Source organism: Lacerta agilis, chromosome 7, assembly GCF_009819535.1.
Source record: "Lacerta agilis isolate rLacAgi1 chromosome 7, rLacAgi1.pri, whole genome shotgun sequence".
Taxonomy (NCBI): Eukaryota; Metazoa; Chordata; class Lepidosauria; order Squamata; family Lacertidae; genus Lacerta; species Lacerta agilis.
The window spans coordinates 49,538,450-49,605,899 of record NC_046318.1 but is presented as its reverse complement, the minus strand read 5'-3'; the positions used below and the strand labels follow the sequence as shown (position 1 = coordinate 49,605,899).

Below are 67,450 nucleotides of genomic sequence, written 5' to 3'. Positions count from 1 at the left end.
GAAGCAGAATGCCTAATCTGGGTAAGAGACTGGATTAAACTAAAAAAAAAAAAAAGCTCTAGATCTGGAAAGTGTCAATAATAGATATGGCTGGCATGCCTATTTGAATTATGAAAAAGATAAAGTAAATAAAGTGTTTAAAAATCATATATTAAGAGGGGCACTATATAAGGTGTGGAGTAAGTACAAAAGATTTGCAGAACCTAACACACCCTGGTGGGTCTCCCCGATAGAGGCCTTTAGTATGAAGAAAATAAATACAAGAGCAAATTGGCCAAGCTATAAACAGTTATTGGAAGAAACGCAAGGTAAATTTAAAGTAAAAACATATGAGGAGTTAAAAGAATTGGGTTTGGATAGATGGCACTACATCCAATTGAGAAGTGTGTTCAATGCGAACCATAAAAAGGGGTTTGTTAAGGAGGAGTCCAAATTTACGACTGAGGTCATACAAAATAATAGAAAATTACTATCAAAGACATATAAGTTATTATTAAATTGGGATCTGATGGATGAAGAAGTGAAGGAGACAATGTTAAAAAGGTCAAAGGATCTTGGGCAAATTATCAATTTAGAGCAGTGGAGAAAATTATGGAATTATAAAATTTACGGCCTCGGATACGATTAGAGAAAACTTCACAAAAATTTTTTACATGTGGCATTTAACACCGGTAAAGCTAGCAAAAATTTATAAGAGGAATACCAACATCTGTTGGAGGTGTGAGAAGGAGGTGGGGTCAGTAATGCATATGTGGTGGGGTCAGTAATGCATATGTGGTGGACGTGTGAAATAATTAGGCCTTTTTGGACAATGATTCATGAGGAAATTAAGAAGATGCTAAAATCACTTCTGGGTTTGGTCCTCGCCACTGTCGGACGCGCGTTTCAGCGGCTCCGTTTTTGGGGCGGCGGGCGCGGTGGCTGGCTGGAGAGTAAGGAGGGTTTGGGCTCCCTACCCCCTCCATACCCCCGTGAGGATGTTGCTGGAGTGAACAAGTAGCGTCAGCGTGGGAGAGCTCGGTGTGCTGCGCGAGACATGGAGGGCTTCAACAAAGAGCTGGAGCCTGGGTGCCGAGCAGCTAAGGTAGACCTCCCCAACGCAGCGCTCTCTCTCCACACCAGCGATGAGCCCAGTCTGATGTGATACTGGGACCAAGCTTCCCTTGAAACTAGCTCCAAAAAGACTATAATGGTAAATATTTGGATTAGATTGCCATCCGGGTTCCCCACCCCCCAAAAAAGGGAGAGACCAGGGTGAATTTGGAGCATGTGAAGGGCTCCCACTCCATAGAACTTTATAAAGACTAGAAGACACAACAAAGGCAAGAGTGAAAAAGACATTTATTGACAATACTAAAGGGAAGAGTGCTCCGTGTTGGTGTTAACATAAAAGTTTGAATTGGATATAAGATGGCGGAGGGATGTGTGGCTAAAGGTATATTGCAAGAACATCGTATAGAGAAGATCGGGACAATAATTCTTTAGTGAGAGTGTGATGTTAGTGAAGTCATCAACGGGTCAAGATAAGCATAAAAAAGTCTTTTAAGACCCCTCCTGCTCCTAGTTCTGAGAGAAATTGTAAAGAATTGTTAAAAATACAAGAGACATTGCACACACCTTTGTAAACCAAGAAAAAAAACCACATTGAAGTAAAAATGCCCAAACTGCTCTTTTCCTGCCTATGTTGTGCAACAGCGACATCTACCGGGGAAAATAAGAACTGCAATTAAATACTGACCCTTCCTATATTAGCTTGGAATTTTGTGATCTACTTACTTGGCTTCCATAGCTTCCAGAATAAACTCTATCCATGTTTGCATCTGACCTTCAAAAGTATGACTTATGAAAGCATGACACTCATCGGGAGAAGACATAATTATGCTTGAACTTTATTGAATGGAGAAATTGACGGTATTTTGACCATACAAGCTGACTGAGTTCCCTTTCTTTCTTTCTTTCTTTCTTCTTCTCCTTCTTCCTTCCCCCCTTTTTTTTCTTCCCCCACCTCCCCTTTTTATTTTTATCATTGTCACAATTTCATTCTTTTTTATTTTTATCTCTGCTTATTTTATTTTGATCTTTAAATCATTTAAATTGCAGACTGAAAGGCTTATCACAAGAATTAAGATCTTTAGTCAAAATTTGGTTGGCATTAGTAGACTTTAGCTGATCTTAGTGAAATTGACCATAATGTCACATAAAAAATGTACAGCTTCATCATCAAAAAATTGGAGAGGCTCTGTGGTAGATTTTGACTCTACAATGGATCTTAAAGAACTGATGTGGGGACTGAGAAAAGATATACAACAATTAAAAAATGATTTTAAAAAATAAATTAATGAGAATAACAAAAAGAATGAAGAACAATTAAAAAAAATAGAAAGAAAATTGGACCAGAATGTTAAGGTAACGGAGACTTTATCAGAACAGGTAAAGGATATGGTCCAAAAAAACTTAGAACTTACTACAATAGTTCAAGAATTAAAGGGAAAGACTCATAGTCTTGAAGGAGCTGATTAAAAAGGGGCTCGAGAAGGAAGGGAAAATAAGGGAGAGATAAATAAAATTGAAAAGGAGGTCAAAGATTTAAAATCTGAGCAGGAATCCATTTTGGATTCTATGGCTATTCTTCAAATACAGAAAAAAAGTTAAATGGATTCATCTGAGGTGAATTGTTGAGGAAGCTGATGAGAAACTTGGGGGGGAAATTATTCCAGAAATAGCAAAATGGATGGAAATGGAAAAAATAGAGTTAGCATCAAATATAGAAACAATATATAGAACAAACTCTAAAATAGCAAAAGAGAAGAAATGGCCAGCTGACTGTCTGGTTTCCATAAGATCAATGGCAATCAGGAACAAAATTCTGCAAATAAGTAATAGGGAAAAAATTGAAATTAACGGCAAAGAAATATTTATATATAAAATTATTCCATATCTATTACTTCAGAAACGAGAGGTCTTTAAACCGCTGGTAGATGACTTTAAAAAAGAGGTATAAAGTATAAATGGTAATATCCTGAAGGAATATCTTTCCACCACAAGGGCACGATGAAAAACTGCAAATCTGGTGCAGGTGTGGAAAAAATTCTGAAAATTTATCGGAATACGTTAGGACACAAAAAACACACTCGGACAGGTTCGGCTGAAGTAGTAGGGGAGGATAAATCTGATTTAAAAACTTGACCTGGAATTACCCATAAAGGATGAAAGATATTGTATTCTTTAGTTTAAGTAAAAGTATTTTAGTTTTATGCAATATTTTTATAAATATATTTGAATAAGTATAAGGATGTGAAATATGAAGAAAAAGGGAAACTGGAAAAACAAACAAAACAAAGTCACTAAAAAATAGATGGAAGTTATTTAAAACAAATGTTGCTAAAAATGAATGTGACACAAACATGTGGAGTATTTGTTGGATTAACTCTTGTAAAATGAATACATGTAAACCAGCTTAATAGAAGAAGTGTCAGTGTCTATACAGCTTTTTCTTTATAATGAAATATTGCTGGTGGAGAGTGCATTGGGAAGTCAGTTATATACATATAATGTTAGTAACCTGGTTCGTTCTTTGAAAGGGACGGTTAAAAGAAATTTGATAATATTAGAATATATAATATTATTACTTATCTTTATTTGTCTATGGAAACTTTGAGTTTATTTGTGAAGATCGTATTATGAAGACTACAAAAATTATGTATCTTATTATAAGTTTGTGTGTTTGTATGTCTGATCATTGGTGGGGTTTGATTGGGTATGCATGTTGTCAATGTCTTTATGAAAATCAATAAAAAAGGAGAGAAAAAAGAAGATGCTAAAATTATCCATAATTAAAAGGCCAGAAGCATACTTGTTGGGTCTATTAAATCAAGAAATACCACAGAGAAATAAAAAATTATTTCTATACACAAGTACAGCAGCAAGAATGATAATAGCTAAGAATTGGAAATCACAAAAGACCCCAAAAAAGGAAGACTGAATTAATAAATTGAATGAATATTTAACCTTGGCTAAAATAAATTAACAGCAGCAATACGTAATCAGTCCAACCAAAAGTTAAGAAATGAATGGAAATATTATGATGATTATTTGGCAAAATACTGCTCAAAAAATAATATGCTCATGTGCCTAGATTAAAATGTGAAGTATATAAGGTATAAAAAGTAGTGTTTAAAGGAACATAAATAGATATAGAAGGGAAGAAAAGGAGAAGAGGAAATAAGGAACGCAGGTTAGTAACAATACAAAGGTGAAAGGAAATTGAGATGGGGTGGAGGGAAGTGGGAAGGGTGATGGGATAAGGGTGGATGAAGATTTGTTTATGTATATTTTCTATTTCTTCTCAGATATGAGATATATGAATATGGATGTAAAGATGGATTGTAATGAATGAAGAATGGAAAAACAACAACAAAAGACAACAACAGTTAAGCCCTGCTGAACCTCCTCTTCAGTAGGTCCTGATATCATGATATCATCAATATAACGCGCCATAAACAAGGTAGAGTTCAGTATAACTTCCTTTAAGTCCCTAGCCCCATGGCACAGGGTGGGGCTGTGCACATACGCTTGTGGTAAAACCTGGAAGGTGTACTGCCTGCCTTCCCAGGTGAATGCAAATTGATCCTGGGATTCGGGGGCAATTGCCATTGAGAAGAATGCATTAGCCAGATCAATTACGGCATGCCATGTGCCGGCATTTTTCTCCATTTGTTCCAATAAAGTTACTTTGAAGTTGCAGGGGGTTCGCAGCAGAAAAACCCCCGCGTCCAGAAGCCATAAATCTCGAATCATATGGCGTCCAGCAGGCTTCTGTTGTGCAGTTTAAATTCCTTTTGATTTCAGCAGAGTTGAAAACGCAGCTCTTCTTTGGAAGCAAAAACCTGCTGCAAAGCGTCTAAAGAAAAACAGTCTGCCACAAAGTCAGAATGACTCTTGCTTCTTTCAGCAAAGCATTCTTTATTACAGCAGATCATAAATCACACATATACCGGGAGAGAGAGCAGACATTCTCTGAACGGCCATGAAACAGCAATGGATACAACGTCATTTCCCCTTGTGGGCTGGATGCAACTTGGAGCTGAGTGTAACCCTTTCAGCTCACTCCTCATAGTTACTACGTCTGGCACAGCTACAGCCAGTGGCGGGGCATACTTATTTAATTGCCGATAGTCAACTGTCATCCTCCATGTGCCATCCGGCTTTTTCAGTGGCCATACTGGAGAATTGAAAGGTGAGACCGCTGGTCTTAAAACTCCCACTTCCAGCAATCCCCAAATTGTTTGTGATATTTCTTTATGCCCCCCCCCCCAGCAGCCGGTATTACTTTACATATACCACATTGCAAGGTGGTGGTATTTTTAATGGGGTCCACTTTGCTCTCCCCACCATTATGGCTCGAACCCCAAAACAGAACCGGCCCCATGGGGTTTGAAATTCTCTCCCTCTCAATAAATCAATTCCAATGACATACTCAGGTACATGAGAGACTAGCACAGTTGCCCGAAAGGGTCTAGACTTTCCCAAAGCCAGGCATATGTTCACCTGAGTAGTACACTCTTCCCCATCTCCATAGGCACTGATATATACTGTGGCCCCCTTGTGTTTTTCAGGGTTGCAATGTATGAGGGTTACCTCTGCCCCAGTATCCATGAGGGCCATTACATGCTGCACATTTGTTCGAGACCAATATATGGTCAGGAGTATGTGAGGGCACTGATCTCTGGGGATGGCTGCCTTTATTTGCCTTACTTCTGGAGCCTTGCCACCCCCTTAATCCATGGGCTGAGGTATCTCCCACTCCTGGGCCCCCCTCCAAGGGGGATAGAATGCCTTCTCCGGTGGGGCGGTTGGGACTGCTCCCCTTACTTGAGGATTGATGTCGGTCTCCCTGCAACTATCAGCACACCTCTGCTTCCACATTTTATATATTTCAGCTGTTGCAATACGGTCAATGTCCACTTTGGGCACTCCTTCCTTGAGAAGCTCCATAAACATTTGCCTCCGTGTCACCTTATTAGCTGGCTTCTTGGCTTGCCTAGACTTGACTTGTTGAAATTTCCACCCCTCCCTTGCTGCATGTGCCCAGGGTTTGGTAACATTTTCTCTGTGGACCTCTCCTAGTTGACTTAACAACACAACCACCTCCCCCACTGCTATTCCCTGTGCAGGTCCAAGCAATGCTAACAGGGGACCTCGCATGTGGGGAGGGGCGCCATTCATTACATGTGCTCTCATTCCTGCAGTAAAACACTGAACATCAGGCCCTGCAAACCCTTGCAAGTAAAGTCGAGTCTGCATAGCCATCCCTCGCAAATGCTCTTCTGCTTCATCAACTGTATGCTGTAGGGGCATCTGTTCCTCTCAGTCCATTGTGGCAGGGTATCCAGTCCAGACTGCATGCACAACCCACTCAAACAGAGATGCAGCAGCACCAGGGTTAGGGGTACGTAGGTATTGGTTAATCATTGTATCCCTGGTCATTGTGCCCAATTTAATTAATTCACCTGCAGTGAAGTAAAGACAGCTAGCTCCTTGGTCCCACAGTCTCACCAACCATTGACTCAATCTTTCCCCTGGATTCTGCCTATTATTTCTTGCTACGTCAGCTAACTCCTGCTGCGTGTAGTCTCTAACAATCCTAGTCGTTTGAGTAACCTGTGGGTTACCAGGTGGTCCTTTGCTCTTATTAGTAATCAGTGGCCGTGTCACAGCCACCTATGTGCTTTCATCCCTTTCCACATCCTCAGTCCATTCACATTCGCAATCATCATCTGAATCCCAGATATTCCCATCCCAAGTCTCAGGGTTGCAATCCCTAGAGGCAACCAAAGCCTGTACTTTATGTTGGCTGGGGATAATCCCTTTTCTCGCCTGCTGGCGATGTTTTAATTTAGCAAACCAAATGGCCATAGTAGTGGCCCGTCCTTCTGCTACATCCCCTCTTCCTCTGGCACATTCCAGCACTTTCCTTAGAAGCCTGCTGATCCTTCAAAACAGCCATCTCCTCCATTTGCTGACACATCCTCCCTTGAGTGGCCTCCAACTGTTCCCAAACCTCACGGAGAGCAGTAAGCAGGACCCATCCAAACCCAGTCACTGCCCTCTGCCCCCATCTACTCCTGCCAGTTGCAAACACTTGTGGACAGCATCAGGAATAGGACCTCCAAATTCTTCCAGCTCAGAGTCCCAAGAAACCGGTGGCATCAGCCGGTTCAACATTCAAGCCACTGGCCCCCAGACACTAGTGCTGGGCCAGCCAGGAACATAGCTCTTGCCAGCACTTTGTTCAGTGGTTCCCCACTTCCACCAGAACATTGTCCTGATACCCTGCTCACAGCACCAGATTGTTCTGCCAAATGCAGTGCTTCTTTTCAAGGATATCAGGGCAAATAAACAAAGCAGGTGGAAGATGAACCAAAGTACCTTTATTGAAGAAAACAAAGCATACATACCCAAATCAACATGTCCCCAATCCGCTCCCAGGAGCCCCTCAAATGGGTAGCAAGGACCCACAAACAGACTCACAGTACCCTCACCCTGGGTCCATGACTAGGCGCCCTCTCCCATCCCAAATGCCTGCCGTTTCTAGAGAGCTTGATCTTAATTCGCATCATCTGTGGTGAAACATCCAAGCTCTCTTTCCTTAAAGAAACATCCACACAGAAGCTGAGTTTGAGGTGCAGCTCGCATATGGGTAGAACTCTAAGACATGCCACACTATCTCCTGGTGACAATATCTTCTGGATTGTTTCCCATAAATCTTATTACAAAGGAATTTCAGAAATAGACTGGAAAGGGAAATTGCTGAATTGCAACTAATTACCAAACTTAAAACCATGGAGAGACCTGGTCTGAACAAAGACATTGGATTCTTATCTCATTATACATGACAAAGCTATTTTTAGCCATCTCACCCTTTGCTTTTTCCTGTAAGATGAGATGGTTGGACAGTGCTCTCGAAGTTGCAGACGTTAACAGTCGTCAACAGGTTTTCCACACCTATCAGCCAATCACCCATTCCCACTACCCTTCTGAGTAATACCCCTCCCCACTCTCTCTCTCTCTCTATAAGGGTCTGGTGACATCTGTTCCAGTGTATCTGAAGAAGTGTGCATGCACACGAAAGCTCATACCAAGAGCAAACTTAGTTGGTCTCTAAGGTGCTACTGGAAGAATTTTTTTTATTTTTTATTTTTTTTAGAGTAGGATTGATTACTGAGGATGATTACTTGAGATTCAGTATTCAAACCTAGTAGGTGTTAAACCTAGTAGGTGTTAATGATCCTGAAGTTGAGGCTCCAGTACTTTGGCCACCTCATGAGAAGAGAAGACTCCCTAGAAAAGACCCTGATGTTGGGATAGATGGAGGGCACAAGGAGAAGGGGGTGACAGAGGATGAGATGGTTGGACAGTGTTCTCGAAGCTACTAACATGAGTTTGGCCAAACTGTGAGAGGCAGTGAAGGATAGGCGTGCCTGGCGTGCTCTGGTCCATGGGGTCACGAAGAGTCGGATACGACTGAACAACAACAACAGGTGTTAATGAAATCCACATATGCATGCTGCTGTAGAATTAAATGACAGGTCCAATGGAAGAGCTTTTACAGCGCTAGGATTCAAGATCGTAAGCGTAACATGTTATTATGGTTTACGTATTGCAGCATTATCTATTATATGCATATTTTTCAGAATTCCTACCTTTACTCCTTAGTCACTAATTTGTTTTCTGTGACCCAATATGTTATTGTGCAATATGACTTTTATTGTAGATGTGATCGCATAAGTTACCCTTAATTACAAATGGCCACAATTTCTAAGTAGCAGGCACTCTAAGCCTTCCCTCTTTTTCATAATGCTTCCTTTCTTCATACAGATGGCACGCCCATCACAGCCACTTTAAACTGCCACATAAAGGGGCATGTCTCCATAAGGATGGAGATTAGCCAATGAAAAAGTGCACCAGACAAGACTTCTGCTGCTCCCGGAGAGAGGTGACTGAATTAAAGGCAATTTAGACTTACCAGGAATGTAAGTAAAAGTTTTTGTTCATAGAATCATAAAGCGTAGGGTTGGAAGGTGCTCCAAGGGTCATCTAGTCCTTCAAGTTTACTTTGAGGCATCCTGCCTATGTTGGATAAAAAATTGGATTTTGTTGAAAAACAGAAAATTTTTAAACTTAGAAGGACATGATAAACAGTTTGGGTGACACACCTGCCTATGGTACAGAAAAGCAAAAATATATAAAACTTTTACAAATTACGTAATTAGAAAAAACCTATTTAGAGTATGGAAAAAGTATAAAAACTTACTGGAAAGAAAAACACCACTGTGGATATCTCCAGTAGAAACTAAGACCAGGAAAAGAACAAATATGGATAAGCATTGGTTAACTTACATTGAAATTTTAGAGTGACCTTACAGGACAGGAGCCAAAACTGAGAAATCTCTAGGAATTAAGAAATCTGGTTAGAGATTGGCTACAGGTACATCAGATTAATGAACTGTTTAAAATTGATAGGAAAAATGGCTATGCAGAACAAAAGTATCAGTTTATCAAAGACCTATTAGATGCAAATATAAAAGTGTTATAAAAAATATACAAACAGCTGTTGAAGTGGGAAACTAAAGATGAATTTGTGAAATCGAGCATGAATAAGTGGGCATAAAATGTGGGTCACAATATTGATTATAAATTATGGGAAAAGTTGTGGAAAATTAATATGATTTTTACAGCATGTTATGCAGTAAAAGAAAATAAGATGAAAATGGTCCAGAGATAATTTAATACCCACCAGATTGGCAAAAATGTCTGAAAAAAGAAAAAGGTATATGTTACAAGGGAACTTGGGGGATTTTTATTCACATGTGGTGGTCCTGTAAAATGATTAAGGAATATTAAGAAACTATATGTAATGAATTTTCAGAGATACTTAAAAAAAACTTTTCCCCAAACACTTGAGATTTTCCTCTTGGGGATGGTAATAACAGAGGTCCCAAAAAACTAAAGAGTTTACTACCTTATGCCACTACTACAGCTAGAACTTTATAGGCACAAAGGTGGAGAACAAGTATAGTACCCACTAAGGAAGAATGGTAGTGTAAATTGTTTGAATATTCTGAACTGGCTTGTCTGACGAACAGGAAAAGAGAAAATGGAGATAAGGAATATAAGGAGGAAGGGATGTTTATTGAGTATTTCAAGAACCAGTACAGACAAATACATAGCTTAGCAGGCTTCATGTAAATTCAGTAGAGTTGAAATAGATAAAGTACCAAACAGATAAGAAATAGAATGGTTAGAAACATGTGGATTATGCAGAGTAGTAGAAAAGCAAAAGGAACCAGGAAAAGTGTGAAAGGGAAGTCACATGGTATAAGTAGATATGCTGTATTTGGTATGGTTGTAAGTGGGACGGGGTGGGGGATAGGGTTAAAAATACTCCCTGTTCCCTTTTTTGAAAATGCAAAAACAAACAAGAAAACCCTTCAGCAGTGGAATGAAACCAGCTTGCTTTAAAGCGATAAATGATGGAGTCATATATTTGTAATTTTGTAAATATCCATGATGGACATTGGAAAAACAATACGGCAACTTGGCAAGTTACAGTGGGGAAAACCAGGAAAATATTAGATAGCATGCGATTTTCATGTAATCATGAATGCTTCTGGGATGGCAGATCAAACCAATGAACATACTGCATTTTCTATTTTCCAGGTAAACAGTGGAGGAAATAGCATCACAACTGAAGAAAATTTGACTTCATATATTTATTTCATTGGCGTACACTTGGTGCTTCAGATCAGGAAACAATGAGCTGGTTTACTCAAATGCTGCAGAACTTGATAAGTTTTCCTTATTTAGAAGAATACCTGAGCTCAGTGGTTCACCCTTGGTGGTTTCGAAAGCTTCTGGTTTTGCATTGTTCATTAATGATAGATATATATGTGGCTGGCTGTGCTTGCTCATTTTTGCTATATGTTTACATGAAGATGAATAAGCACCAAGAAACTGGCTATGAAAGCAAAATTTGGGAAAAGCCAAGGAGATTTTTTGCTCATATTGCAGATATATATGGAAAGATATGGCATGGTGAGTAAATGATTCTTTCATAGCAATAATTCTTTCTTATGAGTCAATATAATTTCATAGGACTGAGGATCAGAATTTCAGGCTTGAAGCACTGGAACAATAGTTGCCACAGTGAATGAGGACTGGACCTCTGAACCCACCCCAGAGTCACAACAGCTACAAGTTTGGATTGGCTATATAAGGATCACAGCAAAGGCATGGCCATTTATTTGCATGTCAATATCCCGACCCCTCCCGTGGTGAAATAAAGACACAGGACTCAACAAGTAAGGTTAATGGGCATGAAAAGGCCACAACTTTATTGGTTACGGATGTTGAGCGGTATTGGCTTAGGCATTGGAACTAACCGACTATATCTGAATCTTTTACCTGATCTTAAATTTCTATTTTTTTCCTGAACCACATTGTTTTCCTCCAATAATGGTTGTGATATTTCTTTGCTGCATTTTGTATTATTTTCAGGTTATGAACTTATTGGCATGGAACATATCCCTAAAGGACCAGGGATTATTATTTATCATCATGCAGTTGCTCCTCTTGGCTATACGTTACTTTTGGCTAGATATTTTTTAGAGACGGGGAGACTGGTACATTCAGTAATTCATCATGTTGGCTATTGGATACCAGGTAAATTATTTAAATTTAAATCATGCTTTTTGACATAAAACATGTAAAATATGACATAAAACAATGCTATACAATATAAAACTATATCAGGAAAGCAGTTAAAAGCAACTGATAAATAAAACAGCAGCAACAGGTGAAATAGTTTAGCTAGCGCAGATGTAGGTACTTTCTCACCAAGTCTTTGCTAGTAAAAGAGAGCAAATGCAGGATGAATAATTATTTCCAATTCACAACTGAGTCCGCAGAAATGGTCTCCATGAAGAAATGCTGTTTTTTTCTGTCTACATTCTTCCTCAGAGAGCTTAAAACTGAGGGAATCTGGATAGTGTGTCATCTAATTCCTATGCTATGACTGTAAGCTCTCATGTAATAATTGCTGCTCACGTCAATGCCAGAATAGGACAAGGCGTAGGATTTGGGGTCTCTAAATTGATGATTTCCTCAAGTACAAAGTGTTTTGCAAAGTTCAGTCATTAATAAAGATAGGATATTCCTTACTTGAAGGAACAACGCAAAGTATGGGATTCTGCTTGGGAGCACCTGTACTAGCAAACCACTTGTGCAAAATCCTCTGTATTCAAACACCACTGGGTGGCAGCTGGGATGGGGTGGGAGCTACGGCTAAGGAAAAGGGCAGAAGCCCAGGTGAAGCTCTATGGCTTTCATTGCAAGTCCAACCTATCACCAAATCTGCATACAGATCCAGAAAACATGGCCCCAGCCAAACACATGGTCAACCAAGCATTCCCACACACAGTTTTATGCCCCCATGTGACACTGCAAACAAACACATGTGGCACCCTTGCTGTAGTTTTCATGGTCCACCACTGCCACTCCCCCCACATCATCTTCCTCTGCATGCACAGAGCAGCCACACCAGGAAACTATGACATCACAGAAAGGTCATTTAAATAAGGAAGGAAGGACAGAGCCCAAAGAGGTCCAGTAGCACAGAGTGCTGTTTGCAGTTTTTCTACTAGGTTAATTAATGCAGCATACAATCTCCACCCTTGTATCTGTGGACCAATCTCTGCTGGTGGAGGCAGTTTTCCATCAGCATAGTCTCCTCTGTGCCATGTGTGTATCTCTCTCTCTCTCCCTCTCTCTCTGTGCGTGTGTCTACTGTGTTTTGTCATAATGCAAATTTGAAGGCCATTCTGTTGTACTACAGACTTCAATTGAGGAACACATGTCTAAAAAGGTGGCCAGCTCAGCACTCAACCCCACTCAATGTGCTTCCCCCCAAAAAATGCATTCTTCTATTTGGGGCTTATTTTTTCAGGGCTGCAGATGTTTTATTATGTGATCGGGTTGAAATCTTACAAGAAAGCTGAAATTGTGGAAATTCTGAAGAAAGGCCATTTAATGGGCATTTCACCTGGTGGAGCTAGAGAAGCAATGTATGGTCATGATTACTGCTTAATATGGGGTAAACGCACAGGATTTGCTCAGGCAGCTTTGGAGGCAAAAGTGGTGAGTGATTTTTGTGCACTTTGCATTGTCTTTGCAATTATCCTGGCTGAGGATGGCAAATATCCTGTTTGGGGGTCAAATGATATCTGGAGTGTCACAGCTTTCCCCACCCCTGCTTTACAACAAACCTACTGAAATTGGTGACATTTAAAGAAAACTTGCATTTCCCTTTTATATATATAAAATTATTATTAAAATACTCATTTTACAGCCTTAAGATATCAGTGAATTCCCTTCTCCTTCCATGGTTCATTTTACATATGATGAATCCTTGCATATTTTACAAAAACTATACCATTCAGTATTCCATTATTGCATCCATCAAAACTTATTTACACTGTTGAATTTACCTTAATGCGTTTACAGCTGTACACAATTATTTTTTTACATAAATTCAATAAGCATTTTCCAATCTTATAGGATTATAATCCTCTCATCATCTATTTCAAGACTTTTCTCATAATATGTCTGGAGCACTCAGTATTTGATATTTCTAGAATAAAAAAGAACCCAACAATCTCCTGGAAATGTATTCTTCTTAGCACATGGGGATTTAACCTTGAAAGCATGATCAATAGCTTGATGTTCCTCCTGCTTCTGAGTCTCAAGCAGATTTGCATGTGCCTCAGTTATTCTATCCCTTATTGCTTCATCAGATTGCCCCCAAACTCCAAAAAGCAGCGGCCGGTTTGCTGAACCTGTCTTCCTTTCCACCTCAGGCCAAACCAGGAAATCCTTTTTTCTTTCCTTTTTTTCTTCAATTCCTGAAAATCTGGAGGACAGCTTCTGAAGTTTCTTCTTCTGAGATATTTGAATAGATGTGTCAAGAATTTTAAAGCCAATTACATTATCATTTATGAGTTGCTTCTCATTATAATCCCAGATGTGAAGGATTCTTCATAGTCCATAACAAAAAAGGGCGGAATGGTTGGGACAAAATAATTATCCAGTCCTCACCTTTCTTTTCATTTCTGTTTCATCTTTTATTCTTTTAGCCCATCATCCCTATTTTTACACAAAACAGTTGTGAAGCATACAGGACCATTGGAAAGACAAGTAAGTTAAATACCTTGGTTGATCAAGCGATTTCAGTCAATATACATTTTAAAAATATAGAATGATATTTTTAAAAGAATATCTATTTACTACTCATTTATAGAGTTCACTCCATGTATACTTATCTGCAAAAGCCGTGCTGCCTGCCTCAGTACTGAATGAACATGCCCTTGCTTAGTTTTCTATTAGATTTAACAGAAAGCTATAATCAATAAGGGACACAGGTGGTGCTGTGGTCTAAACCACAGAGCCTAGGGCTTGCCGATCAGAAGGTCAGCAGTTCAGATCCCTGCGACCGGGTGAGCTCCCGTTGCTTGGTCCCAGCTCCTGCCAACCTAGCAGTTTGAAAGCACATCAAAATGCAAGTAGATAAATAGGTACCGCTCTGGCAGGAAGGTAAATGGCGTTTCCGTGCACTGCTCTGGTTTGCCAGAAGCAGCTTAGTCATGCTGGCCACATAACCTGGAAGCTGTCTGCGGACAAACGTTGGCTCCCTTGGCCAGTAAAGCGAAATGAGCGCCACAACCCCAGAGTCATTCGCGACTGGACTTAATGGCCAGGGGTCCCTTTACCTTTATAATCGATAAATGTGGGAGCCACCCTAACATGGAGGGGAACTGAACAGGAAACAAACCATATTCTGCAGTCTATCGTAGCTACAAAACTTACGAATCTGATTGCAAAGAGCTGAGAAAAGCTAACAATATGTTGTACAGTGGTACCTCCGGTTACATACCCGATCTGCTCCGGGTGCTGTTTGGACCCCGGAAAGTACATAACCCGAGCGTCCATTTTGCTCATGTGCAAAGCGCGACATCGCACTTCTGTGCATGTGCGAACCGCGCGGACATGTGCAGAAGCGTCCACATGGCAAAATTCACTTCGGGGTATGCAGGGTTCGTAACCCCAAAGAACGCAAACTGAAGCGGATGTAACCCGAGGTACCACTGTACAGTCATACCTCTAGATACGATCGCTGCAGGTTCCGAATGAGCCGAACCCGGAAGTACTGGAACGAGTTACTTCCGGGTTCGGCGGTTCGTGCATGCGCAGACGCGCCGAATCGCGACCCATGCATGCGCAGAAGCGGCACAGCGGGTTGCATTCTGCTCAGGATGTGAACGGGCCAACGGAACAGATCCTGTTTGCATCCAGAAGTATCACTGTATCTCTCTTCCCAAGCTCTCATATCATTTAACTCTTCCTCTCTGGGATGTATTTATTGCAATTGTCAAACACTGAGAATGTCAACCAATTTCAAATTTGATATGGTGTCTCTTTCCTTCAGAATCTTCTTCCATTTCATTCACAGGGTTGACACAATGGCTGTTCGATAAAACTCGATGTATGTACCTTCTCATTTATGGAGGGTTTCCAGTGAAATTGAGGACATTTATTGGAGAACCCATCCCATATGATCCAAATATAACAGCTGTAGAGCTGGCTGAAAAAGTAAGTTAACTCTAAACTTGGAAGTTTAAATGAGAATATTTCTTTTTCTCTTGGTTTTTCTTTCTTTCAGCTCTAAATAGTATTGTACATATTGATTTCCTCGTTCTATCTGACCAGATATAGGGTTCATTATATATATTTCTGTGCATTATGCCCACCACTCAATTTCCCCTCTCCTTAACTTGTTGAGACAAATTACCGTAAAGGGGAAAAATTATGCGGCACAAAGAGAGATCTGCTCATGTAATGGGAATTCTTCCCACTATGTTAGGGTTGATTATACAAAATACATTCTGGATGTTTATATCAATAATCAAATAATAGATCTTATTCTAATTGCTACTGATGAAAATTTTGGTCAATCACATAAAAAGTTGTTGAGCTGAGCTTCTTTGGGGCCATTGGTCAACAGCCATGTTGTGCCCTCCCCAAACTGTCCACATGTGCGAAACAGAGCCCACGCCACCCAAGACAGAGCCCGAGCTGCCCCTCACCCACACAAAGGAAGACTTGGGAAGCTGACTCCCAAAGGGAGGGAGCATGTAGGGTCCTGATGGCTATTAGTAAGGGGCTGGAACATGGTTTAGTATGCCTGGTCCTTCTCCAAGCACTTTCTGCTTGTTTTCTTGCTCCATCAAGTTTCAGCTTTTGATTGCCTGTTTAAAGAGGCAGATAAGTAATTTTTTCCCCCTGCAAGGGGTTATGGCTTGGTTGTTGTGAGGTTCCATCCTTTTATTTTACATTGTAACAACCATGCAAGGTAACTACTGTGTACAAATCAGCCCAAGGCACATATGTTCGTTTCTCCGCCATTCTCCTACAGTGATCTTGGTAAACATAAAGAGAGTGGGGTGGATTCACTGAGAGATGATCTGATTCCTAGTAGGGGTTCCTCACCCTGGCTCCTCGGGCCCAACCCTCCATGTTAAAGAAGCCACTTTTGAGGGTTGAGAGACAAGGACTATCGTGCAACACACCTCAGTACACAAAGTCTTTTGCATATCACAGAAAGAAGTTACATATTGTGCTTCTATAGCTGGTATAAATGGGTTGCCTCTGGTTCTGATCCCTTTAGCTTTTTCCTCACAGATATTAATAACTGTGAATACCTATTTTGCAATACATTCCTATAACACAATGTATTCCACTCGTTTTCTTTCAACAGGCAAAGATTGCACTTAATAATCTTCGGGATAAACACCAAAAAAGGCCAGGAAATATATTAAGAGCTCTTTCAGAACGATTTGATAAGCCTTACAAAGCTGACTAGTCCATATAAAACAGTTGCAGTGTTTCCGACCAGATGTCTGTAATAGGAAGCATTAATAATTATGTTATTGAAGCTAAATTGATATAAACAGAATTGTGCTGGATTGGATATGAATTATTTGGAAGGGTCCCTAGTTTAATAGCTCAGCACCTGCTGTGTGTGCAGAAGGTCCTAGGTTTTCAAAGACGTACAAGCGCTTTCCTGCCCTATCCTGCAATACACCCAGAATTCCCCTTTTGGGGGAACTTGCATTAGTAGAGGCAGAATCAAAGAGTATAACGGGAAGGCGAGTGTTTAACTGAAACATGAAATAATATTACAAGTGAAAGAGTAAGGTCTATAAATCACCTGTATTAAAACAGTGGGGCTTCTTTTATGTTTATAGAAGGGTGCTCAAAGATTTGAGCCCTATAATGCAAATCCTTTTAAACTTATGGCAAGAAATGTAGAGAAAACAAAAATACAGCCAGAATTGGTGAAAAAAGTGACTGATCTAATGAAAACAGCCAACTCAGCTATGAATCTGGGTCTGGTGCCCGCCCCGTGGTCGCATCGCCAACCGTGTTGAACACCCTCTTATCAGATGTCAAATGGATGAACAGCTACACAACTTTCTGAAGACAACCCTGTATCAGGAAGTTTTTAACTGATGATTTTTCTGTGTTTTTATTATGCTGTATAGGTGCCGCTTGAATCTGAGACCCCCATGGTCTGCCCCAGAATGTAGCAATACTGTACTTGAGGAACAAGCATTTCCTAATCCTTAATTCTCCTCCTACAGGAGATCGTGATTCAACATGGCCCCACTTGTTTGTTGTAATAACAATCCAGGATATTCATGATTGTCCCAATACACCCATGCAAAATAAACACACTGACTTCATACATTATACACAGTACTGGATTTACGTATAAACTAAACAAGCTATAGCTTAGGGCCCCACTCTCTTGGGGAGCCCCAAAAAATTTAAAGGGAAAAAACCTGGATGTACTTTTCCAAAATATAAGATAAAAAACAAATAAAATAAAACCTGCATACAGTTAGAGCTTAATAATTATTTCACTATTAATATACTTCTTCTTAATTGTATTTCACTTCAACAATTACTTTGATAAAATACCAATTTTATTATGTGCAAATGGCTTTAGATACTTATTAGGTCCATAAATTACCACATAGCATATATTCAACATAAAAAAATAGCAGCAATTTGTTGTTGACCAAGGATAGCTAGACATATAAAGGGTCCCATTACCTTCAGTAGCTTAGGGCCTCATCAAACCTAAATCTGGCCCTGGTCATACAAACTGACTCAAATTTACCTATTTTCCTAGGTTGCAGTTATCTCCATGTAGGCACAGAATCATCTAATAAGTGGCCCTAAATGGCCCCATCAGCAGATGTCCTGCAAAAAGCTGTACGTAGAACTCTGTTCATTTGCTTCATCTAATGTCCTGGGGGTATTCTTAACACCACCACCACTGCCTGTCTGTTAATTTCAGGGAGAGGAGAGGATGGATAATTCTATTGGGCATCATGAAATGCTTGCACAGGTAGAATGACTGAAAGAGCACAGTACTGTATTGAATTCCACCCTATATCTTTTCATTAAATGGAACAGATAAATCACCACAAGGTGGAGTTCTAAGTACAGCTTTGTTTCCAGAAGGCCAGTGAAGAAACAGAAGTGAGGACCGACCACTGTGTGGCAAACTTGATGCATAGAAAACAGTCTATATAAGAAGAATCTGAAGAAGTGTGCATGCACACAAAAGCTCACACCAAGAACAAACTTAGTTGGTCTCTAAGGTGCTACTGGAAGGATTTTTTTAAAAAAAATTATTTTGTTTTGACTATGACAGACCAACACGGCTACCTACCTGTAACTAGTCTATATAAGAAATAGTTTGCAAAATGTGTAATGCATACATGCCTTGCTGTGTGTACACAATGCCAAATGCATGCATGTATGATTGTTGCATCTAACAATGTACAAGGAATTTTAATGTAGTCACTCCTACACAAGTTTTTTATGAATACTTTTGCTTCATTTTGTACTGTAACCTAAAAAAACCTGTTGTGATGCTACCTATAAAACCCATAGCTCAAATCTTTCCTTTTGTGGAGCAACTGCTAGGTCATCTTAGGGCAACCAGTATCTCTCTGTCCCCGTGCTGCTTCTTTGCAATGTGAGGTCAGTATTGTTAACCCATTTTAGAATGTGGTATGGAATTCAGAGGGTTATGTCTGTAAAGTGATTCAAGCACTTGTAAATACTTATTGTTGTAAGTCATATCTCATGTTGCGAACACTGTGGGTTACGAGTTTTCAGGTTGTGCTCCGCACTGAACCCGGAAGTACCGGAACGAGTTATTTCCAGGTTTCGGCGCTCGTGATGCGCAGAAGTGACCTGCGCGTGCACAGATGCGGCTCTGTGGGTTGCAAACGCGCCTCCCGCATGGATCACGTTTGCAACCCAAGTGTCCACTGTATTTAGCCTTATCTGAATTCATGTATAAATATGTCTACAAACATGACATGAAGGCTGGCAACATTAATCCCACTGTGTGGGAATCCCTTCCAGATGACCGCAGTGCCTGGAGAGAAACAGACAGTCAAATCATGTATCCACAGCTGTGACCAGAGGAGAAATTACTACTGGGAGGAACACAGAGAGAAGAAATGCCATGGTGCATCTGTAACAGAGAAGCAAGACACCTTCATCTTACCCAGCTGAAATAAAACATATCTCTCCTACAGCCACAGCAGGTGCTATATCTCTCCAACAGTTTGACTTTACCCCCGAAGACACACACTTTGACTGTCTCTCGAGACAGATAGTCTTAAAGGTAAAGGTGAAGGGACCCCTGACCATTAGGTCCAGTTGTGTCCAACTCTGGGGTTGCGGCGCTCATCTCGCACTACTGGCTGAGGGAGCCGGCGTACAGCTTCCAGGTCATGTGGCCAGCATGACTAAGCCACTTCTGGCAAACCAGAGCAGCACACGAAAACACTATTTACCTTCATGCCGGAGTGGTACCTATTTATCTACTTGCACTTTGATGTGCTTTCGAGCTGCTAGGTGGGCAGGAGCAGGGACCGAGCAACAGGAGCTCACCCCGTCATGGGGATTCAAACCGCGGACCTTCTGAACAGCAAGCCCTAGGCTCTGTGGTTTAACCCACAGCGCCACCCGCGTCCCTAACAATAGTCTTTGTTGTTGTTGTTGTTGTTCAGTCGTGTCCGACTCTTCATGACCCCATGGACCAGAGCACGCCAGGCACCCCTATCCTCCACTGCCTCACGCAGTTTGGCCAAACTCATGCTAATCGCTTCGAGATCACTGTCCAACCATCTCATCCTCTGCTGTCCCCTTCTCCTTGTGCCCTCCATGTTTCCCAACATCAGGGTCTTTTCCAGGGAGTCTTCTCTTCTCATGAGGTGGCCAAAGTACTGGAGCCTCAACTTCAGGATCTGTCCTTCCAGTGATCAGTCTTCTTTATTTTATATATTTATATTTATATTGATTGATTTATAGTCTTACCTGAATTCAATTTCATTTGGTTTGCTACAATCCACTCTTCAACTTTGTCCGGACACTAAGACATTTACAATAATGATAAATCAGAAAATAAATATTTGAGAGTGACAAATTAATTCCAACCCCTGCTGAATGCCATCTAAAGGGGGCTGGAATGGGCAAAAGTGTCCCTCTGATAGTTGAGAGCCAGGAAGGACATTACATCTGCAGACATTTTCTCTTGGTGGCAGTAGAGGCCAAGACAATGCATTCCATGGGTATGCTGAGGTCAGATCAAAACCATTCTCATTTCCCTGACATCAAACACACCCACAAATGGGACCTCTCACCTATGATAGGCTGGACCAGCTGGTCTCAGGTATGTTACCTCATTATTTATGCCAATGGAAAGGGAAAGCAGGGGGTGGGGGGCAGGGAGAATAGGGAAAGAAAAAGCCACTTCATCCCATACTCCCACCTTGGCAACTCTGGATATGGTGATAGTTCTGCTATGGACCTCTCCAACCACACCCTTCAGATTACTCAGCCATTCAAAGATTTTCAAGAATGCCTCTAAATTAAACTATGCCAGAAAAGCAAATACCTGTGTCAGTTAATTAAGTATTTCTATTGTTTTACCCCGCCCTTTGGCTACACTCATGCCATAACCTATTTGAACTGGGGTTCCACAATTTGCCAAAAGACAAAGCCTCAAGTGCTTACCCAGCATCTTAGGCTGCCACATCATCTTTGGCTAATTGTGGAAGTGTGGTTTACAGGACTCCACACTTCCCCCTCTGCGCGTTCAGCCTGCAGCCAGCTGTGACTTGGGCCCCAGAATCTAAATCCTTCAGTAACTGAAGGTGAGCTAAGGGGAAGAAGCTTCAGTAGCACGCTATCGGACATGTATAAAAGCATTGCCCTTTTGCCTAACAGTCTTGTATAGTAGTGGAAAAACAGAGTGACAGCTAGAGACCCTGCACTGCCTTGGGGGAGCTGAGAATTCTTTATTCCAGGCGCTTATGTAGCCAAAATGGCACCATCAAAAGAGGGCAGTATTAGTAGGTTTTGGGAAACCCCAAAGTTTGCAGGAGGGCAATTAAAAACAACAACCCCACAGCAGCTCAAAAAGAGGGGAAGGAATCCTCAAGAGTCTGCCACTTTTTTCTCCCCCACGTCATTGGTAAGATGGTAGAACCATAGCTTCAGGTTAATTTGTTGTTGTTGTTGTTGTTGTTGTTATTCCCCGCCCATCTGGCTGGGTTTACCCGGCCACCCTGGGCAGTTTACAGCATATATAAAACATAGTAAAATATCAAACATTAAAAACTTCCCTATTCAGGACTTCCTTCAGGTGTTCAAGTTGCTTTTTAAAAATGCTGAACAAATATTTTTAGGAACCAACCTGTTTTTGAAATTGTGGTTTCAAATTGTTTTCACTGCTTTGCACTTTTAAAGTGCCCTGGGACTTCAGGGTAAACAGCGGGCAACAAATTACATTGTTAATAATAATAATGGGATTTATGCATTTACCTTGGCAGGGTTGTTTTAGATTTTTCTTTTTGCTTTTTAGATTAGTACTAAATAAGATGTGAGCTACAACAGCCTCTGCAGCTGCCTTTCTTGTTTGGAGGAGGACAAAACTACGTCCTCCCTTCCCTCTGGGCAAGATGGGAGATGCGCAGCAGAAACCCTCTCTCCAGTCGCCGTTACGCGTCCCTCTACTCTTTCTTTTCTCTATGGTGCATTTCCCGGAAGCTGCCTTCTCTGACTTGTTTCGACACCTGTCCGCCTACTCAATGGGTCTGGGTGGAGCAACGACCCTAAAGTTAGCAAAGGACACGCTTTCCTCTTTTGGTGCATCCTCGCTCGGGACAATGTGATGGTGGTTAAGTGCTATCTGCCAGGAGTGGCCGCTTTCCATACCGCCCCTTTGGGGGCGGCAGGAGAGGAAGAAAAGCCAGAGCTCTGCCGTCAAGTGAAGCGTCTCTGCAGCTGCCGCCGCCTCATCCTCCCTCTCCGAGACAGGTGAGGCTGTCTTCTCTTCCTCCTCATTAGAATGCAACAAGTTGTCTCTTGTTGGGGGGGGGGGGAGAGGAGTTGATAGAGGGAGGGCAGCCATTCCTGTGTCCTTTCTCGGCTTCCCCTCCTCCACCCCCATTACATGGGCAGACTTTTCTGTTGCTTTCCCCCCCACTTCTCTCAGGACTTCCCATCCCCGTTTTTGGCACTCTCTCAGTGATTCTGACTTGAGTCTTTGCGTTGTGGCGCGGACGCCTTTATTATCTCTTGTGCTTTATGAATGTTGCAAGGGCTTCTTCACGTGGCAATTCTTGCAACACCATGCCAGGGAGATATTGGAGGTGTGTGCAGCTGGGAAAGCGCGGCTCTCCGTTTGCTGGAAGCCATCCAGAGAATTTATAGGAGGAGAGACAAGATTTGAGCTGGTCTTTCCTGATTTGTAAATGTTTATCAGTTCAACTGTTTATTAATTCAGCTATCGGTCATCAATTTGCAGAAGTGTCTCCCTGTGCACCGAGTTGCTGTTGTGTGTGCACTTGAGCATTTGTGTTGATTTTTTTTTAAAGTGTTTTGTGGGAGTGTCTTTTTTGTGAGATATTCACTTGTCTGCTTGCTCTTTATTGCTGAAAGACTTTGAAACATGATGAGTGCCCCCAAAGGACCAATAGCTCTTTTTGAAAAGGAGGTGGTTATTTCATCAAAAAGACATTTGTGACCCCATCTCTGTCAGGTATACAGATCTAGTCAATGTATCCCAGTAAACCCACACTAGTTAAAAGAATGAAGATGATCACTGAAGCGTTTTTAAAAAGGGATCAGGTTTCCATCATAGAACTCAGTTTGCTGCTCTTGTCTTTGTCACGGCACTACACCAAAAGGATGATGCTGGGACACAGCAAGAGAACCGAAGAAAGCCATGCATAAATTGTTGTTGATGTTTATTAGATTTACTGTATACACTTCCCTTCATCAAAAGATCTCAGGGAGGTTCACAAGATAAAGTCTGGAACAAAATCCCTCCTGTACAAAGAAAGCTATCTTAGATGGGCTTTGCATTTTACAACACTGAGAGCTTGTTTTCTACTACTGTATTGTAAAAGTGCTACATGGGAGATAAGAATCTGTTGCCGTACATTGCACTTCATAGACTTTAAGAAGCATGGGGTAGACAAGTTTTACAAGTTCCCTAGTTGCTTCACTCCAAAACTTGATTGTTGTGTTTCACTTGGCAATGACAGCAGTCTGTATTCAACTTAAGAGTATCCTGGTCTTTAGTGAAAATTGTCTGGAAATCCAAACTGACAGTTCCAAACACTTCTTTATAATATACTGTGCAGATGTTTATATCCTTTAAAAAACATTATTTTGTTTTCTTTTTAAACAGAATATGATAGGCCGAAATGAATCCTGTGGTGCAGAGCAGATGCCCATGTCTTACTTGACTTGCCTGCTTTACATACTGGAAGAATGGACTGGAGTAGAACACCTGGACGAATATCTGAGTTACCTGGTCTACCTCACATGGCTCTTTGCACCATTGCTTGTAGCCTTTTTACTTCCTGCAATCATCCTCATTCTTGTATATGTCAGCATTTTTATTCTTCATATTTACAAGTTACGGACACATCTAAAAGAGGTTTATGCAAATGATTTTTGGGATGGTGCAAGACTAACAGTGGCAACTATATGGTATGTTCATGCAAAAATATGGAATGGTAAGTACATTTTTCTTATGTAGATGACATAAGCTATATAGTCTTCAAGTATAAGGATACAAAATCAATACTTGTTTTCAGAAGAACTTTCCCAAGCATTTTTTTCAGTAGCACTGCATAAACTACTTTGTTATTACAGTTTCAGAGGTCCAGTATTTTTTATTCCACTTTCTAATCAATCACATTCCTATATTCAGAATGTGTATACGTTGTAAAAAAAAATCTGTTTGATTAAAGAGGAATTCTTCCACTGTAGAATGTAGCTTTATATCTTACATTCATGTATGTTTGAGGGAGGCAAATGACAATAAGGTTTATGTTAAAGGAGCTCTTTCTAAGTTGTTCGTTGCTAACTAGTTGCACCATATCTTTCCCAAACTCACTGGAGTGCAAGGTAGACTTTCTGGAGATTGTAAAAAGAAGAAGCAAAAAAAACCAAAATCATTTTGATTTTGTACCATCTATTACCCAGATGTGTGTTTGTGCACACACCTCTGTGGTGAGGAATGCATAGTGTGTGTATAGGAATGCACAGGCCTTTTCCTACAGGAAAGTGGAATTCTGTTGTGATTCATTCCTTTTAAGCAAGAACTGCACCAAACTAAGAGGGTACATGAGATTCTCAATACAATATAACAATAATCTCTTTAGCTTGTTCACTACCGTGTTTCTCCTAAAATAAGACACCATCTTATATTTATTTTACTTAAGAAAATAAGCCTATGGCTTATTTTCGGGGGTGTCTTATTTTTTTTATTAAGTACCATATAGTTCTGGGCACCTGCCTCCTCCTGCCGCGGCCGGCGTTGCTGCTGCTTGGTCCAGCTGTCTCGGGGCACGCGGCCCTGCTTGGCGCCGACCCGGCAGGCCACCTCCTCTTCCTGCTGGCTCCTGGAGGCTCGGGGCGGTGGGCGCCGACCTGGCAAGCCTCCTCCTCTTCCTGCTGCGGCTTGGCGCCTGGAACTGGCTGTTGCTGCTGCTGCTGAAGTACTAACAAAGTGCCCAGCAGCGCCGCACGGAGCGCCCCGAGTCGCAGCAGCAGGAGGAGGAGGCTTGCCAGGTCGGCTTCCAGCAGCGCTGCGCTGAGCACCCCAGGCCTCCGGAAGCCAACAGGAGGAGGAGGCGGCTCTTGCTGGGTCCCGCTGGCTCGTGGCTCCAGGCGGCGTTCGCTCCGGCTCTTGCTGGGTTGCTGGGCGTTTTGACGGGGCTGCACCAGCAGCAACATCTGGGTCTGGGTGCCAACCCGACAGGCCTCTTCCTCTTCTTTGGCGCCCTCTAGAACTGCGCCCAGCACTACGGCTTATTTTTGGGGTATGTCTTATATTTTGTGAATGCTTGAAAATCCTGCCATGGCTTATTTTATGGGCACGTCTTATTTTATGAGAAACAGGGTATAAATCCTGGACCACAAGGCTTTTTAGACAAGCTTCTTGTTAGGGAGAAGTCTTGTAGAATGGACAATGATGGGGATGCATCAGTGGTTTCCTTCCTTCTTCCCAGCTGCCAGAAATCAAGGTGTTCCTATGAACTTTCAAAGAAAACAGGAACTTCACGTAATCAACTCTGTCTACTTTTCTTCTGCTTCAGGCTACCTTAACTATCATTTCCCAGTCTGGTATGTCATACTTATTGTCTGTTACTTTCCTGTGCTGTACAGACACTAATATTTAGCAACTGTATTCAGGTGACGTAGTTTGTCCATGAAAGACAGATTTAGTCTGAGTGAATAGTTAACTATATTTTGAATTTATATGCCCAATGATGTGAGGCTAATTTTTTTTAATAAGTAAATTGGATTATTTTTTTACAAAAGGTTCTAAAAGATATTGTGAAGGTCAATAATGAAACAATTAAAGGCTTTCTAGGCATGGTTGCTAGACTTGTTCCCTTCTTTTTGCTTGAATAATGTATGCTAATTGTAGCAAGTATATTTTAGAAGAAAATGAATAGCATGAGATTGCCTCTGAGTCTGACTAATGGAATTGGTGGCAAAGTATAGTCAGAAATCTCTGCTTGAAAAACTACATTATGACCAGGAAAGCCGTCTACTCAGAAGTAAGTCCCATTCAGTTCAGTGGGACTTTACTCCTAGACAAATGGGGTTACAACCTCAGTCAGTATTTCTGCTCCTTCCCTTGCAAATGATAATGAATAGCTCCACACTCATTCCTGTTCAAAACCTAAGCAGCCTAATTAATCCTTCAAATATCCCATAGCTTAGGGGATGACAGACTTCAGGCTTGTTTGATCTACATTTTTTCTTGTTAAAACCCAAAGATCTATTAACCTTAGCCAGGTGCAAACAGACACAAGTACTTAGAATTAATGAATTCTGAACCCAGTGATTTTGAGCATCAGAACAAAACTGAACTCTTCAGTCCCTCCACACGTTAATGCATCACTTTCTGCTTCATTTCAGCACTATACAGTAATGTGGGTGTGCGAGTCATTGCTAAACAATTGGGGATTTGAGAATCCTTGCCAACAGGGGCGTATTGAGCCGCTTCGCTGTCCGGGGAGGCAAACGGAGGCACCCCTGGGGGCAGGGCGCCGCTCCGCAGCACGTGCGCGTCCTGATATGCATCGTGACGTCACAATGCACGACAGGACGGATTGCGCATGCGCGGATGCCACACATGTGCAGTCCTCCGTGTGGGCGCTGCTTCTCCCCCTTTAAAGTCATCGTCGTCTGCTGCTGCTGCTGCTGCTACCACCACCTTCCCTCCCTCACCCTCCCCTTTCTAGCGGAAAGAACTACACACCCCAGGGTGCCTTGCAGGTCTCTCCCTGGGGTTTCGGATGCTGCTCCTGCTGCTGACAAGCGAATGTAATCAGAGAGCTTCGGAGGCAGCCAAGGCAGCGACAGCAGCTCTTAAGGAGCTTGAGCCGAGGGGAGCCTCAGCCAGATTTTTTTTTTCTGCCCTTCCCCTTTCTGCGAGCAAAAGCAAAGCAGCAAAGCGGCAGGAGAGGAGGCGAGAGAAAAGGAGGAGGCAGCAAGCAGGGAGGGAAATCGCCACCAGCAGCAGCTGAGCAGCAGCAGCAAAAAGAGAGAAAGAGAGGGAGAAACAGTCAAGGGTCTGGTTTGTCTTCATTTCCTTCGCCCCCACTCCTACCCAGCAGCAGTAAAGAGAGAAGGCGGTGGAGAGAGTAGGGAGGGAAGAAAAAGACAGGGAGCTCGAGAGAAAGAGAGACAACGCAAATTCTCTCAGCCTTGCATATTTTCCTTCCTACCCCTCCTCCTGGCTTTTTCTTTTGTGTGGCGTGTTTGAAAGGAAGGGAAGGAGGCAAAAGAGACGGAAGAAGAAAGAAAGAAAGAAAGAAAGAAAGAAAGAAAGAAAGAAAGAGTTGGGAGCGGGGAAGGAGGAGGCATCGTAGAGTCATGTCCACTCCCTGGCAGCATGGAGCCCTCTCCTCTGGAGGAAAAATGTCTCTCCCGAAAGGCAGCAGCCGACGACAACGTGGGCTCGGCTTGCTCGCTCGGCCGGCACGCGCTCAGCCTCTCCGCTCTCCTTTCCTGCTGCTGGGCAGAGCCACGGAAGGGAGGGGTGGGCCAGCGAGAAGTCACACTTGTGGCTGGCATGATGCGGCGCCCCTCCTCGCTGGCCCGCCCCACGCTTCCCCTCCGCGGCTCCACCCAGGGCGCCCACCCCAGCACCGAAAAAAGGAAAATAAATAATAAAGGAAAGCGCGTGCTGGCCGAGAGAGAGAAAGCGAGCAAGCACAAGCCAGCCGCCGTCACATGCCAAACAAGGTTTTGGGAATGGCTGGGACTCGGAGTTGCCGGTCGCGGGGGTGGGGCCCGGAGTGTCACCCCCCCCAGGGCGGTACTCGGGGCGACCTGCCCCCCCGCCCCTCCTCGATCTGCCCCTGCTTGCCAATCTACTTCAAATTCCCCAGAAATCTGCTGATAGATTTTGCTCCATAGTGTCCACTAATGCCCTAGCCTAGCCTAACCTGTTATATGGAGGAAAATAGTTAAATCATAGAATCATAGAGTTGGAAGAGACCACAAGGGCCATCCAGTCCAACCCCCTGCCAAGCAGGAAACACCATCAAAGCATTCCTGACAGATGGCTGTCAAGCCTCTGCTTAAAGACCTCCAAAGAAGGAGACTCCACCACACTCCTTGGTAGCAAATTCCACTGCCGAACAGCTCTTACTGTCAGGAAATTCTTCCTAATGTTTAGGTGGAACCTTCTTTCTTGTAGTTTGAATCCATTGCCCCGTGTCTGCTTCTCTGGAGCAGCAGAAAACAACCTTTCTCCCTCCTCTATATGACATCCTTTTATATATTTGAACATGGCTATCATATCACCCCTTAACCTTCTCTTCTCCAGGCTAAACATACCCAGCTCCCTAAGCCGTTCCTCATAAGGCATCGTTTCCAGGCCATTGACCATTTTGGTTGCCCTTGAAGGAAAGTATGCAATTAGGGCAGGAAAGGGGAACCTGTGGCCCTCCAGCTGTGGTTGTACTTGCAACTTCTCTAAGCCCCAGCCAGCATGGGCTTTGGGTGTGGGTTTTGGGGGTTGTAGTCAACATTTGAAGAGCCTGAACTTTTCTGTCCATGATATAGGCCATGATATAGAAATCGCCTGTATTTCTGTTCAAGCCAGCAAAACCTGTTAGCCACAAACACTGTGACCCAAATTCTAAAAAGTGGGTTGTTCAGGATTAGAGTGGCAAACTGCATGAACCACCCACATATGTTGCCTCTTGATTCACTGGAATCAAGGAGTGCATTAAGGCTAATAAGCAGCTTTTGAAATGGACTTGTTTAAGATTACATGTCATGTTTTCAGAAATGGGAAATATGTTGGTACTTTTGAGACTGCAGATTTGCTTGTGCCACACCGAATTTTTTATTGATAAGAAATACATTGGAAAACAAAATGAAACAACTCGTAGCAGTGCTTGATTTATAACAGAACCTAACTATTTTATAATATGATCCTAGGATATCAAGAAAGTATAAAACAATGCAGCTACACAAGAACATAAATCACTCCCAAAAAATAATTGTAAATGAGCCTCTTACATATGATGTACCTTAAGTATGTATACAAACTCAGTGAGAGGTGTAATCTTGCTTTGCTGGGTAGCAGGGGTGGAGCAAGGGCAGGGCATTGCCACCCTGGGGCGGGGTGACACTTAGAGCTCCCCACCCCCACCATGCTGAGTGAGGCTTTTTGCTGGGGAGGCAAAGCATCCCCTCCCGCCAGCTGCTGGCTGGCATGACACCACTCCCATCTTTCCTATTGGGCATACTGGCACATCACACCAAGGTGCTATTTTCAAGGGGGTGACATTTGGCACCTCCACCTGGAATCCCAAGCAAAGTTGCAGCAAAGCCAGTGGCTGTAGGCTCGGGACTCACCATAGCCCTGCTAAAGCATTAGCCCTTCTTGCCTTACTCAGTCCTCCTGGACCTGGGCTACCATCCGCCCACACCCCTTCAAGTCACAGTGACCGTTTTTGCGCTCCCCCACAATGCTCTGCAGCCCCTCATTTGCATGCAGAGGCAGAGCAACTCATGCATGCAACTCCTGCATGCAAATGAGGTGCTGCATTTCAGGTCTCAGGGCAGTTCACAGAATAAAATCAAGATATAAAACAGGGGTCAGCAACTTTTTTCAGCCTTGGGCCAGTCCACCATCCCTCAGACCACGTGGTGGGCCGGACTATATTTAAAAAAATATATGAACAAATTCCTATGCCCCACAAACCCAGAGATGCATTTTAAATAAAAGGACACATTCTACTAATGTAAAAACACACTGATTCCCGGACAGTCCGTGGGCCTGATTGAGAAGGTGATTGGGCTGCATCCAGCCCATGGACCTTAGGTTGCCTACCCCTGATATAAAACCACAAAATACATAATAAAAATACAAACAAAAACCCAATAGCCCCCCGCAAAAAACCCCACTTAAAAAGGGCATAGGATGCAAATCAGATCAACCCAAGGCTTGGTTAAAAAGAGGAGTACTGTATGCAAGATTCTAGTCCTTATTTGATACCCCAAGATTCCGGAGTACCGATTCTAGTCAATATCCCAAGATTGTAGTCCAAACTTTGTCATAAATTAATCCCCAGCGGCAGCTTAAGAAGACATCTTAAGAACATAAAATGGCCTGGATGAAGCCCATCTAGTCCAGCATCCTGTTCTCACAGTGGAAAGTCCCCAAGCAGATTGCAAGCACAAGAGCTCTCTCGACTCCTGTGGTTTCCAGCAACAGGTAATTGCTTCTCCCAAAGAATTCTGGGAACTGTAGTTTGCTAAGGGTTTGCTGGGGATTGCAGATTGTAGGCTATAGTTCCCAGGATTCTTTTGTGGGGTGCTTTAAATGTATGGCCACTCAGTAGCACATACTGACTTTCAGAGCCGTTCCCTGCCTTAGAATCATAGCAGCATAGAGTTGGAAGGGACCCAGTGCGGTCATATAGTCCAACCCCACTGCGATGCAGGAATAGCAGCAAGCTCTCATTCGTAGTGTTTTTGTTTTTCTCTTCTCTGGCTTGTTTTGGTAGGAATCGGATCTTATTTTTCCTTCTTTTAATAATTTCAATTGGGGGGGGGGGACAAAAAAATTATCGCACCCGGGTACCAATTTACCTTGCTATGCCATTGTTGGGTAATTTCATTTATATTAGGTCTAATTTGAGACAAGCAAACTCATCTCATCAACACAAATAAGTCTTTCTCTTTTCTGATTTTTCATTATTTGTCAGAGTTGCAAATCCCTGTTCACAAACACATGTTGCGCTGCCACTCCCAGGGTGACGGAGGGAGCGGCAGCGCGTGGGAATGGTGGGAGGGGCTGCCTCTTGTCACCCCCACGTGCCGCCGTTCGCTCCGTTGTCCCAGGAGCAGCAGCACCGCACACACCGTGCGCTGCTGCTCCCGGGGGGACGGAGCCAGCGGCAGCGCATGGGGCTGACAAGCGCCGGCCCCTCCTACCACTCCCCACGCTGCCGGTCACCCCGGGAGCAGCAGCGCTGCACGGACGGGGTGCTCCCTCGGCCGTGCGCTGTTGCTCCTGGGGTGACGGAGGGAGCGGCAGCGCTTGGGAATGGCGGGAGGGGCTGCCGCTTGTCACCCCCATGCGCCGCCGCTCGCCCCGGGAGCAACAGCGCACGGCCGAGGGAGCACCCCGTCCGTGCAGCGCTGCTGCTCCCGGGGTGACCGACGTTGCCTGGGGAGTGGCGGGAGGGGCGCCGCTTGTCGCCCCCACCCGCCGCTTGTCGCCCCCACCCGCCGCTTCTCGCCCCTGTCGCCCGGGGGCGTACCACCCCCACCGCACCCCCCTAGCGACGCCCCTGGATAGGTTTGATCTTCTTGCAGTTCATTGGACTCTCAAGAGTCTCCTCCAGCACCGTAATTCAAAAGCATCAATTCTTCGTGGATCTTCTTCATGGATCACTGCCTTGTCGTGGCGAAGGGGCTTGAATAACTCAGAGAAACCCAAGATGGACAGGTCATAGTGGAGAGTTCTGACTAAATGCGATCCACCTGGATCCACCTGGATCCAACTGGCAAGCCACTCCAGTATCCCTGCCAAGAAAACTCCATGGACAAATATAAATATTAAGTTATGTATTATGAGGCAAATGCTGTAAGAAATTCAGTCTGCTTCTGTTCTTAACCTTATAGCCCCAGTAAATGGATGGCATAGGACAAATGTAGCTAATCATTTTAAACCCAAGGACTGCATTCAGTTTTGACAAACCTGCTTGATGCCAAAGGAGAGAAAAAGAAATTCATGTTCACATGCATACACTGCACTGCACTTGTTCACCCATGAATCTCTATCTCTGGCACACACAACAATCATGCACATACAGGGATCCTTTCTTTTTCTTCCCCTGTGCAACTTAAATCTCTCCCCTCAAACCAGCTGGGTTGGGGATCTCAGGGTGACGCTTCTCCTCCTCCCCCCGCAAATGGCGAGGATCCCCAGCCCAGCTGGTTTGAGGGAGCCCAGTGGCATCGTTACAGCATCGCTACCGGGCTCTCCCGGCCCGCCTGCCCCTCCTTGCCTGCTCCATGAAGCATCTTCGCTGCCCCCCGCTGCCGCTGTGGCTTGTAAAAGCCTGCTTCTACAAGCCATGGTGGCGGGGAGCAGTGGAGGATGTACTTCACGGCTCCCTGTCAAGCAAGCGGAGCACGCACATTTACAGGGAGCCCCAGCTCCCTGTAGATGTGTGCACTCCATTTGCTTGACCAGAAGCATTCGCTCCGTAGGACGCACCAACACCTCCCCTTTTTAGGAGGGAAAAAGTGCATCCTATGGAGCGAAAAATACAGTATTTGAATTTGAAGTTATTACAGCTATGGATTTTCAACCAAATGTAATCCATTTTCTACTAGTTTTTTTCCACCAAAAAAACTAGGCTACAAGTGCATTTATAAAAAAAAATAAAATTAGGCATTTATAAAATCTTTTGAATGCTAGTGTATTTTTTCTGAAATCCTCATCATTTTATTGAGCTCCGTATAAAATTTCAAAGAGATCTGATCATTTGTTATGGAGAAGAATAAAAAGAAATGTACACAAGGGTATCTCGTGCCGAGGGTCTCAAGAGGGACAGTCAACGCAGATTTCACAAAACTTCGAAGTACTATAAAATTAAATCCGTTTGAGATAGAGAGGGGGAAAATAAGGGGGTTTCAAATTTCATCAATATCTGAGATGGAGGGTGACATGACCTCATTGAAATGACGTGGAATGACCCTTTCCTTAAACTCAGGTTGATGACGGTTCTTGGATATTCTTAAGCATATATATTTGGCTAAATAGTCAGGTGTTCACATGAGTTTATCTTTACCTGTCTTGCAGCCCAGGGCTGGTCCAGCCATTAAGCGCAGTGAGATTGCTGCCTCAGGCAGCAGAAGCCCCCAAGGCTGTGTCCTTATGGGCACCCCTTCTGCCCCACTGCCTCCACTGCTGCCACTGACACTGATTGCCAGCGAGATTTTGCTTCAAATTGGCACCATTGCTGGAGGCGCCAGGATGGCACTTCCTGTTTTGCCTTAAGCGAGTAAAATGGGACACTCCACCCCTGTTGCAAGCTACCTATTTGATGAAACATAATTATAATTAGATTATGGAACAATGAACTGAAGGTTGGGAAGTTCCCCTCTTCAGATCTTGCCTCAAGTGACATGGTAAACAATTTTGAGTATAGCACAATAAACATAGAAAAAATCTAAATATTTTACCTTGCCTTGCCTTAATCTGAAATGATTTTATTCCATTCTTCCTAAAGGAGCTCAGATTTGTACACTACATTAAAAAACTTATAAAATGATCAACATGGAAAGGCCGTGAAATAGCAGAACTGCTAAATTCCATAGCCCATTTATGGCCCAAATCCCCAGGTGAACATTTTAAAAATTGGTATCTGAATAGTGACAATGTGGGGGACAACCACATTTCCTTTTGGAAGGAGTTCCATGTTCAGGGTGCTGCTATTGAGAAGGCCACTGCCTTAGACCACCACCAATAAGCCAGGCCACTGGTTGGATCTTGGAACACAGGCCTGTAGGTATTGGGAGAGCACTTATTTAAGTACTTTGCTCCTAAGTCATCTGGGGCTTTGTACACCAAGTACCAACACATTAAAATAGACCCAGTAGCATGCAGTCAACCAGTGCAGAATTCTGAGGATTGGAATCACTTGAATCTCATCTGGCTGCCCCTTTTAGGAGCCTGGCAACCACATTTTGCACTAACTGCAGCTTCCAGACTATAGTCGAGGGTAGCCCCACATAGAGTGCATTGCAGTAACCAGTCATGAGGTTACCGGAGTGTGGATTACTGAGACTTGCTGTCCAAGTCCAGGAATTGCTATAGCTGGTGAGGAGTAACTGTTCCCACTGAGGCTACTTGTATTTCCAGTGACAGCTTTGAAATCTTGGAGAGCTGCCAAACCATGTACCTTTTCTTCAGGTGCAGTGCAACCCCATTCAGAACAGTCTCTCCAATTCCTGGACTTGGAAACTCTAATTGTGAGCATGTGGTTCTTAAAGATTAGCGTCTACAGCAGGCGTCAGCAACCTTTTTTCAGCTGTGGGCCAGTCCACCGTCCCTCAGACCATGTGGTGGGCCAGACTATATTTTTTTTTGGGGGGGGAGAACGAATTCCTATGCCCCACAAATAACCCAGAGATGCATTTTAAATACAGTCGTACCTTGTGTTGCGTTCGCTGCAGGTTGCAAACGGCACACAGAAGTGCTCCACGCGGTCTGCGCATGCGTAGAAACGTTCTGCTCAGGTCGCTCATGCGGAGAAGCGCGATATCGCTCGGGTTGCGGACTTTTTGGGGTGCGAATGGCACCCCGGAACGGATCGTGTCCACAACCCGTGGTACCACTGTAAAAGGACACATTCTACTCATGTAAAAACATGCTGATTCCTGGACTGTCCGTGGGCCGGATTGAGAAGGCATCTGGCCCACGGACCTTAGGTTGCCTACCCCTGGTCTACAGCTCTAGGTCCTCTTTGCAACAGCAACAACAAAGGTGGTTATTCCCCCACTTTGCAGGTGTTTTCAAGAAGAGGGTGTGTCCATGAAGTAGTCAGTGAAATCTTTTGAGTCAGATGGGACAGAGTCCTTATCAACAGAAGAATTCCTTTTGAAGGTAGAGTAATGTTGTAAGCGGATTGTCTCCACAGATTTTCATATATGTTCTTTCACAGGGTGGAGCCAATTGTATTGGAATGATCAGATATGTTTTCAATTGCCCACTCTACTTGCAGAAAATGTTTCTCAGGAGCGAGGCAGAGAGGGAATGAGATCCTTAATATTTGATAATGGAACAGCAGCAATGATCTGAAAAGGACAAAAGCCATTGCAATTTTGGCAGGACACTATAATTCCTCTACAGAACAGGAAAGTTTTCTTTGGAGATGGACTTTATTGATACTGATTGCATTTATGAAAGAGTGCACAAGTATGTCGAGGAGTAACTAAGGATTGTGAGATTTAGCTTTTGCTGGTGGAGAAACTGAGATGAACACCGATTATATATGTCGCTTAATCTTTGTGTCCCAAGGTAACCATATAACCCATATTAGAAGCTCTTACTATTTTTCATGACAGAAGCTAGTTCAATACAATACAAGATACCATTTTAAAAGCAATGCAACTTCTGTCTAAAGTAACAAAAGAGAAGTCAGCAGTTACCTAATTGGCAGACAATTCAGTCATTTATGAGGGTATTAAAAAGTAGTTCAAAAGAGGCTTTCTTTTCAGCAAAGTGTTCAGTCCTTCATATTGATTGGCCAGTTGTGGTGTGACCTTTGCTTGCCTGTCATTTGCAGCTGTAGTTTGCATACAATTCTGGTGCTTATTTGAGTAAGCTTTTGCAATGCAAAGTTGATATCAAATGTTAACCTTCCCTTCTCAACAGGCTATGAGTTGCATGGCCTAGAAAAAATACCTGATGGACCAGCCCTATTTGTTTTTTATCATGGAGCAACACCTTTAGACTTTTTCTACTTCATGTCTGCTGTTCTTGCTAAAAAGAAAAAAATCATCCATGTAGTTGCTGATCACTTCGTCTTTTCATTACCAGGTAAAAACTGTGAAATGTGATTAAGATGCTTATAGATCAGTTAAGAGTACTAACTGGGCATCTGAAGACACGTGTTATGGACAGGGTTGGTTTGTTTGTGCACACAGGTGCATTCATACATAAATTCCATGAGCAAATGTGCAGTTTGTAGAGTTGTAGAACAACAACTCAAAATGAAGAAATGAACACTGGCTGTGTTTGTATGTCATTTTTTTAATTATTTCCTTACATTTATATCCTACCTTTCTTCCACCATGGAGCCCAAGGTGCTATACATATGATTCCCATGCAGTTCTGCATTGAGATTTTGACCAGGCCTTGGCCCTGCTTACCTGTAGCAATGTGGTAGCCCCATGTGACTTCAGATCGCAGACCTGGGATCCATAGCTTACCATGACACATGAACACACTCACTGAGAATGTTCTTAAATTGTGGCTTCTGCATAGCAAATTTGAAATTTGACTTACTTTATTATGATTCGCCTACTGGAATGAGTTCTGTCTTCAGTGGTGAAAATCGGTAACAATGATCTGAAAAGGGATTGACTGTACCTTTTGTAGCCCTTTGAAGATGGGAACAATGTCTTTCATGACTTTTAAAAATATATCTTATATTAAAAATAAAATAACCATTATAATAAATAAATAACCATTCCTGAGGAATGGTTAGAAAATAAGGTGTTTCTTATTCACAGTTGCAGCCCTATACAGATGTAACACTTAACAATGGTTAGCATTTGCCATAGCTTGTTTCCTTTACCCTTTGCTAAAATTCCCAAATGTGCCATGAAATATAACTTGCTGTGCTAAGCCATTACCCTTAAGTGAGAGTGGTGTAGGAAGACACTGTTAAACTAAATAAAATTTAATGTGACCAAATGGAAAGGTCACTTGACAATTCTTTTTGTCTTATCATTTTTTATTAGTTTTATAAAAAATACATTGATAAAATCCATCACATTATCCTTCCTTTTAACATGTTGGCTTTATCAAGCCATGACTTCCCTCAAACCCTTCACATGATTTTCTAACATCTATTACTTATATTTATACTTCTTAATTGCACTGATAATTCTATCTGATCACACCAAACTCTATGAAGCTTTTAAATGTATAGTGTCTATAAAACAATTCACAAGTTTTATGAGATAGAATGTGTCTAATCCAGTGTTTTTCAACCTTTTTTGGGCAAAGGCACACTTGTTTCATGAAAAAAATCACGAGGCACACCACCATTAGAAAATGTTAAAAAAAATAACACTGTGCCTATATTGACAATATATAAAGTAATTTTTCAATTTTTCCCACGGCACACCAGGCAACATCTCGCGGCACACTAGTGTGCCGCGGAACAGTGGTTGAAAAACACTGGTCTAATCTTCAAAACACTAACTTTTCTAGAGTGATAATAGTAACAGCGTGTTGATGCTGAATTAGTACCATGTAAGCCCGGCAGCACTAAGCTTGAATTGACACAAATGCACCTGGAAATTAGGTAACATACTTTGTCCTTGAGAAAAACGATGAGTCGATAGTTGTTTAAAATTATCACTAGTTATTGTTTTGAAAGTAAATGTTTTGATTAAGCCTAATATTGATGCAGGAGTATATGAACAAGAGGTGGGTGCTGGACTGCATTTAGGTGTGTAAAATCCAATTCTTTCATGGTTTTGTTCAATATTTCCATTTTTCCTTTTTGCCTACTGTTTATTCCAGATTTCTCACATAAACTCTCTGTTTCTTAACTCTTTGCAGGTTTCAAAATCTTAGTTGATGTGTTTAGTGCTTTGCCTGGATCACAGGAGGAATGTAAAAAAGCATTAAAGAACGGGCGCACATTGGCCATTTCACCAGGAGGAGTTCGGGAAGCCCTGTTTAGTAATGAATGCTACACCATGCTATGGGGAAATCGTAAAGGATTTGCTCAAGTGGCTATTGATGCAAAAGTGGTGAGTGTTTTCTGAGCATAAATGCAATATAACACTGCAGGCATCTTAACAAAACCAACACTATAAGTGTTGGAATCTTTCTATATGTAAAATCAATGAAGTAAAGACAGATGGTTTGCTTGCCCATGTTCTTCATCCAGAGAGAACTACAAGAAGCAAGAGACAAGCAAGCAGAAATTGAAACAAAATGGATGCACTTAATGGCTCTTCAAAAAATGTATGTATGGAAGCCCATCACATACATTGCGAATCTATATAAATAATGTTTCCATTTATCCAAGTTGATCAGATCTTACATATTCCAAAATTACAGAACATCAAATAGAAGTAAAGTCCTGAATTGTTCCTCCTGTCTTATCTTTTGAATGGCCATCTAGACTAATGTGAATAAATGAATGTTTGATATGCAAGGCTATTACTGGAGATTTCTTAATATGTTATGTTGCTTTCAGATGTTTCGTCTGATTGACTGTCATACAGTCTGAGGGCTTGATTCATCTTTTTTTGGAGGGGGGCTGTCCTGGTACAAAAAAGAAGAAGCTTTAATTGTATCAGTCTTTTCATTCTGAGAATTAATTTCATCTGCCCTTAATTGTTTTAAGTAAATAGAAGGCAAAGTCTGCTTTTTCAAATTGCATTGAGGATGAAATTAAGGATCTTACGGACAAAATAATGTTCTTTAACGGGAACAGCTCACATGGAATGTGAGAGCAAGTGAGAAAAATTGCACTAAGCTCCTTGGAGCAAGCACAAGATACAAATGTAATTAATGAATGGTTTAGCATGGTTCTCTCGGCTTGCTACTCATTTAATTAATCCTATAATGATACAAAGTAATCGTTAGTGAGTAATCACTGAGGAATGCACTCTGTTATTTAGGATGCAACGCCTTGAGTGTGAGACAGAAACTGCTAACGTATGTCCTTCGTCTTTACAGCCCATCATTCCCTTTTTCACACAAAATATTCGGGAAAGCGTTCGAACACTTGGTGGAATAAGTAAGCAACTTCAGTTTTTGGGGTTTTTATATTATGCTTTCAGTTGTTACATTTATTACTTTCCTGGTTGAACCTTTGGCTTGCTATCTTTGGTGCATATAGAGGTAAGATTTTCTTTCTTGAACGATGTGGTTGACACTTTAATCATTCAGTGCTGTGAAGTGAATATGTTTTAGTAATCCAAAACATCTGGAGGGATGAGGCTTCTTTATTCTAACTCAAGCTCTACAAATCCACAAGTGTCAGTTGTCCTTTTGGAATTATTAGGAAAGCTTTGATACCTAGATATATATTGTTCTGTGTAGCAAGGTGTTCCAGACTGGTTCCATTTTTTCTTAAATCTCCTATTACACCCACCCCATGCCTTTGACATTCCATGTTGTAAAAGAGAGGCAGAGAAAGAAAAAAAGTGTAATGCACAACCATTACAAAATATAACAGAAGGCTCTGTTGCCTTTCTATCCTCTGATCCTTTTTGTTACTTTCCTTTCTATTGTTCTCTGCCTCCACCCTATTCATGCTCAGACCTCTCATATGTCTGCTTCTCAGCCTGGCCTTCAACCACCCTTAGGCAGCCACCCTGCTTCTGTTTATCCCATACTTTAGTTTCCATACTTCATAAGTCATCTTTCTGCTCTGCTTTCTAGTCTTCACCATCCCTGTGCCTGCTTCCTGCCTTCTCTTTTTCCTAGGCACTATACAATAGTTTTTTTTCCCCACCCCACCCCCAAACCAGGCTCTTTAAAAAAATAAATGGCAGCCACTATTGTAGTTTTTATCTAAATCTTAAAATATTAGCTAATTGCATGTATAATCAAAGATAAAGAAGGCAGACTAAACATCATTTTAGGGTCTTCCTAAAGAGGGCGGCGGCGGGGGGGGGGAGATTTGCTGCAGTTCTCACACTTGTTTAGATATAAGTTCTGTCCCTCTTATGACAATAGCACATTGACTATGGTCCTATGAAGACCTAAAGAAAAGCCAAGCAGAGAATCTATTTATCACAGGACATGCTCCCTGTCTCATTAACGCAGTTAAGAAACCAGAACTATGTTTCTAGAACAATGACTCTTTCCTCCAAAGCAACTTTTGGAAACTCTTTCTTTTACTATGCTACACTAGGGAAGAGATGTTATATAGGACCTAATCTTTTAAAATAGCTTCCCACCTTGTAATTTTAAGGCTTCATTCATACTTAACACTAAGCTTATAGTAAAAACAAAATCGAAAATTCTTTCTAGTAGCACCTTAGAGACCAACTGAGTTTGTTCCTGGTATGAGCTTTCGTGTGCATGCACACTTCTTCAGATACCTGGTATCTGAAGAAGTGTGCATGCACACGAAAGCTCATACCAGGAACAAACTCAGTTGGTCTCTAAGGTGCTACTAGAAAGAATTTTCGATTTTGTTTTTACTATGGCAGACCAACACGGCTACCCACCTGTAACTGGAACTAAGCTTATAGTCTTGGACTCCTGCACTTCTCTTTCTCCTCACAGCCATGCAGTAGAGGAGATCATAAGTTTTTGCCTCTGTTTTCAAGTAACTGTAGTTATTCAGTATGTTGAACCAAGAACTGTGGTTAGTGTTAATTATAGTTAAGAAAATGCAGTAGGATTCCCTAAACTAGAATTAATATCAACAGTTTGTCCAGATTCGGATATTACTGGTTGATGAAAAATGGAAGCAAAAGCTTGTGATTGGTGGTGGGGGTAACATTATATGCAAACACAACCTACAGCTTGGAGGTATTTCAGCAATTCTTCTCTCTCATGACTTCTTGCTTAGAATGCAAAATCTGTGCAACTAGCTCAGGGTTGGATATACATACTCCAGAACTGTGTAACTTTTAGTTTGCACCAGTAATTTATGAGGCATTACTGCCAACACGTGACTTGAAAGCCATTGCCTCCAAGATACCTTTAAAGAGTTGCATGATTTGGGCAACAGAACTTTATTTTACCTGCTATTCTCTTAAATATATATCTCTCCCCCCCCCCCCACTTCTTTTTAATGAACCAGAACCACTTAGATGGGTGTATGAGAACACTCGCTTGCCACTAGTCCCATTGTATGGAAACTTCCCTGTCAAACTACGCACCTATGTTGGAGATCCTATTCCATATGACCCAAATGTAACTGCTGCAGAACTGGCAGAAAAAGTAAGTTTTTGTTTTCATAATGCTGAAGTAGCAAAGTTACTGTCCTAATCCTAAATAATTGTAGAAGGGGACGACAGAGGATGAGATGGTTGGACAGTGTTCTCGAAGCGACTGGCATGAGTTTGGCCAGACTGTGGGAGGCGGTGGGGGATAGGGGTGCCTGGCGTGCTCTGGTCCATGGGGTCAATATTCCTATGTTCTGAATACAGTTGTGGAAATATTCCAAATAGCCATGGGGTGAAGCTGGTTAATTTCATTGAATTTTGGGTGAACTGCCAAGATTGCCCAGTGGTACGCTAAATCAGTGGAGAACATTTATAGAGGTTGTGATTTGAGAATGGTGATGGGAAAAGGTGAATATGACCTGGCTGAGATAAAGATGCAAAGAACTAAAGAAACAAGAGGGTGCAAGGACAGTAGAATAAGGAATAATGAGAGATGGCAGAAGAGTGGCACATATCTCCTTTTGAAGATAGACCTTACAAGCTTTAAAATACATTTGTTGAAACATATCCAACTTGAATCCTGCTATGCTGGACTTCACAGCCAGAAATTTCTCTTATTTCAATCTTGGCCATGATGCTAGAGTGTATTTTGACTTCTCAGCTTCAGGTTTTTCTGGATGATTCAACCTGGCATTAGGCTGGGTTAAGGAAGAGGACCAAGTTTACCTTGCCACACATAGGGAATATTATTAGAGAACAAACATTAGATTTCTTGTGAGTTTATGGAGCTACTTACATATTTGAGTTTCGTTGCCTATTTTGGGTCTGGACACCATGTTAACTGTTTAGCTTTGTTAACTATATGCTATAAATCATTGGATAGAAAGCACCAGAATTCTAACTTCAATCCACCTGACAGTTGCTGACACTTCGTACTCCATTTTGTGCGTTTGCATCTCACACTTGTTTTGTAGTTTTGAAATTAAACTGCTGGTATCTTGGGTATTATTGCTACTAAAAGGGCTAAATCCTGGTTTTAATTTTAATCTGTGACTGACTGAAAACTGTTACAATAATGAGCTATTTTCTTTTTGACCTTATAGGCAAAAAATGCGATACAATGTTTAATAGACAAACATCAGAAAATACCAGGAAATGTATTCAGAGCATTGATGGAACGATTTGAAACACAGAAAAAAGAAGACTAGTGTCTTTTTTGGTTCACAAATAGTTGTAAAGTATTTTTAAATTATGTTTATGATGTGATGTAATATTTGAGGAGAATGCTATTGTATTTTACTTTCTTTACAATTGTACAGTTTTACAGAAAAACAAGTTATTTCCCCAAAATATCCTAGTTAAATCTGGGAATTGGGAATCTTACTCTTTAAGTACCAACACAACAAACTGATATATTTTAAAAAACACAGTTGTACCTTGGAATAAGCTATAAAATGACTTTTTTAGTTTCTTGAAAATATATGGAATTTCCATACAATTTTTATTTAAATGGAAGGTAACATTAGGATGTATTTGAACATTACAACTGTGTCCATTTCATGTCTCATGTGGTATAACAGAAATTCTCCAATCTTGATAAAGACCTGAATTATATTTATTAACATTTGTGAATTGAAGATGATGCTATTGCTGTCAAACTAAAACTGCAAAAATACGCATGGGTACCTGGGACTAAATCTCAGTGAACTCAATGGAGGCTGGCTTCTGGGTATACATGCATAGGGTTGCACTGTAAGGGTGCTTCGAAAAGGCCCTGTGGGTGCTATAATTTTACCATGTGTAAGGAACATTTAACTTGCATTACCTTCATTTGAAATCCCTAGAAATGCAAATACCATCACAATTTGCTGTGCTGCAAAAGTGTTTATTTGGAATTCCATGAACTTGCATTGCTGAGTTTTGCCTCTTTGTAGAGGGATAGTATTCCCTCTAATACGACCCCTCAAAGGGTTAAGTTTTCTCTTTTTTTTCCATCTTTGGTGGTGGCTGAAGGTTTAGAATTTCCATAGACACTCTAATAAGGAAAGCAAGCAGGATTCATAGTATACAATTGCACAGTTCTTTAGCCCCAAAGAGCAGTAGTTGGATAGCCTTATGCATCAGAAAAATTCCAAAACATGTCGAGTTTTAGAACTTTAGAAGGATATGAATGCACTGAAAATTGTGTGGACCAATGCTGTGCCAGATGGAAACTTAGCTAATTCACATAAAGCTAAGTGTTGGGTGTATAGATACTGCTCCATTTGCGATGGCAGCGTTGAAGCACTAAGAGTTGTTGGGAGACTGGCTCCACACAGGGGCCTTAACAATTATTTATTTATTAAAAATAATAATAATAGTGCACTGCTTCTGGGTTAAAAACACGCAGTTGGAAGCTGTTTACAAAAAAATTAAAATAAGCAAGCAAAATTTAACAGTAATAATGTAAAACTTCCGAAAAGGTAAAATAACAATAGACCAGAAACAGATTTGCAAAACCATCTGTAGAGATTCTGCATTTTGGCACCAACTGCTGGCAGAAATATGACACTATTGCGAATGTGTGATAAATACCTTGCATGAAACCATGACCACACAAAGCATTTTTCTGCCAAAATGGATAAAGAGGCCCAGTGTGAGAGCCAGTGTGGTGTAGTGGTTAAGAGTGGTAGACTCGTTATCTGGGGAACCGGGTTCGCGTCTCCACTCCTCCACATGCAGCTGCTGGGTGACCTTGGGCTAGTCACACTTCTTTGAAGTCTCTCAGCCCCACTCACCTCACAGGGTGTTTGTTGTGGGGGAGGAAGGGAAAGGAGAATGTTAGCCGCTTTGAGACTCCTTCGGGTAGTGAAAAGCGGGATATCAAATCCAAACTCTTCTTCTTCTTCTGGATGCAAAATGATAGGTCAGCATGTTTATCCTTGGAATTGTATTCCAATGGTCTGTAGTAAAACTAGTAATATTTAATGCTTTAATTAGGGTTTTTTAAAGTACTTTTAAAATTTGGTGGCTTATTTAACATGAAGAGAGCTGGTTTTTGCTCCATAAATTGATGAGATATACTGAACTTTCAGTGATGTGACTTCTGTTTAAATACCCACCTTCAGAGTGGTAGCTTATTTCCTAAATTTATATGCTACTTTTAAACATTCCAGAATAACTTGCCATGCATATTTGTACTTCTTAAAATTAATATTTATATATTTAGCTTATTGGTTATTCTACAAAGTTTATCCTTATTTTGTAGTTTTAGCTTAAGTAAAACTGCTTTAAAAATTGTCAAGAGCAAACTCCAGCTGAAGATGCTGTAAAATAGGCTTTTTCAGTATATTTGAATACTAATCTGAATTGATTTGGAATATGTGAAATTGAGCTTTACATTACTTTTCAGGTTTTAATATGTATAAATAGGGATTCACCCAAAACTCTTCAGGAGACCAATGTGCACTTCTTCTGGTCAGGGTAGGCCTCCCTGTTCAGTGAACATTTGAGTACTTATCTGCGCCTATCAGAAGATTGCTAGATTCAGGTTAGAACTGAGCTGCCAGAAGATTAAATTGGTTTGTTAAAATACATTTGTGGGCACTGATTTCTCTCTCAAATGCCTAAATAAATGGGATATGATATGATTTTGCTTTTTAAAAATGGTCCCATGTCACAATCTTGCAACAAATGTAAACCTGATGATAGTTAATAAAGGTAAAAGGATCCCTGACTGTTAGGTCCAGTCGCGGACGACTCTGGGATTGCGACGCTCATCTTGCTTTACTGGCCGAGGGAGCTGGCATACAGCTTCCAGGTCATGTGGCCAGCATGACAAAGCCGCTTCTGGTGAAACCAGAGCAGCGCACGGAAACGCTGTTTACCTTCCCGCCTGAGTGGTACCTATTTATCTACTTGCACTTTGATGTACTTTTGAACTGCTAGGTTGGCAGGATAATGAATAATGATGCAATTACATCAGAATCCGGTTTACCTTCTCTTGCATTAGAAAATGGCAGCAGCTCTAATACCGGTTAGAAGCAAATGATAAGACAAATGACATTTTTAGAAACCTCTTTCTTTCTGTGATTGTAAGTTGTTTCAAACTGATCTTGACATTGTGTTTTAATTGTTGTAGCCAGTCCTGGGACCTTAGGGTGAAGGGTGGGTAATAAACTTTAATACTATATGGAAAACAGCTCAGGTGGTTTCTGTTGACTTGATCAGATGTTATACTAGTGCAGTGCAAACATTTTAGTTATTTGTTCTTGCCCACAACTCCTTGCTAGAGCTCTGATGTGTATAGAAAAGCTGTCACATACAGTAGCTTCTTGACAACAGTGCAGGTTGTAGCCAAAAGTGATGGAAAGAGCCTGTATGTATCTCAAATCAAATGAGCACACTGGCGAATGGAATGTCATATGGAATGTATAACTGTATGAAGGTATGTGTGCTCAAAGGCACACATGGGTAGATTGTGCTCTTCAGTTCAGTAAAATAAGCTGATACATAGGAGCAAAGGAATACATTTGTAGATTGTCTCCATCCTCTGAACTGAGAAAGCTCTTCAGGGAAGGAAATTTCTTATGAGCATTGGGGTTTCTACTCCCCAAACACATTGCTGGCTTGGTTTAGAAGTCACTAATTCACAATCTGATTTGCATGAAAGTGGTCCTATTAAATTCTGGTGTGTGTGAGAGAGACAGAGAAGAGAGAGAAAGATTGGGTGGTTGTGGCAAATATAACAGTAAGTTGTTTTTAAAAATAATGCAATCTTGTGCTGAACTGCAATTGTTTGTGCTACAAACCTGAAAAATGGTACTGGTACATTCCTTCATTTTTAAAAAAGTATTGAGTTGAGTATCAAAGCAAAATGCAGTATAATTATTACTTTCAATTAAACCATATCTCAGTTACAGTTTTTCCACGTTCTGTTTTCTGTATATTTGTATGGTATTCTGTGAAGTTTTGTTTTTTTTTAATTTCAGAATAAAGTTGAAATGGCAACTAGAACAAAAATCCTTTGTTTTTCTTCTTAATGCTTATAGTTTTCTTTACTAACTGCTTTTAAGTGCTTTATAAACAATAAATAACTGAATAAAATGAACTTTCAGCCAGTTTCAGGTAAACAAGCACAGGTGTATATCACTACCAGAGTAGACAGAAACACCAATAATATAACCAGGCACATTGCAGACAACTAGCCTAGCAAGTGTTCAGTTGTGTTAAATGCATACCAATTTTGCAGGAAGGTAATTACAGTATCTACTGTAGGAGTTCCTCTCTTTTTAACACTGAAAAGAAAGCACGTCTAGAGTCAGTTTGTCAACTTCTGTCAGGAATGTGATAATCATTAGACTAATTAGTTTGAAAGTCAAATTAGGCATCAAATGTAGGATGGCATGGATAAGGTGAGGACAGTGTTCAAGAGTGCCATCCTTTGCCTGTGCTGGGGAGCAGCACGAAGTTGACATACTCATCTCTCTCCTTCAGAATCCCAGCCAATGGTGTTTGTTATATTGGAGGGAGGGGTGGGAAATAAATCTACTCATGGCATTTGAGGGTGTAAGGCTAGCTGCTACGTTTTTAATGTTTGTTTGTTTCTCTATTGAAGATTTTTAACACCTCTAATTTGCATATCTTTTTCTTAATCTTTCTTTCCTTCTCCTCCACCCCTTCTAAGTTTTTACCTTATTTAGATTAATGTTTTAGTTTGGCCAAAAAAAGAATATTTTATATTAAGCTTTGTATTTCTCCTTATAAACACTAGCAAAATCTAGTGTATATAAAAAGAAATTGCTGCAGTTTTGGGAGGAAATTATTTCTAGCAGAAACCGTGGTTGGATTGTGGAAGCAGCTAATAATTGTGTCTCAGATATATGGACTCTTTGTGTTGACATCCATGACAAATCTAGATCCCTGAAGACTTACCGTTGCACAGTTGCTCAATCCTTTGAAACAGAATGCATTTACAAGCAGAAGACAACCCATTAAAAGACTCCACGGCATCCGTAAAATGACCACAGTGTACTTTATTTAATGATTTGGTACTTCGTGTTGCAATAAAAAAAAAAATCTACAAAATCCAAATATATAAAATTTTCAAGTTTTCCTTTGAAGTTTTACAAGAAAAATCAGGTTGTAACCAAAGAAATTTGTTAGTATGAAGCACTACTTTCAACTTCATTTCATCACAAATTGCAACTTACTTAACAGACCAAAAGAACTATGGTACTGTAGTACACCAAATACTTCACACACTGTGTTCTTTACTATAGCACATGTAACCACTGCCACACAAGACAGTAGTCTCTAGCTGATAAAGACACTCTTCACAATCGGGACTCTAAAGGAATGTTCGTATACATGGAATCTGAATATAGTTATTTACAGGAAGGATTTCATTTCATTTAACTATTTTTTGAATCTTCATTTCAAACAGAATACCAAATACATTTGTACAATGTTTACAATCCATAGCACAAGAACTGTCATGAATATCATTCAACTCGAGTCACTGTGCTTGTACCAAGGGAAATATCTACACTTTCCATAAACACAAGGGTGATCTCCCAGAACTCGTTTCTGATAATGGTTAAGTATTGAGTAAAAGCACAGTAACAATTAAGTAACACAATCAGTGTATAATTGCAACAGTTTACATCAGGAGCTGAGAAATATTCCATTCGCTAGTCTGCTGTTCACAGTCACATTTCATTGTTATGGCATGTTTCTAAGAGTTTTATATAATTACATATCTGGTACAGGAGAAACAAAATGAAAAAGACTCATGAGTGGAAAAAGCACAAATCTTTTAAGGCAAATTAAGCATATACAAGCAGTGACCATTTCTGTTCCTGGGTATGTGGGTTTTGATCCTGGATAATTAAACAGCACCTCACAGACCCATAGCGCCTGATCCAGCTTTGCATGCACTGAGCTGAACAATCTACCCCACTAATTAAGATGGTTGATACTGTTGACTGTGGACACATCTATCACTTTTTTTTTTTAAGGGAGAGGGCTAAATTAATCTTCTCTACCACTGAAGTGATTGGTGCTGCCATTGCCTTTCAGGGCTGTGCTCACAGTTCTCAATCTACCCCCTCCCTGCCCAAAGGTAGATAAAGCCTGGGAATTCAAGCCAAGCACGTTGTTTCACATCACAACACAAGAAGTGTGGAAGCTTGTTTCTGTGCATGCATTGTCCTAATTAGATCAGGTTAAGATTGTTAGCAACTACAGTATGTTCTGTTCAGTGTCTTCTATGAATAAATTGGCATGGCTTTGAAACAGGTTTCATTTTCTAAACTGGGAAGGGTGGGTTGAGACAGAAGCCCTGATAAATACAAAGTGCATGCTTCAATATGTAGAGGGAGGATATAAATTAAAGTTAGCTGAGGTAGTTTGATGTAAAAATGCAACGTGTCAGAATAGCTAGCAAAACAAAAACAAGTCTATTTTTAAGTTATTTGGAATTTACTCACTTATTATATGTCTTTGGGATATTAATTAAAAATGGACACAACCCAGCCAAAGTTAAATATGTGTAAGTTCCATCTGGATTCAGCTGAAATAAGAGGAACTTAAACATTCTTAACATTCCCTGGGTTATGCCCAGGAATCCCTAGGCATGATCATTTACTCTACTGTAGTCCCATTTACTTGACCAGTTTTGAATCAATAAATAACAAAGTCTCAGTAACTAAACTGTACAAACAAAAATAACATTTAGATTTGATTTTCAAGTACTGGTGTGTTTTTGCAGGTCGTCTTGTCTTTTTATTTCCCCCCTCAAATATGAGATAACAAAAAAACGACATGTACCATCTGAACAAGCAATAGCCCACTTAGCTGAGCTTCAGCAGGATTTCATAACAGCATCTGTAAGATACCATTGGAGACAGTCATACTTGTAGGAATCTATATTAAGATGCATTGTTTGGTCTCTAGCAAAGGGATGTTGACACTATTTGTTCAGTTTAGCCCAGTACAGCCACAAGGATGAGCCCTGCAGTCCTTTGTTGTAAGGCACTGCATATAGTCAAAAGGGCATAGATAGCACTCTGTATTGTTTCCAGGTAGGTCATGTCCACATTGGAAGGTGTCACTAGCCTTACTCAGGCATTTCACTCACATGTAAAACCTACACTCAAGCGGGGGCAAATGGGCTAAACTTTGCCCTCCCACAAGTTGAAGGTGGGTGAAGGTCTGAAGTGGGCAGCATCTTCTATTTATGGGTGCTCCCCATGCAGTAAATATACCACGCTAGATCTTAAGCCACAGCCATGAGGACAGGAAGCACCCTGCTTCAGATCTTCACCCTCTATGAACTGAAAGGCAAGGGGGCAGAAGGTTAGCACTCTTGTCTCTGCTCATGTGTAGGTTTTACGTGCAAGCAGAACTCCTGTTTAGGACTAGTATTCCCCACAGTTCATTTCCCCCACTTTTAAAACTGTAGATTTCATATTTTCCCCCTCTGTCTGTACCAGTGTTGATGGCAACACAAGTAGTCAGGGCTAGCTCCACTCTTGAGGGGACCCTCAGCATCGACTATTCTAGTGCACTCTGTTCTATGCAGGTGGGTTACACCATGAGCCCTGGAGGGGTGATATTAAGGGGTGTAGCATTCAGCAGCACTCACTAAATGATGGTCAGCTACAGTGCCCTTGAGCACCCTGATGTAGCATTGCTCTGTGGTATTGTGGGAAATGTAAAAGGCAGCTGTAACATATTTCTTTCCCACAAAGCCCCAGAGTGATGCTATGTCAGAGGTGTGCTGGGGTATTGCAGGAAATGTAAGTGTCACTCCAAGCCACTCACAGCAAGTTCAGTGTTAGGGATGTCTGAGGAGAGCAGGTGTTGAATCTGGACCTGCTCATAGTGCAAAGGCAGGACCCATATGTTAGCAGGGAAGAACAGAGCAAACGTACAAACCTAGAGTTGTCAGGTTTCCAGCTTGAGGCAGAGAGTAGCATTGTTGTGAAGCTACTTGATTTCAAGGATGGAAAACTGATAGGCAGATGGGGCCCATGGATGTGGTCCAAGAGATAAAGGGCCAGAGAGATAGCTAAATGCCCAGGAAAATGAAAACACTGAATTGGGGAGGGAAGAGAAACAGGTTTCATTAGAGTGGGGGCACTGCATTGGAAATTTGCGGTGGGGGAGAAATAGGGATGGGAACTATCAATGCAATAGTTTCAGAATGATCAGTGTTTTTTTTTTAAGGACGTGTTTTAAAATAACCAGACTCTGTTGCAAAATGCCTAGACCCAAGATCAAAAGGTAGCAATTTGATACTAGCTGTGATGACCCTGAGATTTAAACTTGCTGCCCTGAGAATGGACCCCAAAATCCCAGTCTCAGCATCAAACCTGAGACCTACCAAACCTAGGCAAACTCCAAACAGATCTAATGGAGTAATAGTGGAACAATGAGCATTATAGCCCAATCCTAACTATTTCTGCTCAGACGTAAGTTCTAGTGAATGTATTGACTGTATTAGGGCCCATTCTCAAATAAGTGGGGTTATCCCTTAACCAGTAAAACATACAGATAGTGCCCTGTTTTACTGAATTAGCTGTAAACTGTGGATTATGCTGTGCATCCATTTCTAGTTGCATGCTAGACAACTCTGAGAATTTTGTTATTCTAGTGAACTGACTGAGGCCTCCTGAACAGAATATTCTAAAATGCTCATCTTGGATTCAAGAGCATGATTAGCTGCCTGGGAGCCTAGCTGCTGTGGTGCTTGCACCAGAAAAACATGTCCATGTGTAATCATCACATGGAGGAGGAGGAGGAGGAAGAGGAGGAGGGAGGGAGGGAGGGAGGGAGGGAGGGAGGGAGGGAGAGAGAGAGAGAGAGAGAGAGAGAGAGAGAGAGAGAGGTAAGCCTTGTGTAAACAGCACGTGGTGTTAGCTCACAGTTTCAGAGGTATGATAATGAAAATGAAAATTTCAAAAGCTCACAACCAATGATAGTATGCATGCTAATACATACACCATTGAGCTGGCATTTAATCTTAAATCTAATTGCTTGCTATTGGTTTCGCCCCCTCCTTTCCCTCATAAATCTGAAATAGCATTTCTTCACATTTTTGTTGTGGTTCATTCTTTGTGTTTTGTCATCATTACTTTGGGTAATGTACCACCAAAAACCATGAACTAACTGCTTTGCAACAGTTTACTCAGAAGTTATTTCCATTGAGTCCAGTGGGGCCTGGAATAAGAGAAAATTAAGGCTACCTGGGAATAAGTGGGCATAGGACAGTAGCCTTAATTCCTCTTTGCCCCACATAAAACATTAGAAAGAAACACTGCCTTCACTTCCTGTTCCCATTTGAAAGCTGCCATTTGGGTGGAAGGTCTATGACACAGAAGCAGGAATCTAGAATACAGCATAAACCCCACCTGCATGGCACTCGCCTCAGTGTTTAAGTAGTATATAGAAAGCTGACTTATGCCAAGCAAGACCAATGGTCCACCCAGTTTTGTCTACAATGACTGGCAGCAGTTCTTCAGGGTTGCAGGCAGGAATCTCTCCCAGTTAGAGATAGTGCAGGTTCAACCCAAGACTCTCTACAGGCAAGGCAGGTGTTCTGCCACTGAGCAATGACTGTAACTGCAGCTCTTCATTCCCCCTACCTCCATTTGTTCAGAAGTTGCTATGCTTTAAAAGGAGAGTTGTGCAAATATGTATAAATTTGTATCCAATAAGGCATTTAAGGAACCCATTCCTGGATCTCAAAACACTGGGGGCTTAATGTTAATGGACAAACTCGCAATCTATGTCCAAGAGAGTTGAAGAAAATCACTACTTTTCAATCAACCTGGCATAGTTTTATTATACCGGTACATGTGACCTCACAAGAACATGTTTTTTGGCCTCAGAGAACACATAGCTATTTGTGAAAGGATACCTTTGTTTGAAAACTGAAATGACTTAAAAGATTAATGTACTTAAATAAACATTTGGTTCTTCTGTGGGGGGGGGGGGTGTGTGTGTGGAAGTGGGATTGTTTTTTTGTTTTGTTTTCAGCTGAGTATGAATCATTATTTATGACATATATGTCACAAATAAAGATATATTTTTAGTGTGTGTGTGTGTGTGTGTGTGTGTGTGTGTGTATGTATATATATATATATATTGGCCAAACTGCGAGAGGCAGTGAAGGATAGGTGTGCCTGGCATGCTCTGGTCCATGGGGTCACGAAGAGTCGGACACGACTGAACGATTGAACAACAACAAATATATATTCATGCCTTTTGGGGGAAGAGGGGGTCTTTTGGAGAAACTGCACCAGGGCTGCTAACCACCTTTATCTGGCCGTGCCTGCTTGTTTGATATACATATGAATTTGAAATCCCTCAAATTTATGTCACTTTATCCATACTCTTAGTGCTTTGAAATAGTTAGAAGGCAAATACATTTGTGGGAGGAATAAAGCAGCTTACTGGGGAGTTGCTCTATTGAAACTACCAACCACCAACTCAATCAGTTAATTAAGAATGGCAGCTATATAATTACATTCTTGTTACATTACATTCTTGTTGTGACAAGCCTACCCAGAGGTTTATAAAGTTCAGGCAATTTTAATCTGTTTTAGTATTTTAACCTTTGTAGTTTAAAACCATGGCTGTGAATTTTTCTTGATTTTTACTGTTGTATCTTTTTCTAAACAGCTTTGATGATTTCAACAACCAAGCAGCGTATAAATTTTTGTGAAACAAACAAGTAATACAAAGAAGGGAGCAATGCAGTCATGGGGGAGAAGATTACTGGAAATATTACCCTTCAACAGGGATTGCAAGAATTTAAATTCATGGTTAAAAGGGTGTGATGCTAGAGCAATGCTCCACTTCAAGATACATTGATTTCAGTGGGATATGTAAAAAAGGAGTCTTTGTTCAATTGCATCAATCCGTACCTAGAAACACACTCACTCTAGTTAGGGGCAAAACAGATGCATGTCCCTACACCAAGTTAATAGCAACTTAGAAGTAATACTGAGAAGGGGGGAATGGGATGATGCGAAGGGTTCAGCACCCACAGCCTCAGCACCACTGCACTGATTAAAACATGGATTTGCTTCTCCAGCTATGGATCTTCCATGTCACATTTCTTTTGGTTCTTATACAAACTCTGGCTAGTGTCTATAATGTGTTTGATAGGAAGGGAAGGCTAGAAAGGACAGAATCCCACTTCCTGCTCTGAACAGCTTCTGGTGCTATTTGGCACCTTTAATTAGAGGTTTGTCCCAGCTGGCAGTTGCAGATATGGGATCCAGCTACGGAAACATACATGGGCACCTGCACCAGTGAGCATATGGCAAGATTAATGTATGTTTTAACAACTAACGAGATTCTAATGAAGAATGAACCTAAAACACACACACACACACACACACAAAACTGCTCACCATAGCAGCCAGCACAGTCCTATGCAGTCCACTCAGAAGTAAGCAGCACTTGAGTTCAATGGGGTTTTCTCTCAGGGCAGTGTATATAGGAATGCAGCCTGAGACATTCATTTCTTAACAGGAAACACCACCTTTAAAAGATCATTAAACTGATGGCAAGAATTTTCAAGGAGCACAAAGTTATCTCTGAGAAAATAAGATTTTTTTTAAAAAAAAATGTATGGATTTCCCCCCTGCTCATTCTTTTTTATGTTCATTCACATTTATGTGGCAGCAACACAGAATCTAGACCTTCTTCTTTTCATAACAGGTGATTCTGTGGGTTACAATCCTATACATGCATACCTTCATTGAAGTAAGCCCCTTTGAATTCAGTTGGGCTTACTGTTGATTAGACAAACACTGGATTGCTAATGTGAACACACGTGCCTACTGAGGCCTTTCCTGGTGCCCACAAGGTGTCCTCCCTGCCCAACTGAACTTACCCGTAGTTTTGAAATAAGAGCTCTGTTTAGCCAATAGAACAGGTGGTGGGTTGTGCCTATGATAGTTTTTCCAGTTTACAAATGGGTCCCAGAAAGGTTATCAGTCTCTGCCTTAAGTGATGTGAATAATATATATTTGCTAGCAAAGTAGCACATGGTGTACACTTTCAAAATGCAAAAACATGTTTGCAAATATCTCCTATTATACAGAAAGTTGTGGGCAGTTTAAGGGTAAAAGTGGACCTTCTGCCTGCAAATGTGTGTATATGTACAAATGGGAACAAGCAAAAAGGGGCATGCTATATGTATGGCTTTCTGGAGAATTAAAAAAAATCAGCAGTTGACATTAAAAGCAGGACATTTTGGAAACTCATCTTGGCTCTAGAGTTTATAACTGAGCTGCAAGCAAGAATGGAATGCAGCCCACATCACACTGATGAGCTAAAAACATGTTGTGTTTTAAACATACTTACCAAGAACCTTGATGCTGTTTATGCTTTCTGGAGACCAAATATGCATTTGAAATTATAAAGGGGAAAGAACTAAGTGCCAGAAGTGCTTCCCCCTCCCCACCAAGCATTTCCACTCTCCTCCTATACACACAGGCTCAGTTAAGATGCTTCTCTCTCTCTCTCTCTCTCTCTCTCTCTCTCTCTCTCTCTCTCTCTCTCTCTCCTCCTTCTTCCCCCATGTGTTTGCATAGGGCTTCAGCCAGGGCTGGTGAAAAATATTTTGGTGTCTGTCACACACAAACATGCTCAAGGCAAGGCAGACAGTCTGTATCCAAAGCTGAGGCTGGTTAAATTGCTTTGATGCCTGAGGAAGAAAATCCTACAAGCACGTCTCCCCCTCCTGGGCAGCAAAAATACAGCAGTCATAATTTGCTGCCTTCTCATAACATCCAGAGTTATTTGTCTGAAGTGGCTGCTTTACTTTGCTACTGATAGGGCTGGTTCTAGATTCCCTCACCACCTCCAAAGCAGCTTTTGTCTAAAGGGCATTAGGATCCCAACATAATTTCTTGGTTTTTGTTTTAAAGAAAAGCCACTTTGGAAACGACAACTGAGAGCAAAGAATCTTTCAAGAAAGATCACTCTGAATCATTTCTCAACTGCGCCCTATACTTTTTATATAGTTCTATAAATTTATAAATACACATTAACACGATACCTTTGCCAACAGTAAACATCTTTTGGAGAAATCACATCACTCTATTATTGCTAATGCGTAACCAATATTAACAAATAATAAACTGCCTTTAAAGCTACTTTTCCTTTCCATTCTCATTTTCCGTCAAAGCAAAATAGAAAATCTCAATGCTAACAGAATCTGTATACTTTTTGACATTTTCAGCAGCATGGATGGGCAAACTTACTTAAAAATATTATTCAACCCTATGCTTACTGCTTTCTCTTAAGGTAAAACATATTACCGAAAACTCTCAGTTTAAAAGAACTGTGATTAACTTGAAGCTCAGTGAGAGGAGAAATGCAGTTTCTTCACAAAACCTTTTCAGCCGGTCACACATACACCATTTGTCACCCACAGACCATCCCAAAGAATAGTGCTGCTATTCTAGGGAGTTAGAACTGTTTTTGAAAGTATAAATTTGCTGGGCAACTCCCATCAGTTATACATCAAACTGTGGTTTTGGTTGCATGGGTAATTTATTTTGGCAGTAGTCCACGAGTTGCTTTTTGAAATGGGCTGCTTCACTCCAGAAAGGAACTCCAGAAAGCTCTACAAAAATAGACAATGAATACTGAAGAAATATGCAGATGAATAATGTGATCTCTGAATAAATCTTCAGGGTAGGTTTTCAAAATCTCTCTCATACACAGTGAAAAAGGAAAAAAGTTAACAAAGAAAAAAGAACAATAAAAATACATGGCTTCGCCAAAAATGTGAGAATGCAAAAAAACATTAATTATGCTATTCAAATCAAATGCTTGATTTTTTTACTTAAGCTTCCTGTGAAAGAGTGAGCAATTAAAAATAATTAAGGAGTTCAAACATTTCTCAATTCTGTTATACTGTGCCAACATGTAAAAGTGTAGGCCTGTTGATTTATGAACAACTTACCATTATATAAAAAAATCATGTATTCTCTGAAAATGCTTAGCTTTAACAGACACAGTGGGTTTGGAAGAACCAGTTTCCTTAGGATGTATACAATTTTTTCTGTTTCCTGACAAGCAAAGGAGCAAGTAACGCAACAGCAGACTTCCACCATTATATTACAGCCAGATTTTTGACGTGTGAACAAATTCCAGAAGACAAGAGTCAAGGAGCAAAAACTCCTCTGAGCACATACACTGAAATCAACGGACAAGTGCTGGAAATCACCCACTTTCATTTGCTCGTTGCCTCTCATCTCCTAAAATTGGTTACCACAATGCCAGCAGCTCTGATCAGAGATGGGGAAGGGGCACTCACAAAAAAATTAATAATAATCCCTCCCTCTTCTTTTGCAGATACTTCCCACTGGATCACATGCAAGGGCACTAATTGGATATAAAGCCCTATATTGCTTACTACAAGGTGTATCTAGACCAAGAGAATCCTGTTTCAGAATGATAGAAACTTACAGTGTGTCTGCTTTGATGCTGTGCCAGGCCATTAGCTGATTCACATGCATGGGGGATGCCAAATCAAGTGATAGCTAGGAGGAACAATTTCAAGTATGTGTTGTGCAGATACTACAATTAAATAATAATAAAAAATGTGCATGAAAGCGATGTATGTAAACGTGTTTAGTCATAGCCACCCTCCTTCCAAACAGGAATGCACATGCCACTCGTTCTCTGCATCTGCCCCTTTGCTTATTGGAGGTTAAAGAAGCAATCAGTTATATGAATGCTCTTCTTTGGTAGGGCACTACTGGCTTACATTGGAATAAATATCAAATGATATCTTTCTAACCTGATCAGTTTTCCTAGTACGTCACAGTGTGTTGCTCCCACTCTATCCAACTTAAAATTAAACAGCTGCAGATTTAATGTCTTCAGCTTAGCTGGGTGTGAGCTGGATAAAACAAAATCTGCAAAACGGGAATAGGGGACCTGTTGAACATGATTTGGAAAGTAGGCAGCACGTTCCCTGCAAGATCTCATGTACTGAATATGAAATTTCAACATCCCCTACATATGGCTGCTTTGTTTATACTGGCACCTCAGAAACTGGAATCATGGGCTAATTTGTGAATGCTATAAATATTTACTACTCATTCATAATTACCACTATTATTACCCCATATATTTTATTTTTAGGTCTTGGTAGAACAAAACACCTTGAACTTCCAACCAACAGAAACATGCTTTTCATATACCTGCAGATTACAAAATATACCCCCCCCCATAATATTTTAACAGAGAAGACTAAATTTATGCACCACCAGAATGCACAGCAGAGACATGATGCCTGGTTTTTCTGAGATAGTTAATCTTGTATCTGGGGCTGTACCATTTCATACTGCATTATAACATTCTGTCTCCCCTCTTCACTCTCATACGAGAGATCCAATTTACATGAAACACTAATGTATTGGGGGCATGGCTTTGCTAGAATGCTTTTCTGGCATCTATTTTTATATATGGGCCTTTTTGTGTGAACGAGCACTAAGTCATGTGATCCTCCATCTGCATATTAATTAGTGTTTCTCGAACTTGGGTCTCCAGCTGTTGTTGGACTACAACTCCCATAATCACTTGATTACTGGTCCTGCTAGCTAGGGATGATAGGAATTGTAGTCCAAAAACAGCTGGTGACCCAAATTTGAGAAACTCTGTGTAGTACAGCTGAAACACAGGTTTAACACATCTGTGGGAACTAGGCCTATCTTTAATTTCCATGATGCTGAAGATTAACATACCAGACTACAATCTCTTATGTTCTGTGTAGTGTGGATCTGCACATGATAAAGCCATGGGTGATTATTTCTGTGTTGTGGTAGCCATTTGTTCTGACCTATTGCAGATGCATAGTGAGATAATGACTTGCTTATACCTAGATGTAATGAATTAAAAGCATGAAAACTGTGATCTTACCGTGTTTTCTGTGAGATCTCATACTATTCAAACAGCACACCTTCATGTTCCCAGTCTGTTCATCATACCATAACTTTGTAATTTATTTCTGAAGCTTCTTTATACTTCTCTTAAGGATTCATGGGAAAATAAGTTTTTATCATTATATCCAATGTACACATTGCACCGTACCTGAAGCACTCATTTGAAGGCTTCAGTATTTCCAGAATATTCTAAAAGTACCCATAGAGGCTTTTATATGTTGCAAAACAAATTAATATGGCATCAAGAGTACATGGTCACATCAATGTACAAAGGGCCAGCTGATATAATTTGTGGACTATTTTTAAAACTTGAAGCTATTAAAAAGAATGAGTTATGTGAGAAAAGATTCAAAGTCTATAAAAAGTAACAACCTTGTGTACTGTATTTTGCTGTAGAAAAATATTGGCATAATACATGACTTATTCCAATTTGCACCTGGTTTTGTTTCTTTAAAAAATACTATCAAATTTTGACTTGCATCTGTAATGCAACTGAAAGCACCATCAAGGGATACCTTTAACATAAAGAAAGATACAATTAGCTTGGCCAAGGGAGGTATTTCATACCTGAATGCCTGTAAACAAAAGCACTTTCAATAGATAGTTTGGATGTAATGCTAATACGAGAATGCTCAAGTTTTTTTATTTTTAAAAACTTTCCCTTGTCCATGCTTCTTCAATATAGCAATGAAAAAATGTTCAGAAACTTATCTGAGTTCAACAGCATCTTAATCTTAACTATGGTTAGTTGAAAGCAGCCAACTTCACACCATAGGTTTCAACTGATCATAATCACTGACAATAGTTTAGCATTCAGATGACATGGTAAGCTATGGTCAGTCTAAGATGGAAGTGGAATTTTCTGATCTATTTGCAGTTGTGCGGGAGTAGGAGAGGAACAAGGGGAGCCCACGAGCCTGAGATTTTTTAAAGCTCATTCTCATAACATCCAAACACAGAGAAACAGGTTTGGGCCAATTCAAGAACATGTTGCACACAGCCTGGTTTAATGTATGTTTACTTTAGATACTTACAGACAAGTAGCCAATTTTCACCTTAAGAAGGACCAAATAGTGATGTCTGCAAATGTGGAAAGTATGATTGCTCTTCCCAGCTTCTTGCTTAAGTACTTGTGCCACCCATTTTCTGTCCCTCAAAACAACAATATCAATTTTGCAGTTACAGCAATGTTTGGCACTAGAAGGGTATGGCATTGTGGTTTCTTATCCCATCTTCTACACACATTCACACACAGAGCTATGCATCCCAGTTCCTGAAAAAAAGTAAGTTAAAAGTCTGTTCGTCTCTTAATATTGTCCTGAACATGATCGCCAAAAGTTCAGATACAGGAAATATACCTTCTTGTTTTCATGTCATTTCCCTTTCTCACTCTTTTTTTGTAATTGAAAATTTAATCATGATTATCATTTAATTTACATTGCTAAAGACTAGCTGAAAGCTGGGGAGCCATCTGCATAGAATTTTTGTTTTAAAAATGCCAAACCCCTGAAACTGTATGTATATTTCTGTTAAACAGAATAAAAGAAAGCAAATAAATATATAAAAATGAAGAGCTCCTTTGTTTACAACACATGTATTTTGCTCAGTTAGAATTTAATTTAGTTCTAGACTCAGAAAAAAACCCTTAATGTCTTTTTCAAATTGTAATTCTTTTGCAAATGTTTTATGATTTACCTATTCAAGACTAGAGAATAATATTTTTTAAAATAATTTCTTTTATAGAAACTAGAGTTCACTTAACAGTAACATTGCCTTTTACAAAATAAGTTACTTTGACATCCCCCCAACTGTTTCTTCATTTTGTAAATGACTATGCAAACACCAATAGTTGAAGTTTCTCTAAAATAAAATTAAAAATGCATTAACTGGTATGTTGATGCAACTCATTCAAACCTTCCTGTTTTACTTTTAAATACTGTGCAGTGCACTTTGAAAGAAATAGGAAGTAACTGGACTAGGTCTATTTCTCAGTCAGATTCTTTGAGGCTCTTGGCTGCTGCTGCTTTATAGGTGTATTACCGACAGACTGTGGGACAGCGGATCAAATGATAATCATGATGGTGGCAGATACTATTACATCTTGCTGCTCTGTTGTCGAATGCAGTTAAGTTATTGCCACGGCCCTATTGCCACCCTTTTATTTTGGATGTATCATAGCCGCTGCATTGAGCTCTCTTTAAAAATTGTATTTATAATGTTGTTTCATATTCCAACCGCTCCTGTATAAGGGCATCATCTTTATATTGTAGCCGTGGAGGAGCAGGCGAACATTCAAAAGCTAAAATTGCCTTTCTCAGGCTCCTGTCCAATACATGTCTCTCCCATGCTGGATACCTGTTCCTGAAGAGATCAATTTTAATGACAGATTCTTCAATCCTTGGTGGCCGGGATGAAGGAGTAGAAGGTGCAGTAGGTCTCACCTGAAAAACAGGCACACACCCATCTCTCTCTGCAAATTTCTGATCCCGGTCACTTGTGACACTCCTGTTATTAGAAATAGACCTTAAAGTACTTGATGCTACTTCTGGTGGAAGAGTAAAGGCAGCTACAGAGTCCTCACAAGCACAGCTTGGTGACTGCCCAAACCTTGGTCCATTGGGATGAAAGAAGGCATAGTACATCAGCATAAAAACAATGCCGGTTAAAAAGCTGCTGAACACCACACATAGTGCCGGTATGGCAAATGCATCAGAAATCATAGGAGCCTTGTATAGGTACCAAAGAGCACTCAAGGCAGTGTTTTCCAAAAGGATCACAAAATAGTAAATGAAAAGCCTACAGCGTGTCCTTCCCTCCTTGACGTTGAACCAACTAAAGATATAAATTATCCCAACGACCATATCGAAGACAATCTCTTCCCACTTAGTGATGCAGAACTCCGTCTCGCAATGGACAATCCAGAAGGTCATGATGCACCAGTGGAGGACTATGAAGATCCCAAAATACAGTTGGAAAACAGAGGCAAAGAGAGCAAAAGTAATCACCCGGGCTGCAATTGTGAAGAAATGCCAGCAGAACTGGATTATCACAGCCATATAACTGATTGGTTTCTTGTCATCACGGGAATCACGAAGTGCTTTTTGATATGAAGCCAAAGCCCATGCCAAAGACACAAGGGATGCTGCAGCAGTAAGTCCTAGAAAAATGGGGTAGGACAGGGAGGGAGAGACAGAAATAGAGAATACAGTCAAGAAATGCAGAAGCTTCACATACGAGTGTTTTTGCAAAGGAGTCTTAAAGAAACAGGAGGACGCCCATGTCTTTTAGCCTTATTACAAAAATGACTAGGTAAAAAGGTAAAGGTAAAGGACCCCTGGATGCAGGGCCGTCTTAAGCCTATCCTGCGCCGTGGTGCAGGGATCTCTCCGGCGCCCCCACGCCCCCCCATCCTTTGGCAAACAGCGCCCGCTCGGGACCCCTCGTGTTCCTTCCCGTCGCCCCGCGCCCTACTCCAGTCCTGCGCAGCGGCAGGCTGGAGAAGCGCTCAAAGGAGCGGCGGCAAGTGGCGTAGCGTGGGTTGTCAGCACCCGGGGCAAGGCAAGTAATTTGCGCCCCCTAACCCAACCAGATGCCTAAGGGAAATCTGCAAGCAGGATCAAAGCATAACATCACCCTCCCCTTCTGTGGATTGCAGGAAGCATTTCTGCTATTGAGGCCAAGCTGCTTAAAGCACAGGAACCCCTTTGAACCAGAATGGGAAATATTCTCTGCATGAGCAGGGGCAAGTGAGGAGCAGAGAGCAGTCATTTTGTCATGTAGGAGGCCACTAGCCCTTTAAGACAAACCTTGGATGACCAATTGAGGAGCGGATCGAGGCCGATTTTGTGTGCATGCACACTTCTTCAGATACACTGAAATAGAAATCACCAGACCCTTAGGTATAGTGAGAGGGTGGGGAGGGGTATTACTCAGAAGGGTGGTGGGAATGGGTGATTGGCTGATAGGTGTGGTAAACCTGTTGACAACTTAAGGACAGCAATTGGTCTTACAGGACCAATTTCAGTGTATCTGAAGTAGTGTGTGTTATTTTATGTGCATGCACACAATAGCTCATACCAAGAACAAACTTAGTTGGTCTCTAAGGTGCTACTGGAAGGATTTTTTTTTTGATTTTTTTTTTTACTACAGCAGACCAACATGGCTACCTACCTGTAACTAGAACACAGAGGAGAATGCATTAATATAAGCTACTATTATTATCACAACAATTGAAACGCAATACTCAAAACGGTTTAAAGCAAGCAGAGAAACTCCCAGTTTGTCTTTTGGTTCCTTAGGGAAACGTGCAGAAGGAACAATTAACCAGAAACAGAGTATCAGCAACAATAGGCAAAGTTAGAAAACACCACCTCTTTTCAGAGGCTCTCAGATTAGGAGCATCTCACTCACCTCAGTCTGAGAGAGAGAGAGAGAGAGAGAGAGAGAGAGAGAGAAGTATCGTAACTTGGAAAGCTTTTCCTACACGGCTCCCTGCGTCATTTGCTGGTGGGGGGGGGAGAGCCTGGCTTTGTGCATTAATGCAGGCTGGGGAGGGGGTTTGTTTTCTTAAGGGTGCACGTGTGGCCAAAGTTGGTGCGCCGTCTTCGGGGCGCGCGAGCCAAGGTGCCCTCCTCCTCTTTCTCCCGTCTCGAGAAGCCGAGGAGCTGGCCGGGTTGCAATCGGGAATGGACAGCCGGCAGGAAGGGGCTGGAGCCCAGCGCCCGAGTGGGAGGATCCGCTGCAGGAGCGGACGACGCGGGGGCGAGAGAGGGGTTGAGGAGCGGATTGAGGCCGCTGGGTTGCCGAGGTGCTGCTGGGGAGGTTGCGCGCACGGCGCACGGTCGGGTGCGCTCACCCAGCGCTGGGGCCGCTTTTGGAGAGGGGCCAAAAACAATATCCGTCCTTCCCAAAAGACCCCTTGGCTCCTCATCTGCTCATCTGCTCCCCCCCACCTCCACCCCTGGCTTTCCAGAGCGGCAGGGGCAGAGAGCTGCGGGGCTCTGCGCGCCCTTCCAGTGCTCCCGGGACGGGATGCGAGGGCGGCCAGCTCGCAGCCTGCCCGGGAGTGGCATGGGCGGCAGAGGCTGTGCTGCCGGCGCGCGAGCGCCCGGCTGCCAGCCCGCCCGTGGGGGCGGGGGCGGGTTGGGGAGGGGGGCGCCCGGTATGCCAGCGGGCTCACGGGGGCGCCCCTGGGGGGCCCGGCGCCCTGGCGCGCCGCGCCACTAGCCCCTATGGGTGAGACGGCTCTGCCTGGATGGTTACATCCAGTCAAAGGCGACTATGGTGTGTGGCGCTCATCTTACTTTTGGGCTGAGGAAACCGGCATTTGTTCACAGACAGCTTTCCGGGTTATGTGGTCAGCATGACTAAACCGCTTCTGGCACAACGGAACACCGTGACAGAAGCCAGAGCACACGGAAACAATGTTTACCTTCCTGCTGCAGTGGTACAGATTTATCTACTTGCACTGGCATGCTTTCGAACTGCTAGGTTGGCAGGAGCTGGGACAGAACAACAGGAGCTCACTCCGTTGTGGAAATTCATACTCCCAACCTTCCAATCTGCAAGCCCAAGAGGTTCAGTGCTTTAGACTACAGCGCCACCTGTGTCCCTTCAACACAAATGGCTACGCTAGTCTGGTCTGTGCTAGGAAGCTTAGCAGTCATTCCAATAGATGTTTTCCCTTCCTTTTCTTTCAATGGTCCTGCCAAGATGTAAAGTTCACAGTGCACTTTTCCCACTGTGTGTGTAAACCCTAAAAACTGATACAGACAATAAATATACATTAAGTATTTGAAAGCATTTACTTGTGTAGTGAGATTTAATTACGCGGTGACCTTTTGATTAGGTGTGATTTGCCAACCCAAATCACAAGAAAACTGCCATTTCTATATTTAGGTTCTACTTATGCAGCCAGTTGTACAAATTAATATAATTCTATAAATAGCATATAAAAGTAACCTCCACACCAACTAGATTCATAATTCCATCCAAGGCTGTCCACTACAATGTGCAGTGGAAAGATGGGAACAAATATGAATCACAAAACCTGAGCAGAAACTCTATCCATAGATAGATTTGGGCCAGTGGACACATTTGGAATTTTGAGGAATGGACACCATGGAAGGGAGCCTATTCACAAAACAGTTACTTTGGTGGGTACTTCCTTTGACAGAACCTCCATTTCACAGAGGGCAAGTTACTAGAGCAGAAGGCAAAGGGGGGGGCATGTCTCTGAGTCCCAAAACTCATACCCATTCATTTGAACTCATATTAGCAAGAAGATCACCCTAATCAGTGCTTTTTCAGGGGGTACAGAGTACAGGCACCTCTTTTTTTCTTATTGTTAAAAAGTGTGGCACTTACTGTAACAACTTCATGGTGAGTACCAGAACCTATTTTTCTCGGGAAAAAGCACTGACCCTTATCATCAAATTTCCCTAAATACACAAAATCCCAGCCCCCCCATACTGCAGAAACATAACTCCTCCCTCCCCACTCACACCACAAATTCACACACACACACACACACACACACACACCACAAGCCACTCAGAGGCATTTTTTTAAAAAAATACTTCACATGCTTCAGGACTCTGCCTGCAAATCAATATTAATTCTTATTTCATTGGCTAAAATATGGTCTTGAGAAATGAGCATAATAGAGGAATAGCAGGAGAGGAAGTAAAAGATCAGGGGCTTAAACATTCTTATCTTGACTTTCATATAGATTTCTTCCTCCATGGAGAAGAAATCAAATGAATCAAAGACAGGTTAATAAAATTTCCAATGAATAAACAATCTAGGATCACTGTAAAGGGATTAGTTATGCCTTAATTATCTGCACTGTCATACACACAGATGATAAAAAGGACAATACCTATTTTGCTTGGAGGGAACAAATATATGAATGAACTAATCTGCTTTCAAGTACAAGGTCTCATTTATGACATCACGCATGCAGATGGTGATTGTTGCATAATGCTGAAGTTGGTGACTAATTCCCTATTTGCATGGAAGTTCAAAATATAGCTCAATAAGAAAACTTCTAAAATAACCAAAGCTAGCCATCGCTGCTAGCCACAATGGCTATGCTCTGCCTTCACAGTCAGAGGCAGCAATTCTTCTGAATTCCAGTTGCTTGGAACCACAGGAGGGGTGTACACTTTTGCAGTCAGGACTTGCTCAAGAGTTTCCCACGGGCACCTGGTTGGCCAATCTAATGTTCATAATTACATAATCCCAAGCAATGACAACAATGAAAGAACTGGGGCAGTCACAATAAGTTTTTAAGACACTCCAGATTATACACCTACAAATCCAGAAGACCATCCACGAAAAGATTTGGTTGCATTGTGTCCAGCCCAATGCTTTACTTGTGAGTAGCAGACTGTTGAGAATGTGTGCCCATGCCAATAATAGCCAAAATATTTAGAAAAGGATAACGAACTAGGAGTGTACCTCTCAAAATAAGCTTAGGATTACTCCAAATCATTCAATCATGTCCTCTAAAAGATGACATTGAATTGCATCTGGCCCATCTCTTCCATTGAGCACAAGACAGCTACTGTTCAACATTTTCCTCCCAAAGGTTTTTGGGAAAAACAGATCCCCCTCATTTCACTCCCCCCCAACCCGGACTTTCACATCATTAGGCACATGCAATTTGGGGGGTAATTTATACTGTCTTCACTGGACATCTTTTGGGAACCAATACCAATTTAACTACAATGTATACATTTCTAAAGATAGACAAATGTCTCTGTTAAAATACGCATGGAAATGATCCTGTACATTGAATATTTCTTTAGGTACAGTTTCAACACTTATGCCTATTCTCAGGAAATCAATATGTATGTGAACCTATGCCTATTCAGACTATAGGATGGATGCACAAGTGTAACAGTCTTCATGCAACCAGGGACCAAGGAAAAAGAGTAGATGCTGTGCAGACATTCAATGGAATGCCTGTAAACTGAGGTGTGTCCTTCTGCCGCAATCTGTTCTCCTCACCTACACACATTAACTCACTGATTATTCTGTAAAAGCAAGGCTCTTAATTTTGAAGCCCTCTCCCATCTACTGCTACTGCTCATAAAGAGATTCAAGATGTCATTTCATTTTTATTAATTATACCTTTGTGCAACAGTGTGACTTTGCTACATAAACCTCTAATCTTCTTGATTATAGCAGGGTCATGGTGATCTGTCACACCCTGTTGCAGAGTGCTAAACCAGATTGCTACAAGAATCTGTTGTTTTCTTCTTGGGCATCAGACACTGGCACCTTTCAGAACATAATACAGCAAAGCTGCCATGTCATTTTATCAAACGGTCATTACTACCTGATCAGGAGAACTTTAAGCTGAATCCGTGGGAGACAGCATTATTAATGACAAGGTAGTGTTGAAGCCATTGATTGAAATGATAGCCCCTTAAGAAATTGACACCCTGAGTGCCAAAGCCATTGATTGAAGGAAAAAAAAGGCGCCTTTGATTTTGAGTATGGTTGCTTAATGAGGTGCAACAACTTAGATCCAAATTTCAATTTGTTTAGCAAGCGTGTCAAAACCAATGAATCGATTATATAAAAACCTCATAGGCATTGAAAGATTTATGTGCCAGCTCTTTTTCTTTCTCTATCCAACTCATGTATGTTTGGTACCCTTCGTGTAGACCAGCGTGAAGCCTTTTTGATCTGGTGAGGTGTATCACATTATAAATGTGTTTAGATGCTTGCTGTGAACAACTTTGCAGATTTACAGAGCTTGAAAGTGGGCACAGTGAAACCTTTGACCTCTGTGATGAGGTCAGCCAACGCTATGCCAAGGTTGAGGCTGGAAGATATTCAGTTCTCTCAGGGATGTTACAATACAATGATTATGTGAAAAACTTTTTTTTTATAAGAACACTCAAGAGTCCTTCAAAGCACTATTGTAACATTATTTTTAATTGATTGTTCTCTATTCATTATTGTTAGTGACCTTGAAAGTTTATTGGATGAAAAGGCAAGACATAAATAGTTTAAATACTTTTAATGAAAAACAAATACATAGACAATTCTCAGGATGCTCTAGTGGCCCTTGCTTCACTGCAAAATTCACTGTTTTGGGATTTACATCAGTGCAAGGGCCATTGGATTGTGCTGTTAATTACTGTATAGTCAATCAGAGCTGTTGAATCCCATGGAGAAACAGTCACTGGGTAAGGGTATAAGCAAAGGTTGGTGTGGGTTGGTGGGGTGTCTAATAGGAAATTTCCGCAGTTGGAAATCTGCTTTCATAAACCTATGGAGGGGAATTTGTGTTGCCAAATAGTCAAATATGTGTATGGTGCGGCATTAACAAAACCCACTTCTCCGAAGGATGCTTTGTGGGCCAATAGCCAATCAAACACAAACTATTAATGTATAGAGATGGGCAAGGCAAGGTTACAGGAAGAAAAGAGGCCCTACTGTGCAGCTGCAAAGATGTTCATAAGACTCCTTGTGGATAATTCTGAACATTTTAATTTTGACAAGTTCTGAATCTGAGATTATTCTCAGTTGAGTAAACTGAGGAGGAGGTTTCTTGTAGTAAGGAAATTTCAGAAAGATGTATGAAGTTACATATTTCATTGTCAGTGGAG

The 67,450-nt window shown here is 41.5% G+C and overlaps 3 protein-coding genes across 4 annotated transcripts in view; 2 read left to right on the top strand and 1 right to left on the bottom strand.

Moving 5' to 3' along the window:
* The first annotated feature begins 10,757 nt into the window (after positions 1–10,757).
* Positions 10,758–17,312, top strand: LOC117049382 (transmembrane protein 68-like). The gene is made up of 6 exons (XM_033154048.1): positions 10,758–11,094; positions 11,557–11,721; positions 13,004–13,194; positions 14,190–14,250; positions 15,563–15,702; positions 16,868–17,312. The coding sequence occupies exons 1-6, from the start codon at positions 10,815–10,817 to the stop codon at positions 16,970–16,972; spliced, it is 942 nt and encodes a 313-aa protein (XP_033009939.1). The 5' UTR covers positions 10,758–10,814; the 3' UTR covers positions 16,973–17,312.
* A 5,003-nt stretch (positions 17,313–22,315) lies between these two features.
* LOC117049983 (transmembrane protein 68-like) lies at positions 22,316–42,145 on the top strand. Its single transcript, XM_033155219.1, has 7 exons — positions 22,316–22,521; positions 23,900–24,230; positions 35,648–35,812; positions 37,568–37,761; positions 38,699–38,759; positions 40,782–40,921; positions 41,970–42,145. The coding sequence occupies exons 2-7, from the start codon at positions 23,903–23,905 to the stop codon at positions 42,072–42,074; spliced, it is 993 nt and encodes a 330-aa protein (XP_033011110.1). The 5' UTR covers positions 22,316–22,521; positions 23,900–23,902; the 3' UTR covers positions 42,075–42,145.
* A 17,406-nt stretch (positions 42,146–59,551) lies between these two features.
* XKR4 (XK related 4) overlaps positions 59,552–67,450 on the bottom strand; it is a 119,903-nt gene continuing 112,004 nt past the window's right edge. The window contains exon 3 of one of the 2 annotated variants that reach the window (XM_033155217.1): positions 59,552–60,981. In XM_033155217.1, coding sequence (XP_033011108.1) covers positions 60,035–60,981 — 947 coding nt within the window. In that variant the 3' untranslated portion in view covers positions 59,552–60,034. The remainder of the gene's footprint in view (positions 60,982–67,450) is intronic. The other variant, XM_033155218.1, reaches the window with a different exon arrangement.

Bases quoted from the DNA above. Each gene is read 5' to 3' on its own strand.
- LOC117049382 (XM_033154048.1), top strand. From the start codon at position 10,815: ATGAGCTGGTTTACTCAAATGCTGCAGAACTTGATAAGTTTTCCTTAT. The intron at 13,195-14,189 runs GTGAGTGATTTT...TTATTCTTTTAG, and splicing joins CAGCTTTGGAGGCAAAAGTG to CCCATCATCCCTATTTTTAC. The intron at 14,251-15,562 runs GTAAGTTAAATA...TTTCATTCACAG, and splicing joins CAGGACCATTGGAAAGACAA to GGTTGACACAATGGCTGTTC.
- LOC117049983 (XM_033155219.1), top strand. From the start codon at position 23,903: ATGATAGGCCGAAATGAATCCTGTGGTGCAGAGCAGATGCCCATGTCT. The intron at 24,231-35,647 runs GTAAGTACATTT...CCTTCTCAACAG, and splicing joins TCATGCAAAAATATGGAATG to GCTATGAGTTGCATGGCCTA. The intron at 35,813-37,567 runs GTAAAAACTGTG...AACTCTTTGCAG, and splicing joins CTTCGTCTTTTCATTACCAG to GTTTCAAAATCTTAGTTGAT.